This window comes from Lactuca saligna, chromosome 2 (assembly GCF_052625555.1).
Source record: "Lactuca saligna cultivar CGN05327 chromosome 2, ASM5262555v1, whole genome shotgun sequence".
Taxonomy (NCBI): Eukaryota; Viridiplantae; Streptophyta; class Magnoliopsida; order Asterales; family Asteraceae; genus Lactuca; species Lactuca saligna.
This window is the reverse complement of record NC_136418.1, coordinates 90,247,705-90,319,793: the sequence shown is the minus strand read 5'-3', so window position 1 is coordinate 90,319,793 and position 72,089 is coordinate 90,247,705. Positions and strand designations below refer to the sequence as shown.

The window sequence follows — 72,089 nt, the reverse complement described above, 5'->3', positions numbered from 1 at the left end:
ACTAAAGCTATTTCCCAAAACTATAGCAGAACCACCAATATATCCACTGACACATACACCACCATCATCGAAACCAAAGCTATCGCTTGTTTCAACTTCTGATGTTGTTGATTTATGATCAACAACAGTGGTAAGTTTTGTTGCTGATGATGATTTCTTCACCCAACTACAATGACTTGTGTAATAGGACTAGGGCTAGGGTTTTTGAAGCTGTTAAAGGAGATGAAACTACCGATCGATCTACAAGAGATAGAAAGATGGACATGCAGAAGGGTAATAAGGTTATGTTCGATTTGCAGGTTCTGATATGTAGGTTCCGAAGAAGCATTTGTAATCTCTTTCTTCACCTGCAATTCTTAGGGTGTCATTAGATCTTTGGGGAGGAAACGAGTGGGACGGATTCAGTGGGATCATGTTCTTCATAACGGTTAAATTAGCTCTCTTCTTCCTTCCGACACAAACACACCAATACATGAAATCCATCTTATCTCAAACACCATCTCCATATTACACTGGAAACAATGTATATCTCTTCCAGCCAAACACATCAAACCCTTCCCCTTCAGCCACCACTCCCGTTTCGACAAGAACATATAGAAAAAAACAGAAATCACAGGTAAGATCGATCATATTCCCGATTGATATAGATTCAAAATTGAAATGAAGCCTCTTAGGTTTATTGGCCTAGTTTGTAACTTTAGGCTTTGGGTTTTGTAACGTCCCAACTGTCAGGTATCATTATTATTCAATTTAGGCTTCATCTTTTAAGGCCTATTCGACGAGTTGATGTTATAACTCGTTGAGTAGCAGCGGGATCGGACACGTCATTTAATGATTTAGCTCGGCAAGTCGGGAAAGGGACTCGACGAGTAGGAGTTGGCGGGGGAAACCCTAAATTTCAGGGGGTTTTTCACCCTATATATTGGACCATTAGTGCCTCCTACTGTCGTTTATCACTCCCTTGAAAGCATAAAACCCTAACTTTCATGTATGTGTTTTGGAGCTTTAGAAAGTGATTTAGTGAAGGAAATTTGTAGACCAAGAGGCTAGCAACAAGGAAATTCGTGTGGATCCAGAGTCTACTTCAGTTTGGGCACATTTTGGAGGTAACCAGATAACTACCTTGATCTATTTCCTCATAGAATCTCTCTTGTGTAAAGCTTAGGGTTTCTTTAGCTTATTTATGAAGGGATTATTGTGTAAGAGCTAGATCTGAAGTTGAAACTTCAGATCTGAACCTCCCATGGGTCCTAAGTTCATAAAGCTCTCAGTATTGTCATGAAAGAACCCTTCCTTATGAGTAAAGCTTCATTCCAAGCTTGGATTCAGATTTTAATGCACGCAAATACATAAAGGTAGCAACTCTGCATTGCTAATGCACTTTAGGGATCTAGATCTACTGTTTAGATCAGAGGAATAATTCAGAATCGCTAGATCTTGAGAGTATTTTTATGGACTTTACGAGTCTGGGAGATGACCCGGCGAGTCGAGAAGGGTTTTTGTCCGAAATGGTCCCTCGTGGACTCGACGAGTCTGGGAGATGACTCAACGAGTTAGTTTGGGTTTCAAGCACTGGGTCGCGTATTGACTCGACGTGTCTGTTAGAAACTCGGCGAGTTGAGTCGAGTAACTCTTGAATCAATAGGGACTCGATGGAGGGAAAGTTGCTCTAAGTAAATAGGGCAACATGGACTGTTGACCATCGACCAGTGACTTTGACTTTGACTAGGGAGTGTGTTGTGCCTTCCAAGGGATTTTTGGTAATTTTAGTAATTATTGAGTAGACCACTTATGGGTACAAGCGAGGTGGTTGAAGTTATATCTAGAGGTGTGGATAGTATTATTCCGAGCAGCTAGCGAGGTGAGTTATCCTTACTATATCACTAGGGTCTAAGGCACCAATGTTGTTCCTTTAGGTTGTTATTCTGATTATAGTATGTTGTATGTGGTTATGATCTATTAGATTGGGATCTAGATACACAAAATGTTGTTATGCTTTATGATCCGTTAGGATCGGTATGTTAGTGACCTGGTTAGGTCGGTATTTGATCTTGCCATATTTATACCTATTTTTAGGCAATATTTAGGTACATTTTTATTAATAAGTTGATAATATGTTTAGAATATTGATACTTATGACTTTAAATTGTTATTTGCAATCAATTAGAAGTAGTTTCAAATAGAGGGACCAAAAGCGACAATATATAGAACATTGGAGACTTGAAACACAAGAGATGAAGAAATACACGGAAGTTGCTAAACTTACGACGTGGCATGGATAATCACGTCGTGGCATGAGTATTCTAGAAGATAAAGATCATGTGAGGAAGGATTCCTTGCCCGATACGGATAGCTTAGAAATCACGTCGTGGCAGAGATAGCAACGACGTGGCGCGAGATTTTTAAGTTTATATATATACACTCTTGGTCATTATGAAGGGAGACTTTTTGGCCAGAGAAAGAGGTTCCAGAAGGCGATTTTTAGCAGAAGAAAGGTCCTGGAAAAAGGGTTTCAACACCAAAAGAGTGAAGGTCCATAATTTAGTTTACTTATTTGTTACCTAGGAACATGTTTCATTATACTTTGATTTGTGTTAGTGTGTTAGTTGTTATTATGAGCAGCTGAATCTAGCTACTCTTGTTTAGCAAGATGAAGCTTCCAACTTATGAATAGCTTAATTTTATATGGATTTATTTAGTTGGTAAATTGCTCGTGTTTGATTTATAGTTACCTAGCATGCTTGTGTTTGTTTCTTTAGTTACTTAATTTCATGTTCTGTGTAGCTTAGTGACCATTAACTGCATGAACTTGTCTACCTAATTATTTAGTGAACATTAAATTGTTAGAGCTAGGATTGACCAATCTTAGTTAGTAATTAAAGTAAATAAACTTACCTGTGCTAGAGAACGTATATTATGACTGTAATTGCATTTACATAATAAATCTTACATAGCATATTTATATTCATAATTGGTTATGTGTTTAATTGTGTGTGACCATACATAGTCTTACATGAATTAATTAATTATTGGTAAAGTTAGACTTAAATTACTAATATAATTAAAACCAAACTGATAATCCATAATTATTAGCTAGCCATAAGGACGAAGTGGATTCGAACTAGACAAGAGTGTTTTTACTTATTGATTGAATTTGATTTCGTCTGATCTTGTAAAATCAGATAAAACCTTTTCAAAATTTGTTAATAATTAGGTTAATTTGATAGCAAGTAGATTAAGTAGTAACACCATTCCATGTGATCGACACCCGACTTACCTAAGCTATATTGTAATCTAACTAGGTACACTGTCTATAAGTGCATACTTAGTTTAAGTTTGTTAGGTTATAAATATTAAAATTAGTGGGTACTTTCGTGCACATCATTATTCTGGTGATAAGTGGTTGCTATGATAAATGATCTTTGAGATAGTTATATCTGATATATATATATATATATATATATATATATATATATATATATATATATATATATATATATATATATGCTAGTATATGTTATTTATGTACACATGGTTATTTGTTTGATGCTTGGGTTGAGGCGGTCCTGTTTTGTGCTGAAGGCCAACACACCCGACGGGCGGTCCGGATAGACTGTGGGTCCTGCATGACAGTCCAGTCATACTGAAGGCTCGGGATAGATCCAGATAGACTGTAGGCCTTGCAAGGCGGTCTAGTCAGGCTGAAGGTCAGGTATACATGTTGTTGTTATCTGTTATTGATATGGTATTATCAATGTAGAATTGGTATTTTGGGGGTAAGTCACTAAGCACTCGGGCTTACAGTTTCAATTTATTGTTTCAGGTACATCAGGAGATCGTGGCAAGGCAAAGGCGTGACCTACTGCTCCTCATCCTTATGATTTTGTTTCCGGGACACTCTGATGAATAATATTTTGAAAACAATTTGTATAATACTATTTGGTTTTTAATGGATGAAAAAGTTAAAAATTTGGGTTAAATTTTTGGATGTTTCAATTTGGTATCAGAGTCTTGGTTTGAGTGAATTGGAGGAACATGTGTGTGAATCCACTCTCAAATCAAGGAAATTTTCAAGAATAAATTCTAAATGGTTTTCAAAATAAGGGATGGAAGATGCAAAGTGTACGATTAGCTAGAGCCAGTTAGTAGACCCCAAAATACCATACATTTATTTGATATTATGATATGTTCGAACAAAATGCTAGTACTTGGCTAGGGATCTTCAGGGATCGCATGATAGAAATTGACTGATTACTTAATGCATGCTAGCCTAGGGTTTTCTTTGTATGAGATTGACATCATTATTGGGGTTCCTTGTGTATGAATCATGGATGTATATAATTAAGATCTTATAGCCTGAGAATGTTAGATTTGGTCTTATCATTAGGGTCAGGTTGGATATTCGAAAGTCTATGAGGTTTAGCGTTATGTATAGCTAGCAAACACTGGTGCTACAGGGTTGATGTAAGTCTCATGGATGGTTGAGTTATGAAGAGTTAGTAGATAAGTATTGAGATGTGTAGTATTCGTCTAGAAGTGAGGATGGAGAGTTTGTTATGATTATGTATATTATTCGGGTTTGTGATGATACTTGGGACAAATATGGGTAGGTTTGGAAGGTAGTATAGGTTCGTACTATTGAAAGCATAGGACCCATCCGCATAGAAAGGAAGTCACAACCCCTAGACTTTGTAGGAATTGGTCTCCCGATATTATGTTCTTTATCTGACCCCTTTGGTATATTTTCAGTATGGTGGTGACGAGACATTTTGCGACTGGATCCGGGTCAGGATCAGGATCAGGATTAGGAGACGAAGGTTAGTGTGTGCTTGTAGCACCTAAGCTTGTGGTGCAGATAGGGACAGAGAAGTTGGATGCCAGGATTCAGGAGATCCTGCATGATGAGATTACCGCTACATTTCAAGCGCAGCTACCAGAGAAGTTTGGGTTGATTAAGACCGCTATGGTCGAGTACTTTGATGAGCGTTATGCAGCCTTAGCAGAGACGGTCGCTGCTGCAGCCACATCGGTTGTAACCACAGCAGGGGTGGAGGAGGAGCCAATTAGAATTTTCAGTACTAGGACTTTGATAAAATGAAGCCCCTGATATTTTATGGTACCCAGGATGCGATCAAGTCTATGAGGTGGTTATCTAACGTGGAGGGTTGTTTCTTCACGTACTCATGTCCTACTGACCAGAAGGTCAGGTGCGCCCTGAACCTGTTGAGTCTTGGGGCCAAGGACTAGTGGAGACTGACGACTGGGTTGTATACTGATGATTAGAGAGTTGCTATTACGTGGGAGTGGTTCAGGGATATGTTCTGTGCTCACTACGTTCCACATGTGGAGCGGGAGCGGCTTGCTCAGGAGTTTTGGACTTTGAGATAGGATTGAGAGTCAGTGATGGTGATCACCTACATGTTCACGGACAAGACTATGTTTTGCCTGGAGTTTGCTTCCGAGCAGCCTCATATGACTCGTTATCTGAGCATGCTCAAGACCGATATCCGTCAGTTTGTTGCCACACAATGTTGTGATACTCTTCTGGATCTTCAGGAAGCCGCTAGGCTGTGTGAGTTGTAGTTAGAGCTGAAGGAAATGTTGTTAGGAATGTTGTTAGGTTCGCTTGAAGGTGTTTTGAAACCGCTACCAATAGGAATCATCCCCCCAAGAACAACGTTTTCTTTCAGGCCTTTCAACCCATCGATACGCCCCAGGAGAGCTGCTTTTGCTAAAACTGTAGCAGTTTCTTGAAAACTAGCTTCGGATATGAAACTTTGAGTATTCATAGATGCTCTTGTTATTCCTAATAAGACGGTTTGTTAACAAATCGCTTCTTCCAAAGCGCACCCCATTCGTTCCGCTCGCAACTATCCAATTAGTTCTCCGGGCGAAAAAACATTAGACATTTCATCTTCTGAAACCAAAACTTTTGATGTTATTTGACGTACGATAATTTCTATATGCCTATTATGTATCTGCACCCCCTGGGAGCGAAGGAGTAGCATCAGGTTCAGGCACAGTCTAAGCTGGCACCGAAGCGGTCTAAGACCACTGATTCTAGGATCGGGGGATAGCAAAGCCACACTTGTGGAAAGTGCGGTAGGGATCATTCTAGGGTTTGTTGAATAGGTAGTGGGTGCCACAAATATGGAAAATAGGGGCCCTATTCCAGGGACTATCGCCAGTCCGCCTCTCCAGCAGATATGAGGATGTGTTATCACTATCATCAGGTTGGTCATGTGAAGACCAAATGTTCACAGCTTGCCGCAAAACCGGCGCTGGTTTCCACACCAGCTACTTTGAGGAATACGGAGGGGATGCTGGTCAAGGCGGAGCCTCCGAAGGCTCGGGGGCGTGCCTTCCAGCTCACGGTGGAGGAGGCCAGGGCAGCACCGGATGTGGTTGCTGGTATGTTTCTATCTCTTATTTTAGTTATTATATGGTGTTATTCTTATCTGTTATACCTATGTTTAGGTTCGTTTTTAGTAAACTCCTTGCTTGCATTGGTTTTATTCGACTCGGGGTTGAGTCGTTCGTTCATATCTCAGACTTTCAGTAGGGAGTTCAGTGTGTCAGTAGGTGAGCATGAGTGTCCGTTGCGAGTTTCTATCGCCAACGAACACGGGGTTTCTGATTCTTCGGTCTACCGGGGATGTGAGCTGGAGATACTTGGGGTATCCTTCTCGATATATTTGATTACTATTCCCATGGAGGAAGTATGTGAGATTTTAAGGACGGATTGGCTCATGCGTTTTCGCGCCATGATCGATTGTGAAGGGCAGTGGGTTGTAATTCGAACCCCAAGTGAAGGAGAATTGGTGGTATATGGTGGGGGAACCAGAGTAGGATCAGGCTTTTGTTCAGCAGCCAGGGCTCGGCAATATATTCAGCACGTGTGTATCGATTACCTAGCGTATGTGGTGGATACGTGGGTCAGGGACCAGACTTCAGTTTCAAAGGTCCCTGGTGGTTAGAGAATTTGTTGATGTGATTCCAGAGGAGTTACCCGGAGTGCCTCCGGAGAGCTGGTTAAGTTCAAGATTGATCTTGTGTCGGGTGCGGCCCCTATCGCTAAGGCGTCGTATCGATTGGCACCGCCAGAGATGCAAGAGTTGTCATATCAATTACAGGAGTTGTTGTGTAAGCAGTTTATTTGTCTGAGCAGTTGTCCATGGGGAGCACCGATCCTTTTCGTTAGGAAGAAGGACGGTTCGCACCGGATGTGCATCGATTATAGGGAGTTGAACAAGTTAACGATGAAAAACCATTATCCACTCCCGAGGATAGATGATCTCTTCGATCAGCTGCAGGGTACATCTTGGTTTTCTTAGATCGACTTGAGATCCGGATATCACCATGTCAGGGTGAGAGAGGAAGACATGTAGAAGACCGTGTTTCGGACTCGTTATGGTCATTACGAGTTTGTGGTGATGCCGTTTGGGCTCACCAATGCACTAGCAATGTTTATGGATCTGGTGAACTGATTCCGCAGGCCGATGCTCGATCGCTTAGTTATCGGATTCATAGATGATATCTTGCTGGACATCTCATTAACCAGGAGGGGATTTTGGTCGATCCGTCCAAAATCAAGGTGGCTATGCAGTGGGAGATTCCGAAATCTCCTTTAGATATCAGAAGCTTCTTGGGATTGACAGGGGACTACCGGAGGCTTATACAGGTTTTCTCCAAGATTACGGTACCTCTCACTTGTCTGACAAGGAAGGGTGTGGATTTCTGGTGGGGCCCCGAGCAGCAGAGCGCATTTGAGACCCTCAGGCAGTGTTTGTGTGAAGCTCCAGTGTTGACCCTCCCTGAAGGAGTTGAAGACTTCGTGGTATTATGTGATGTGTCCTACTCTTGATTTGGATTTGGGGACAGGTGATTGAATATGCATCGCGACAATTGAAGCCACATGAGACTAGGTGTAACACCTGGTTCCTGGTATGTATTTATAATTAAAGTATTTTGCATTTTGGACTGGGACTCAACGAGTCGGTGGCCCAACTCGAGTAGAAGCGCATTGGACACGTGAGTTAAGTGGTTGACTCGACGAGTTAGGGACCGGACTCGACGAGTCCGTGCTGTCTGGACAAAAAACCTAATATGAGGGTGTGCACCCTATATAAACACATTAACTCAGCCTCGCTTGTCCCTAACACTCTCCTAGAACTGCATATCGAAACCCTAGCCGTTTTTGTGTGTGTGTGTGTGTTAAGGCCATTTTGGTGCTTTTGTTGGCTTGTGAAGCTTGGAAGGAAGAAGAAGAGCTTGAGTATTCGACTTTGGACTTGAGTATTCGAATGTGGATCTTGGGTGCATTTAGGGATTTTCAATCCATTTTCGGGTTTAAGGAGTGTTATGTGGACTTTAGCTTTAGATCTGGGCCTTAAGAGAGGTCTCATGGCATAAAGGTACCAACTTTAGGGCCATGAGAGCCCCATTCACATTGTAAGAAACTTTATATTGATTTTTGAGCTAAAAACCCCATGCATGTGCATCAAGTTTGGAACTTTACGTATAAAATGGACATTAGGAGGCCAGATCGATAGTTTTGATGTGTTAGACCTCATTTAAATCAACTGCATGGAGTTGGTCAAGACTGGACTCGGCGAGTTGTTATTGGCACTCGACGAGTCGGTGACCATTGTGCACCAAACCCTTTCTTTGAATGGGTGATTGTTAGGAAGGAAGTCCCTTGTGTGTTTAGACATGAAAAGGGACCTGGAAGCCAGGGGACTTGGTGAGTGGTATGAGCAGACTCGGCGAGTCCATAGCAATCTCCCAATCTTTGAAGATGGACTCGACGAGTTGTGTATACAACTCGGCGAGTCATAGACTGGACAAGTTCTTATGTTGGAGATGAACTCGACGAGTTCAAGAAGGAACTCGGCGAGTCGGATGAAGATAGTCTCGATGTTATGATTGAAGGAGAACCCGTCAAGTTTTTTCTAGACTCGACGAGTGGAGACGAGGTTGTGTGTAGGATTAGTGAAGCATGGGCTCGACAAGTTGGTAAGCCAACTCGGCAAGTCAGGTCAACTGAATGTTGACTTTGACCAATGTTGACTTTGACTGAATTTGGACCGACCCTGTTTAGGGTTGTGTGCAATGTGTGTTGACTTGAAGGTTATCGTGTAGGGATCGAGGAGTCGTAGGGAGTCGACTTGTGCACCGAGGATAGTTTATACATTGCACGACATTGATGTGATTTACCAAAAAAAGGTATTTATAAGATAATGGTCTTTGTGATAATTATCTTGGTCTAGTTATGTGATTTATCTGGAATATATGTTATGCGTTTAGTAGGGATTAGTTTCCCTAACGGTGATCCGTAGGACGCAACAGTAGGTCAGTACCCAGATATGCCTAAATGTATGCTTGTATCTGTTGATTGCATGTTAGTAGTAGGGGGTAAAATAATCCCCAGTTACCGGTTAAAAAATACCGATGATGGTTACCGGTTGAAAGATACCGGTGATGGCTACCGGTTAAAAGATACTGATGATGGCTACCGGTTGAAAGATACCGATGATGGTTACCGGTTGAAAGATACTGATGAATGTTAGTTGTTGAAAGATACCGACGATACTGTATGGTATGTGGTATGATGGGGGGACTCACTAAGCTTTGTGCTTACGGTTTTGGTTTTGGTTTCAAGTACCTCTTCGTCGAAGGGGAAAGAGCCGGCGGCGTAGCAGTGCATCACACACACACATGTTTCCGCATAAGTTTTTGGGACCGTACTCTGATTTCCTATAGTTTTGATGTTATGGTTTGAAATACAACATTACGATTTTGTAATGAATGTTTATTGACAAAGTTTGATAAAAATGTTTGTTAAACGCATTAATTCAAAAAAATAAATAACGAAATTTTTGGCCTTGAAATTTGGGTCGGTACAAGTTGGTATCAGAGCCCTGGTTTGAGTGATTCGGACACACCCTTGGGGGTGTCTGGACTCAAATCGAGGAACTAAAGGATATTTCAAGGAAGAAAAAAAATGGTTTTCTAAAGTTTAAACTGAGAAGTTTTTAAGAAAGACAAAGTGTGTGATGGGTGCGACCGGCCGAGCTCAAGTAAGTTTTCCCCAAGATACCCGTACTGGTTATGTTATGTTATACAGTTTTGATTCAGAGAACTGCATGCTAGAATAGAGCTAAGGATCTAGGAGGATGTCTTTTGTGCTTGTTATATGATTCCGAGAATTGCATGCTAGTTAGGGCTAAGGATCTAGGAGGATGCCTTATGTGCCTGCTGTATGAGTTGTAGGCTAGGACTGTTTAGTCAGCAGTAGGATGGCCTGTGTAGGTTATGTCTGGTTTGGTTAATCAATGCAGGAATGCTGCTTGCTTTGTGCTATGGGGTTCTGACCAGCTTCAACTAAGTAAGGAGTGGATATGTAACAATATCCGCAAGCTAGTTAGGGGGAGGTGGTGGGGACTCCCAGTGCAGCTGATGGCGGAGAGTAGGTCGGAGAGTTCCCTAGGGAAGCCTAGGATGAGGTTAGTGGAAAGGGTATCGGTAAAAGGGACTTGGTGAAGTCGAAGCAATTCTTGAGGAAAGTACGGATATATTTGGATGGTAGTATAGGCTCGTACTACTGGAAGCAGAGGATCCGTACTTGAATCAAGGAGGGCCTAGATGGAACCGGGAAACTTGGAAAGTGTGTGAGATCTCCAGAAAGTATATGTGATCCTGACATTTGTATGTTATTGTTTCAGAATGGTGGTCACGCGACATGGAGCAGGAGGTCCATGATCCGGATCAGGATCGGGCTCGGGGGCAGGATCCGAGCATTTGGATGATGGGTTAAGCGAGTTCATCGCGTCTGAGATCACGAGGGGTATCCTTGATGCAATGCCAGTTATCTTCGGGTCAAACAAGGAGGGGATTATTGAGCTGATGGAGGATCGCCTCAGGGTGTTTCAGAGTGACATGGCGGCTAGCCAGTCAAGACCACGCACACTATCCTTTAAGGACTTCAGAGGGAGTGGTGCGCCAGATCTCCACGGGGCGAAGGACTCCAGTGCTGCCAGACGATGGATTGCGGACATTGAGTCTGCACAACTGACCAGCTTCTGCCTCGAGGGGTTAAAGGTACGATTTGCAGTAGAGTGTTTGAGGGACCGTGCTAGGGACTGGTGGGAGTCGTTGGTGACTCTTTGGGAGCCTCGGTTGTTGAGGCTAGGACATGGTCAGATTTTGTGACCCGGTTCAGAGCAGAGTTTGCGCCATCTATAGAGCTTCAGCAGCTGGCCAGGGAGTTCTTGGATATGAGACAGACTACAGAGACTGTGGCAGAGATCACCGCCAAGTTCCGGGAGAGGGATTTGTTGGTACCCCAGTATGCGGGTAATGAGCACATGAAGAGGACCCGCTATAATGACATGCTACGAGCTGACATCCGGGAGCATCTTAGTTTTTCAACTTGCCCTACCCTGGATTCCATGATTACCATGGCTAAGGAGAGGGAGATTGATCTGGAGCACATCCGGAAGAGGAAGGTAGAGGATGGGCAGACGATGGGGGCTTCGGGGAAGAAGCCCAAGGGATCTGATGGTTGGCCGAAAGGCCAGTCGGGGCGGGACCACTGCGGAAAATGCGGTTGGTCACACAAGGGAGCTTGTCGCACTGGGTTGGGTTTAGGCTGCTATAAGTTCGGAAAGATTGGGAATTTTGGGAAGGATTGTACTGCCCCTACTCCGGCGATGCAGATGTCAAACCTGATTTGCTTTCATTGTAATCAGAAGGGCCATAAAAAGGCCAATTGCCCTAGATTCATAGCAGCAGCTGCAGCCCCGTCGGCTATGGCGCCAACTCCAGCGATAGCACGGGTTGTGGATGGCCGGAAGGCCAAGTTGGAGGCTCCAGTGGTTTGGAGCCGAGCATTTAAGCTGACATCCGAGGAGGCACGCGCTGCACCCCATGTGGTGACGGGTATGATTTCTTACCCTTATGCTTTATTATTATGTCGCTGTGATTTTTGATATATCATGTGCCTTGTTTAGGATCGTTCCATGTGAACGGAATCCCAGTTCAGGTGTTGTTTGATTCGGGTGCCACCCGATCGTTTGTCTCTCTTGCGCTTATCAAGAAGTTTCAGGAGTGTTCGGGCATGTTGGATTGCCCTCTAGAGTTCGAGATTGCGGACGACCGGTCGGTGCGAGCATCGGAGGTCTATCTAGACTGTGTTTTGAAGCTGTTCGAGGAGCGTTACTTGGTAGACCTGGTTCCCATTCCGTTGAAGGGGAACAAGGTAATTATAGGAATGGATTGGTTGATCCCTAATGGGAAAGTGATAGATTGTGCGCAGCAGCTGGTTCAGATCAGGACCCCAAGTGGGGGAGAGTTGGTAGTTCAGGGCGAGAGGCCACAGCAAGGACCAGCGGTATGTTCAGCAGCAAGGGCTAGACGTTACCTTCAGCAGGGTTGCGTAGGATATGTCGCCTATGTCATGGACACCCGGGAGGCGGGTAAGGCGCCAGTGGGCGATGTACCCATGACGCGTGAGTTTAAGGACGTATTCCCCGAGGAGTTGCTTGGTATACCTCCGGAGAGGCAGGTGGAATTCAGGATCGACCTAGTCCCTGGTGCGGCTCCGATAGCCAAGGCACCGTATTGGTTGGCTCCTCTTGAGATGCATGAGTTGTCTATAAAGCTGCAGGAGCTGTTAGACAAAGGATTCATTAGACCGAGTAGTTCTCCCTGGGGAGCCCTGATTTTGTTTGTGAAGAAGAAGGACGGGTCGCATCGGATGTGTATAGATTATCGGGAGCTGAATAAGGTAACGGTGAAGAACCGTTACCTACTCGACCTCTTTAACCAGTTACAGGGAGCATCTTGGTTCTCCAAGATTGATCTGCGCTAAGGATATCAACAGATGAGGGTCAGAGAGGAGGATGTACAGAAGACGGTGTTTCGGACATGCTATGGCCACTATGAGTTCGTGGTGATGCCTTTCGGGCTCACCAATGCTCCTACCGTGTTCATGGACCTCATGAATTGCGTGTGTAGACCAATGTTAGACCGGTCTGTGATTGTGTTTATTGATGACATCTTGGTTTACTCCAAGATGCAGGAGGAGCACGAGGAGCATCTGCGAGAGGTTCTGGGGACCTTGAGGAAGGAGAACTTGTATGCTAAGTTCTCCAAGTGTGAGTTCTGGTTGCGCGAGGTGCAGTTCCTTTGGCATCTCGTCAAACAGGATGGGATTTTAGTGGACCCGGCCAAAGTGGAGGCCGTGAGGAGATGGGAGGTTCCGAAGTCTCCATCGGAGATTCAGAGTTTCGTATGATTAGTCGGCTACTATCGGAGATTCATCTAGGATTTCTCCAAGTTAGTCATACCCCTGACCAGGCTCACAAGGAAAGTCGTGGTCTTTCGTTCAGGGCCTGAGCAGCAGGCCGCATTCGAGACTCTGAGGCAGAGATTGTGCGAGGCGCCAATCTTAGCCCTGCCAGAGAGCATTGAGGATTTTGTTGTATATTGCGATGTGTCCATCTTGGGGTTAGGCGCAGTTATGATGCAGAGAGGGCATGTGATCGCCTACGCGTCGAGGCAGTTGAAGCCTCACGAGGCGAATTACCTGATGCATGATTTGGACCTGGGGGCTGTCGTGTTTTCCCTCAAGATTTGACGTCATTACCTTTATGGGGTTCGTTGTACGATTTACACGGACCTCAAGAGCCTGAGGTATCTCATGGACCAGCTAAATCTGAATATGAGGCAATGTCAGTGGCTTGACGTGGTGAAGGATTATGATTGCGAGATCCTTTACCACCCGGGGAAGGACAATACGGTGGCCGACGCGCTTAGCTGCAAGGCAGCACCGATCAGGGATTTATGTCTGAGGATGACAGTGGTGACTCTGCTGTTGGAGCAGATTCAGGAGGCAACACAGGAGGTCGTGAAGGACTAACATTGGAAGAGCGAGCGGATTATGGGTCAGGTTTCTTCCTTTGACTATGACAGTCGGGGGTTGTTGACTCTGCACCGTAGGGTGTGGGTCCTGTATCACGGGGGTGTGTGCTAGGTATTGATGGAGGAGGCGCACAAATATCGATTCTCCATTCACCCCGGTGCGATGAAGATGTATAGAGATCTTCGCCTGGACTATTGGTGGCCCTGCATGAAGCAGGGTGTGCCGTGGTACGTAGAGCGATGCTTGACCTGTAGGAAGGTCATGGCTGAGCATCAGAGACCTCAAGGAAAGATGCAGCCGTTGGATATCTCGCTGTGGAAATGGGAAGACATCACGATAAATTTTATCACAAAGCTTCCCAGGACAGCACAGGGAGCGGATTCGATCTAGGTCATCGTCGATCGATTGACCAAGAGCGCCCATTTTATCTCAATTCAGGAGAGCATTTTGGCTGAAAAATTGGCCAACATTTATATCCAGGAGGTGGTGGCGCGGCACGGGGTGCCAGTATCGGTGATTTCAGACAGAGACGTTCGGTTTACTTCTAGGTTCTGGAAGAAGTTCCATGACGAGCTGGGAAGTCGTCTGCATTTTAGCATCGCTTTTCACCCGCAAACAGATGGTCAGAGTGAGCAGACCATCCGGACCTTGGAGGATATGTTGCAAGCATTCATCTTAGACTTCGGAGTTAGTTGGGATACTTACCTTCCTTTGGCTGAGTTCTCGTACAACAACAGCTATCACGCGAGTATCGATCATCCTCCCTTCGAGATGTTGAATGGGAGGAAGTGTTGGACCCTGATATGTTGGGTTGAGGTTGGTCATAGGGTTATAGGGATTACCGAAGTGGTACTCAAAACTACGGAGAGGATCCAGCAGGTCTGGAGCAGGCTTCAGAGTTCAGACTGCTCAGAGTCGGCAGAAAATTTATGCCGACAAGCGTCGATCCGACTTGGAATTCCAGGTCGGGGATATGGTCCTCCTGAAGGTGTCACCTTGGATGGGTGTCATTCGATTCAGGAAGCAGGGAAAGTTGGGTCCTAGGTATATTGGACCTTTCAAGGTTGTAGCCCGGGTGGGCAAGGTGGCATAGAGGCTGGATCTACCAGCCGAACTCAGTCAGATTCATAGCACCTTTCACATTTCCCAGTTGCAGAAATGTTTGGTGTACGATTCCGCAGTAGTGCCTTTAGAGGACATTCAGGTTGACGATAGCCTTAACTACATCGAGCGGCCAGCAGGTATCCTTGACAGGAAGTCAAAGGATCTGAGGATCATGAGAGTGGAGCTGTTAAAGGTGTAGTGGCAGCACCGAAAGGGCTCAGAGTGGACTTGGGAGTCGGTGGACGAGATGATGGAGCATTACCCCGAGCTGTTTTAGGATCGATCCACAGACTTCGAGGAAGAAGTCTAAAATACATGGGGGATATTTGTACCACCTGATTCCTGGTACATATTTGTAATTAAAGTATTTTGCATTTTGGCCTGGGACTCGGCGAGTTGGTGGCCCAACTCGTCGAGTAGAAGCACATTGGACACAGGAGTTAAGTGGCTGACTCGGCGAGTTAGGGACCGGACTCGACAAGTTCGTGCTGTCTGGACAAAAACCCTAATATGAGGTTTTGCACCCTATATAAACACATTAACTCGGCCTCCCTTGTCCGTAACACTCTCCTAGAACTGCATATCGAAACCCTAGCCATTTGTGTGTGTTAAGGCCATTTTGGTGCTTTTGTTGGCTTCTGCAGCTTGGAAGGAAGAAGAAGAGCTTCAGTATTCGACTTGGGGCTTGTATATCCAGAAATATCATTCCATTTTCTGCTTAATCAAGGTAAAATGCTCATACTTTGGTCTTTCATTTGGTTGTTCATCTTTAGAATGTGGATCTTGCGTGCATTTAGGGCTTTTCAAGCCATTTTTGGGTTTAAGGAGTGTTATGTGGACTTTAGCTCAGATCTGGGCCTTAAGAGGGGTCTCATGGCATAAAGGTGCCAACTTTAGGGCCATGAGAGCCCTATGCACATTGTAAGACTCTTTATATGGATTTTTGAGCTAAAAACCCCATGCATGTGCATCAAGTTTGGAACTTTATGTATAAAAGGGACATTAGGAGGCTAGATCTATGGTTTTGATGTGTTAGACGTCATTTAAATCAACTATATGGAGTTGGTCAAGACTGAAATCGCGAGTTTTTCTTGGCACTCGACGAGTCGGTGACCATTGTGCACCAAAACCCTTTCTGTGAACGGGTAATTGTTAGGAAGCAAGTCCCTTGTGGGTTTAGACGCGAAAAGGGACCTGAAAGCCATGGGACTCGGCAAGTGGTATGAGCAGACTCGGTGAATTCATAACAGTCTCCCAATCTTTGAAGATGGACTTGACGAGTTGTTCATACAACTCGGCGAGTCGTAGACTGGACAAGTTCTTATGTTGGAGATGAACTCGACGAGTTCAAGAAGGAACTCGGCGAGTCGGATGAAGATAGTCTCGATGTTATGATTGAAGGAGAACCCGTCGAGTTTTTTCTACACTCGCCGAGTGGTGCCAAGGTTTTGTGTGGCATTAGTGAAGCATGGGCTCGACGAGTTGGTAGGCCAACTCGGTGAGTCAGGTAAACTGAATGTTGACTTTGACTGAATTGGACCGACCATGTTTAGGGTTGTATGCGATGTGTGTTGATTTGAAGGTTGTCGTGTAGGGATCAACGAGTCGTAGGGAGTCGACTTGTGCCACGAGGATAGTTCATACACTGCACGATATTGAGGTGAGTTACCTTCTAGTAGGGGTGGGTCTAAGGCCACAATGACGGCCCACCAAAAAGGGGTATTTATAAGATAATGGTCTTTGTGATAATTATCTTGGTCTGGTTATGTGATTTATCTGGAATATATGTTATGCGTTTAGTAGGGATTAGTTTCCCTAACGGTGGTCCGTAGGACCCAAGGGTAGGTCAGTACCCGGATATGCCTGACTGTATGCTTGTATTTGTTGATTGCATGTTAGTAGTAGGGGTGAAATAATTCCCAGTTACCGGTTGAAAGATACCAATGATGGTTACCGGTTGAAAGATACCGATGATGGCTACCGGTTGAAAGATACCGATGATGGTTACCGGTTGAAACATACCGATGAATGTTACCGGTTGAAAGATACCGACGATGATGTATGGTATGTGGTATGATGGGAGACTCACTAAGCTTTGTGCTTACAGTTTTGTTTTGGGTTTCAGGTACCTCTTCGTCGAAGGGGAAAGAGTCGGCGGTGTAGCAGCACATCACACACAAACATGTTTCCGCAGAAGTTTTTGGGACCGTACTCTGATTTCCTATACTTTTGATGTTATGGTTTGAAATACAGCATTACGGTTTTTTAATGAATGTTTATTGACAATGTTTGATAAAAATGTTGTGTTAAATGCGTTAATTAAAAAAACGAAATTTTTGGCCTTGAAATTTGGGTCGTTACACTAGGTTTCCTACTCTTGATTTGGAGTTGGGGGTTGTGGTTTTTTCCCTCAAGATATAGAGTCATTATCTATATGGGGTCCATTGTACCATATATATGGATCACAAGAGTTTGAGGCACATCATGGATCAGCTTAACCTAAACATGAGGCAGCGCAGGTGGCTGGATGTAGTCAAGGACTATGATTGTGAGATCCTTTACCACCCTGGTAAAGCGAATGTGGTGGCGGGCGCTTTGAGCCGCAAGCTATTAGGGTCTTCCACCCTAGCGAGATATATGAGGGTAGCCATGGATCCTCCAATTGTGAGTTTGATCAGGGACGCGCATGTTGAGGGTATAAGACCAGAGAATTGGAAGAAGGAAAGGATTAAGGGTGAAAGCACCCGGTTTGTGCAGGATGGACTGGGATTGATGACCCACTATGGTCGTGTATGGTTCTGATGTTTGGCGGAGTCAAACAGACCATTTTGGAGGAGGCTCATAAGACTCATTTCTCCATACACCCAGGGCCACCAAGATGTTTAAGGACCTGAGTTTGGGTTACTGGTGGCCGTGTATGAAGCGAGAAATCGCTAGGTATATCGAGAGCTACCTGACTTGTAGGATGGTCAAGGATGAGCATCAGAGACCACATGGTCTGTTACAACCCTTGGAGATTCCCATGTGGAAATGGGAGCAAATCTCAATAGATATCATTACTAAGTTGCCGAAGACGGCGAAGGGATTTGATGCTATATAGGTTATTGTTGATTGATTGACCAAGAGTGCTCACTTCGTGGCTATTTGGGAAAGTTCTTCGGCCGAGAAATTGGCCGATGTGTATGTTCGTGAGATCGTTGCTCGGCACGGGATACTAGTTTCCATTGTTTCCGACTGGGATGTTAATTTTACTTCCTGTTTCTAGCAAAAGTTCCACGAGGAACTGGGCACGCGACTGCACTTTAGTACAACGTTTCATCCTCAGACCGATGGGCAGAGTGAGCGGACCCTTTAGACCCTCGAGGATATGTTGAGGGCGTGTGTTATTGATTTTGGAAGGATTTTGGATTCCCACCTACCTCTTGCAGAATTTGCTAGCAAAAACAGCTATCATTCCAGTATGGCGCTCCGCCTTTTGAGTTGTTGTATGGTCGGAGATGTAGAACCCCGATATGTTGGGGTGAGGTTGGACACATGGTAATGGGTCGGACGGAGGTAGTTTTGCTGACTACCGAAAAGATTCAGCAGATTAGACAGAAACTGCAGACCGCTAAGAGTCGGCAAAAGAGTTACACTGACAGACGCCGATCGGATTTGGAGTTCCAGGTCGATGACATGGTGCTCTTGAAGGTATCACCATGGAAGGGCGTGATTTGTTTCAGAAAAAGGGGAAAGTTGGGTCCCCGCTATATTGGATCGTTCAGGGTCGCTGCCAGGATTGGTAAAGTGGCATACAGTTTGGAATTACCGGATGAGCTCAGTCAGATTCACAACACCTTTCATGTTTCGCAATTGCGAAAGTGCATTATGGACTCGAAGGCATTGGTATCATTGGATTACATTCAAATTGATGAGTGCCTAAATTACGTTGAGAGGCCAATGGTTATTTTCGAAAGGAAAGTGAAAGTTTTGCGAAACAAGGAGGTCCCGTTGGTGAAGGTACAATGGGAACATCAGAGGGGATCTGAGTGGACATAGGAGCTGGAGGCTGAGATGCGAGAGCATTACCTGGAATTATTCACCACATCAAACTTTGATGACGAAGTCTAAAATAAGTAGGGGAGAATTGTAACGTCCCAACTATTAGGTATCATTATTATTCAATTCAGGCTTCATGTTTTAAGGCCTACTTGACGAGTTAATGCTATGACTTGTCGAGTAGCAGCGGGATGGGACACGTTATTTAATGATTTAACTCGGTGAGTCGGGAAGGGGACTCAACGAGTATGAGCTGGCAGGGGTAACCCTAAATTTCAGGGGTTTTGCACCTTATATATTGGATCATTAGCGCCTCTTATTGTCTTTTATCACCCCTTTGAAAGCCAGAAACCCTAATTTTCATGTGTGTGAGCCTTGAGAGTGTTTTAGAGCTTTGGAAAGTGATTTAGTGAAGGAAATTTGTAGACCAAGAGGCAAGCATCAAGGAAATTTGTGTGGATCCAGAGTCTACTCCAGTTTGGGCACATTTTAGAGGTAACCAGCTAACTACCTTGATCTCTTTCCTCCTAGAATCTCTCTTGTGTAAAGTTTAGGGTTTCTTTAGCTTATTTATGAAGAGATTATCGTGTGGGAGCTAGATCTGAAGTTGAAACTTCAGATCTAAACCTCCCTTGGGTCCTAAGTTCATAAAGCTCTCAGTATTGTTATGAAAGAACCCTTCCTTATGAGTATAGCTTCATTCCAAGCTTGGATTCGAATTTTGAGGCATGCAAATACGTAAAGGTAGCAACTTTACATTGTAAGGTACTCTAAGGACCTAGATCTACTGTTTCAATCGGAGGAATAGTTCAGAATTGCTTGATTATGGGAGTATTCCTATAGACTCGGTGAGTCTGGGAGATAACTTGGCGAGTCAAGAAGGGGTTTTGTCCGAATTGGTCCTGCGTGGACTCAGCAAGTCTGGGAGATAACTCAACGAGTCAGTTTGGGTTTCCAATCAATGTGTCGCGTATTGACTCGGCGAGTCTGTTAGAAACTCGACGCGTTGAGCCGAGTTACTCTTCAATCAGTAGGGACTCGATGGAGGGAAAGTTGCACTCAACAAATAGGGCAACATGGATTGTTGACCATCGAGCAGTGACTTTGACTTTGAATAGGGAGTGTCTTATGCCTTCCAAGGGATTTTTGATAATTTGAGTAATTATTGAATGGACCACTTATGGGTACAGGTGAGGTGGTTGAATCTATATCTGGAGGTGTAGTCAGTATTATTTCGAGCTGCTAGTGACGTGAGTTATCCTCACTATATCACTAGGGTCTAAGGCACCAAGGTCGGTCCTTTAGGTTGTTATTCTGATTATAGTATGTTGTATGTGGTTATGATCTGTTATATCGGTATCCAGATAGATGGGATGTTGTTATGCTTTATGATTCATTAGGATCGGTATGTTAGTGACCTAGTTAGGTCGGCATTCTGGCGATAAGTGATTTCTATGATAGATGATATGTGAGATAGTTATATCTGATATTGATATATATATATATATATATATATATATATATATATATATATATATGCCATTATATGTTATTTATGTGCACATGGTTATTTGTTTAATGGTTGGGTTTAGGCGGTCCTGCTTTGTACTAAAGGGCAACACACCCGACGAGTGGTCCGGATAGACTGTGGGTCCCTGCATGACAGTCCAGTTATACCGAAGGCTCGGGATAGATCCAGATAGATTGTAGGCCTTGCAAGGCGGTCCAGTTAGGCTAAAAGTCAAGTATACATGTTGTTGTTATCTGTTATTGATATGGTATTATCGGTGTAGTATTGGTATTTTGGGGGTAACTCACTAAGCTCTCGGGCTTACAGTTTCAGTTTATTATTTCGGGTACATCAGGAGATCGTGGCAAGGCAAAGGTGTGACCATACCACTCCTCATCCTTATGATTTTGTTTTTGGGACACTTTGATGAATAATATTTTGAAAACAATTTGTACAATACTATTTGGTTTTTAATGGATGAAAAAGCTAAAAATTTTGCTTAAATTTTTGGATGTTACGGGTTTACAATCATACATCAATAAAATTGTGTGCAAATTGGGGAGATTCAAGCTTTGGTTTCATGGTCGCAGTGTTTACCTGGGCGAAACATTGTTATCGTAAGATCAATTTTTTGCAGCACGTAAGGATAATGACCAAGTCAAGAGTGTTAATGGTACATTTTTTTTATTATATACACTTGCGATTTAATTTTCATATTCCAATTTTATTGAAACGATTTTGTTCAAATGAAGATCAAATCAGTTCTATTGAAGTGGAGAACGATGAAGCTATTGATGAGGAAGAAGCGATTAGTTGAATCTGCTTTGATTCATGCGATAAAGGTAACCAGTTGAAGTTGGAATGCAGTTGAAAACGTGTGCTTAGACTTGTCATGAAGAATGTGTAATTAGAGGGTTTAGTGTTAAAGGGAACAAAATTTGTGATGCTTGTGGTCGTGAAGTCTCAAATTTACCAGTAACTTTGCTTCGTATGCCAAGCTATGTTCAAAGACAAACCATGAATAGGAATCCACAAAATCAAAAACATCTGAATTCAGGAACACTAAGGTAGCTTCATTAAATTTTCAAATTTTAATGGAGAATTAGAATTCCTGAATTCTTACATGTTTGTTTATTCAGTGCATGGCAAGATTTTGTCGTGCTAGTCTGATAAACGAAATGAAAAAAATACCCCTGCACTAACAGTACAAAAGTGACGGAGTAAGGGTCAAGGATCAATCGCGCAATGAACTGAAACCATAAAGACCAGTGGCGTGACTTTTGCTAGGAAGTTCTCAAAGTGTGATATTTTATAAACCACAGGGACCAATTGTGAAATTTTGTCTTTATTATTTTATACAAAATAGTTAAATTATTAATTTCAATATAATATTAAACAGTTAACTTAAACCAGTATTTCAACTAAACTTGAAAAACAAATTTGAGAGATAATTTTGTAAACAATCAAAGGTTCTAAATTATAGCGTTCAACCTAAATTGTCTCCTATATTTTTACAAATAACCATGAAACTCTTTTTTATAATCATTATAAATTTTCAAATAAATAGCTTAAATATTACTTACAATAAAAATAGTTAAAAGTAATACAATATAAAAAATTATAATGTTGTATTTAAAAACAAAAACAATGTTTATTGTTTTAAATAATTATAATTAAAGAAACTAATAATACTCATCAGATAATTTTTTAAAAGTTAAATTTCTGAAACTAAATTTAAATAAGTGAGAGTTATAAAATACGTTATTTTATGTAACGTACAACAACAATAGTTAAAAGTAATATTATATACAAAAATTATATTTTTGCATTTAAAAACAAAAACATTATTTGATATTTTAAATAATTACAATGATGTAATTTAAAATATTAATCAAATAAATTTTTTAAAATTATTTAAGCATAACAATATATATATATATATATATATATATATATATATATATATATATATATATATATATATATATATATATATATTTATGTATATATATAACATTAAACAATATATTATATTTAATTTTATTCATAGAGATAATTCAGAATATAGAACTTTTAAAAGATGTTTACATGCTTTATGTTTGCAGCGGGGGGTTAATTGGTACGTGAAAGCTGGCCCGGAACCCTCGTTAGAGAAGTTCCATTTCCAAAAAAAAAAAAAAAGTATTTATACAAACTTATTATAAGATTTATTATATAAGAGCAAATAATATCATTGATATATATATATATATATATATATATATATATATATATATATATATATATATATATATATATATATATACAAATATAAAGATTTCAAATATATTGTTGCATTATACGCAACATGTGGGTATTCGTTTAGTTTTGCATTATAATAGAAATATTTTTTCTTTTACCACATTCATTTGAAAACTCTCATGACTTTTTAATTTGTTAATAATACTATTTTAAATTAGTTAAACAATATTAAATAAATACAAAACCTCGTCAACGTTTGTATGTAATTTCTTAATAATACTAGAGGGGTGTTTTGACGTAGGCCAAGTGAGTCGAGTTCCCGACCCTCGTCAACGTTTTCAACTCGTTAGCCATCCAACACCTCGATAGATCAGTGCGATAGAAATACCCCATACACTTACAATCCTTTGTGCATTTACTTTCGCAATCTTTCTGCTTCACCGGCCCAGTCCCCGGAGAGTATTTAGAAGTGAAATGGTCGACTCCTTTCAGCTGGTAGTAACGAGAACCACCCGCTTTACAAGACGACGACTTCACGTTGCATTTTGTGCTCCACGCAAAAACACCCTCCGGCGTCGGACACCCAACACACTGGCTATCCTCACACAGCCCAAACATGCCGCATCGTTCAGGCAGTTGGCACTCGTCTTCATATATATCCCCCCTCGTGTTCTCCTTTTTATCGAATAAAGTGAACACCAGACTCCACATGCCAAAAGCCACATTCGGACGATAAGAGTAGATTCGTAAGTTCCCGTCGATACCTAATCGGATATACGATAACGTGTTATTGAATCGGAGTAAGTCCAAGTCCACATAAGGTTGAGCATCAGAGTTTGAAAGTTGAACCCTCAGTGCATTAAAGTCGTTATTGTATTTGGTTTCCACAATTCCGAATGTTGCATTAACAATAGTCACATTTTGTTGGCTCACTTCCGGGAACGTGGATGACCAGTAAAGCATGTTCTTATAATACAAACCCAATCTTTCTGGCTCTATCACAAGACTATACACTCCGTTAACGTTGTTCGTCGTTGAAGCTACGAGCTTCGTCGGACCTCGGATCCGGAGAGATTGACCAAACAAGAGCGTATCAGTAGGTGAATCAAAGCTTTGCCATACGAAACCACCCTTGGAGTCACGAAGCACCATGTTACCATCGGAGAGTATGGCAAAACAGACGACATCCTTGTTGGCGATGTTGGTTTGCCATGCGATCCGGCCATCTCTTTCGGCCAGTACAAGGTTGCCGTCGGAGCCCAATCAGAATGTGGCATTTTCGCCAACAGGGTTGCCTCTGTTTGCTTCCCATACCCATCGCATCATGTATTCGTCATTTCGGACCCCCATGCGGAGACTGAGAGTGTAGACACCGGGTGTCGTATTGTAGAAACATAGCTGGAAAGGAAATGTGAATGGAGGAAGAGGATGATAGTTTGGGGCGTATTTGGAGTTGGCTTCTCCTAAATCGCCTTGGTTGACATACCGACAAGTGTCGGTGGGTGGAACAACAGCGTCTGAGATGGCGAATGATATGAAAATGAATCAGAAAAGCATTAAGAAAAGAGAAGAAGCCATGGTTACTGGTGCTACCGTGGGATGGATGCTATTTTTAATTTTTTTTTATTAAAGAATTATATAATTTATTGAAAACGTAAGGTGTAAATCGTCATTACTCTTTAAATTTATTGAGGTGTTGTACATATTCAAACCCTGGAGTTTGCTTCAACTTTGACGTGTTCCAGATGTTCAATTTATTATTATGAGGGTTAAGAGGTAGTAAGTTTGACTAGGTTATGAAAGTTGAGGGTGGCCGAAGTGTTGGTGGTCGGAGATGAGGTGGCGGCGGATGAAATTGGACAATAATGAATATGATCTATGGGGTGGGGTAGGGTCGTTTTTTAGTTTAGTATTATCGGATATCCAACTATCTTGATATTTTTTAAATCACTATATATCCGAATCCGAATCTAAAAAATTACCTATGTGTTCGGATTTTGGTTCCCCAATCTGTTATTGTGTGTTAAACCTCTGAGAATTAGTTCCACAAGATATTTACGAGTCTTATTCAATTTCAGTCAAGAATGAATAGAAAACTGTAGCCCTTAATGACAATTTGATGGCGTAAACAAATGATCGATCCCTTTCTACTGGTTTGACAGTTTCCATTTGGCTTTGCTTTTGTTTAAAATATGCATATATAGTTTTTAGATTTAACTTTGAGTTTTCTTTTATTGTATTTTGGTTTGGCTGAGGGAAAAAATTGGTCACTGGAAAAAAAAATAAAAAATTCTGTAGCCTGGTAGCCAGCATTATTGATAGCGAAGGGAAAGATGTTGCAAACTAGGAATCACTACAACTGGTAATTAAGTTTTAAACCACTATCATTTGGTAAATACTTTTTAAATGTACTATACCTTGTTACAAAACTCCACATTATAGTGGAACAGTCTCTTCGCCTCCTTTGGATACGAAGAATCATATTTTAATATGCACATTTTCAATGTTGATAAGGCATCCCAATGAACATTTAATTGTGAGTTTAACAGGAAAAAAATGAGTTAAATACATAAACCCATCCACAATAGTTCAATGAAGTGGAGTTTAATCCCCATTGAACTTTGGTATGCATTTTTTTTTTTAAATCATTTCACCAATAAAACTTTGTATTTAAATAATTACACTCTATATACATGCACAAGATATATGTCATTATTTTCTCAGCTATAATATTTGTAAATTATTCTTATATTCAATAATTTAAATCATCAAGTTAAATTATATTATAATATTCTAAACAAAAAAATATTTAAATCTTAAAAATATTTTAAAACAATAACATATACAACAATCTTTAATTAATAATTAATAATTTGTTACTTTTAATTTCTAATTAGTATAATATTATAGTTTTACAATACTATTTATAAAAAGATACAATTAAATATTGATGTGGAAATTCATTAAACTCTTAAAAATTTAATAGAATGTAAAGTTTAACAGATAAAATAGTGATAGTTTAAAATCATATAGCAATCCATTAAACTCTTAAAGTTTAATATATTTTAATATATTGAGAATGCTCTAAGAAAGTGACATTTTATTGATAACATATATAACATACACATGCCTTTTGACACAAATAACTGTTGTACGTGTTGATAGATCCACATTAAAAATATTTTAACAAAAGACTCCCTTGCTCACTGTAATGTGCGCTCCAATTCTTCACTAAAGATGGAAAGCAACACATCCATTTGTTTTGGAGGAAGGGACACCCCAATTTCAATATCAGCATCCGACTCTTTTGAAGCATTAACAGAAATCGAACTATGGTAATCGAGAGATATTGTCTCATGTCTTTTTGGCTTACCCCATCCAAAATCCAAATCGTAGAACTTAATCTTCGGTGATCCCGACACAGTAAGCCCCGGCACTGGCAAAAAGGCTGTCTTAATCACCGTCTCCCCATCTACAATCACTCCATTCTTCTTCTTAAGTGTTTCGCTTAAAGCCTTTCCAAATAATTCAAAAGCAGTAACAAAACCATTGTCGCCTGCTAAGATGGTGCTTTTTATTTTTGATGTGAAAGAAGCCCCTACACAGTTACCAAAATAAGTTTCAGGAACAGGTGGATCGAACCGGGTTCTCCAATCCACCATACAAGTAAACCTTTCTAGGTCATCCTCTCCCTTCCTTTCTCCAATATTAACATGTGATTTGGCTATGCAATACCACATATAAGCACATGCCACCGAAAAAGATGATATGTATTCCAGATTTGGCAGTTGAGTGGATAGCCATTTCTTTAGCCCATTGATGCGTGCTTGGGTCAAGACAATGGTGGCACGAACTTTATCTGAAGGGCCAACAAGGTGAGGAGGCTGGTATTCCATATTAATAGCTGGAATACCGGGAATATTTAACGAGATTTCATCTAAGGAGCTCGGGTATTTAATCGCTCTTTCATAAAAAGGTAAAGATCCACTAGCTAAGAAAAACTCATCTGTACCATGTTTAGCAATCGAGCTCCATGCCTTGAGGAAATGATACCTTGTGCTCGCGTCACAAAGAGAGTGGTGGTTGGTGATTCCAATAGAGAAGCCGGAGTTAGGAAAAAGTGTAACTTGCGCAGAAAAAAGTGGGATAATAAGGTAATCGGATACTTGTTGTGCACGTCCCAATAGAGGTACAAGCGGATAAAACATGTCACACTTACGAGGATGATTTCCTGTAAGATGATTGAAATCAAGAGTACACTCGACAAAGGTAACTGCAACAGAGTCGCCTTCTACATGACGGATTTCTGGTTTTTTCTCAACACTTGGATTAGGAAACAGAATTATGTTGCCTGCAAATGGGAAGAAGTGTTGAAGAGTGATTGATAATGAGTTTTTGAGGTTCGGTATAATTGTTTCCATGAAATGTTGTTTAGAGTGGGTGGATTCATAAAAGAAAACCTGGTGGATTGGGATGTAGGATAGCCAAATCATGTCCAAGAAAGTGAGCGGGAGAGACTTCTCCCCAACGGTGCCAGGTGGCGGAGATACTCGGGTATTCTCGAGAACGGTTAGCATACTAGTTCTGGCGTTTGTTTGAATTAGTGGGTTTGGATTATGCAAATGTTTGTGTTTGATGGAAATTTATAACCATGAATGACAACCATGAGTTTATTTTTTTAATAGAAAATAACATAACTCGTGAGCTTGTTTTTTTAATAGAAAATAATCATTACAAAATTGGTATAACTGGATTTTGATCTCAAATAGTTGGTGGACCGATTTACGTGATTTTTTTCACAAATAAGGATCAAAATTTTAAGGTTTCTTTAAAAGAATTATTTTTATATTTATATTTTATTATTTTACTGTAATTAATTTTGTTGTATTTTTTGGTTGAATGTTGTTTTATTATTAGTAGCAGTCTACCTGAGCAAAAGGCAACGACGACTAATTTATTCTTTGAAAACATGTTACAAAAAACACATAATATATTGGTTGATCGAAGGTTAATATTTTGAAATAGTATTTATGTTTATTAGACATGCATTTTAGTGTATTTATTGTTTTTGTTTGTGTTATCTGTGTTTTCTCTTCCGTTAATTGGATCCATTGTACTAAAATATGACATCAATATGAGATACTTTTCCATCTTGTATGGTAATGGTATCCATGCAAAATATTGATGGTGAACAGTTTTTTTTTTCTCGGAGACATGTCATATTTTAGAAAACATGCACTGAACGTAAATTTTTATTGGATGGTTTTATGTTAGTAGGATGTGTATTTTCAGTATATTGATCGAGAGTGAAGAAATTAAAAAAAAAAAAAAAAAGATGTTTGTCGGACATGTGTTTTAATATATTAATCGTTTCTATGTTTGTTGTATGTGTATCGTTATCCAAGACCATTTATGGAATGTTTGGTTCACTTTGTAAAGATTTGACGATTTATAATATGTCAAAGAAATATGAATTTTAAAAGATGTTAAAGACAAAGGAATTGAAATGTGTCAAACGAATGTCGGGAAATGTAGTGAAATTAAAATTATTTTGTATATTTTTTGTTTTGTAATCATATCAAAATAAAGTTTTTAACTATCTATTGTTCACCAAAATATTTTATGACTATGGTTAGTTATAAATAAATCAATACACACCGGTATATACAAAATCAATGAACACATAACAAATTACAAAAATAATTATACAAATATACATTATAAAATTGAAAGAAAAAAAAAAAAAGTTACAATGATAAAAAAACAAATGAATTATTTGACTCACAAGTCACAACACATATACCAATATGGTTATAAGCTAAATTCGTTCGAGATCGGATAACGAAAACAATAATTATCAATTTTCATAGTTATTTATTTAGAATCTAAATCTACAAATCTATGTTATGTCAACTACATGAGCAATAAAACCATCAATTGCATTGCAATTTAGATTAAATGACCATTTTATTCATGTATTATAAAAAATCACAATATTCATCAATATACATTAGAGAAGTTAGAAGAAAAAGAAGATAAACCATAGGTAACCTGGCAGTGTCTTAGAATTAATGTGTTTAAGATCCTAACTAAATTGCTATAATGTTGATGAATAAATGTAAAGTCTTTTTTAGGTTGCCTTCATAACCAGGAAATTGTTTGGATTATCAAAGGAGAGAGATAAATAATTTATTAATATACTATAGGATTAATATATTAATTAGAAATACTAATAATTAATTAAGAATTAATCAGAATTAATTTAAAATTAATTTTAAGTTGATTAGAATTAATTAATAATGCAAGGGTTGAACTGCAATTATTCAATAATTTAACAAAATTCTAAAAATTCTCATCCTCTCCCATCTCTATTTCAATCCTCGGTTTCTTGAGTTTTGGGTGTGACACATTAGAGGCGGCCATTATTTTGGAGTTAGTTTGTCAAGGAGATTATCAAGAGTTTTTTATTAGCTTAATTCGACATAAGCTATAAGGTATGTGGTTCTGTTCATAAATTTGATTCATAGGGTTTATAGTTTTGTTTCATAAGTATGTTGTTATTAATTGAGAAAAGACATGGATCCAATCTAGGTTGAATCTACCCTTAAGACTTAAGTGAAATTCTGCATATACAAATTGATTGTAACCTAAAAACCCCAATAACGCAATCAAAACCATGCTTTTGTATTAATTATACATATAAGATGAAAAAAAAAAAATCTTAGGGCAACTTGTAACATAACGCAATCAAAACCTTTTTTTTTTTTTGAAAAACGTTCCTTGATTTGAGACTGGATTCACACGAATGTTTCTCCAATTCACTCAAACTGAGGCTCTGATACCAACTTGTAACATCCAAAATTTCAAACAAATTTAACCTTTTAGAAACATATCAAGTTCATCAAAATATTACAACTTTGTTTTCAAAACATTGTTTATCAGAGTCTTGTCACCAAAATAACATAATAGGAGGAGCTGTACGATCACGTCTTGGCCTTGCCGCGATCCCCAGATGTACCTGAAACAATAAATTGAAACTGTAATCCCGAAAGCTTAGTGAGTTACCCCAAAATACCGATACATATACAGTTCACATAACATTATCAACATTAGCATATCATATCAATCAAAACAGAACAGCATGCACTGGGTCCACAGCTTTACAAGCTGGACTACCCCTGGGCCCTCAGTACGAATCTGGAATGCCTACTGGGCCCTCAGCTCGTATCTGGAATGCCATTGAGCCCTCAGTACAAGTCTAGAATGCCTACCGGGCCCTTAGCTCGTATCTGGAATGCTGTCGAGTCCTCAGTATGAGTCTGGAATGCATACCGGGCCCTCAACTCATATCTGGAATACTCTCGGGTTTGTTGGCTACCGCACAGAGCAGTACAACCTTAACCCACCCCACATAACCTGTCGACATGTAACTGATAAATGCATATGCAGGTGATCAATCAGAATCACAGGCAGTCCTACAGATCTACCCGACTAGCATATCATCTGGCATACATTACTAACTCAACTCAACATATCAATGACTACTAGGATATCAAATCCAATGGGGTGGCCTTGGTGCCTTAGACCCCTTAGTATAGTGAGGATAACTCACCTTGTAGATGTCGGTTCGGTAAGGAACCATAACTCTCAGATCACTTGTCGAAGACTCCACCACCTATTACCATAATACGATTATGCTCATAAGTCTCTATCCTCATAGAGTACTCCATAACCCAACTAGTTAACCCTGATCAAGGTTAAAGTCCTTAGTCAAGGTCAACAGTCCATGTTGACCTAACTCGTCGAGTACCCCCGGCTGCTCGCCGAGTTCCTCAAAACTTTTACCTACTCGTCGAGTCACCAGCGTGACTCGCTGAGTTCCCACGGCTCTCGATTGAGGCCCTAGAGCCACTCACCATGTTTCTCTTCTAGTAGTATGTTGATACACACGCATTCCTAACTTGGAGGAAACTCATCCGATTCGCCGAGTTGCTCATGCAACTCGTCGAGTCTAAGGCAACCTTCATCGGACTCGCCGAGTTGTTCTACCAACTCGTCGAGTTCTCGACTATATTAATCCGACTCGCCGAGTCGTTCTTGCGACTCGCCGAGTTCCTTTAGTTCTTAATCCATACAGATCTGTTTTAAGCCATGCAACAACTCCAAACCTTAGATCCAAGCTTCCAACGCATGCCTTTCACGTAAAGTTGCAAACTTTACGTGTATTCATGGCTAAAAAGGTCCTTAATGTCCAAAGCTAAGCTCTTAATGGGTTTCATGCACAAGGAAGGCCTTATTCACGTCCAAGATAGGAACTTTATGGATCTAGAACTCGGGAATGGTCCAGATCTGAAGTTACAACTTCAGATCTAGCTTATGTTTTGCAATATCACCTTACTTACACCTCAAAAACCCTATACTTCCACTATATGAGATCTAGAAGGGAAAACGGATAAAGGTGTCGACTTGGTACCTTCTATGAGTGTTAGCTGAGGTAGATTTCAGGTTCCACTCCTCCCTTGTTTCTAATCCTTTGCTTCTCCAAGTTCTTCCTTCCACAAGTTCTCCTTTCAAGCTTTCAAGGCACTAATGACACAAATACCCGGTTAGGGTTTTCCTTTGAGTTCTATCTGAATGTAAGGAGGCCAAATGGGGCTTAAGCCTCCTTAAATAGAGTGTAGAACCCGGGACTTAGGGTTTCTTTTGCCAGCTCCTACTCACCGAGTCCCACTCGTGGACTCGCTGAGTCAGTCACTTAAGTTGCAAATTCAATCTCGCTGCTACTCGACAAGTAAGGTAACCAACTCGTCAAGTAGGGCCAAACCAAGAAACTACAATCAGACAATACCTGAGAATTGGGGCGTTACAACTCTCCCCCCTTGGACTAGACTTCATCCTCGAAGTCCGCTGGGATGAACAATGTCAGGTAGTGCTCGCGCATCTCCGCCTCCGGCTCCCATGTCCACTCCGACCCCTTATGATGTTCCCACTGTACCTTTACCAAATGTATCCCCTTGTTCCACAGAATCTTCATCTTTCTTTCCAAAATGGCTACAGGTCTTTCCACATAGTTCAAGCGCTCGTCGTACCGGGATGGGTGACCCCCTGGGAAGTCCTCGTGCCGAGTGGCTCAAAGCGGACAATATTGTGATACGTGCCAGAGGGGGTGTTACAAATGGTATCAGAGCTAGGGCACGGGTCGATGTGTTCGACAGGGACGTCGAACCCTATAATGGGGGGTGAAGGTGGGTTGCACCTGAACCCACATCGGCTGGGAAGGAGAACTAAGCATTCCTTATAAGGTGTGTGGATACCTTCCCTATCACAACGCGTTTTAAATCCGTGAGGGCAGCAGATCCCATAAGAACTCTATAGTTAAGCGTGTTCGGGCGGGAGTAGTACCGGGATGGGTGACCCCCTGGGAAGTCCTCGTGCCGAGTGGCCCAAAGCGGACAATATTGTGATACGTGCCAGAGGGGGTGTTACATCCTACCCGTTCGGCTAACGACCCTCCACTAGTCAAGAGTGTGGTGTGTAAGAGTGGATACCATTCAATCGCCATTTTATAGGCAATTTCCTTAAACACCTCTTATAGACCAGCTTCGTGAATGAGGCCTACTAACGGTAAGACTGACTTTTACTCGTACATATATATATATATATATATATATATATATATATATATATATATATATATATATATATATCGCCATTTTATAGGCAATTTCCTTAAACACCTCTTATAGACCAGCTTCGTGAATGAGGCCTACTAACGGTAAGACTGACTTCTACTCGTACATATATATATATATATATATATATATATATATATATATATATATATATATATATATATATATATATAATGTTAGACTTTTAATGTTATATATAGTATAGGGTGTATTTTACACTTTTAAAATACTATGTGGTCAAATTTAACAATTATACTTTTAAATCAATTAAATTGTAAACCAAAACTTTATAGATTTATTAAATCTCTTTTAATTATACACCTTAACTAATTAATAAAACCATAAGGGTGTGATTTGAACTTTTCAAAACAATACTAGGGTTTTAGAATTTAACATTTCTAAATTAAACTTTTAATCAACTTTTAAATTCCAAAACTTGAGGGCAAGTTTTGAAACATTTCAAAACGTTAGGGTTTTAACTATTTAAATTTCAAAACAAAACTATTAAGTTCAAATTTAAATTACAAAACCTTACATGGGCATAATTGAAACTTTTTCATAATACAAGGATCAAATAACCAATAATATAAACTAAACAATTTATTTTATCATTATCTATATTTGACCTAATTTCAATTTCTTGCAAACTAAGTTACCCAATTAATACAAATAATCAAACTTTATCATATAAGGAAATTATTATCCAATCAATTGGTAATTATCTTTTGTTTTATGAAGGATAATCACCCAAATATAATAAAAATCGGATTTTATCATAAAAATACGTTTTTGGTATTAATCCTTCAGCAAAACAGCAAGAAATCCCGATATTTCCTTTGTTTGACGCTTGGACTCGCCGAGTCAGGGACTGGACTCACCAAATCAGACAGACTCGCCGAGTTCATCAACTGACTCGCCGAGTTAAGTCGGGCAGAGGCCAAAAAAATCAATTTTCAGCTTGAACAAACATACAAGGCATCAATACAATAGAAACCAATCAAGGCTCTGATACCACTGATGGGTTTTGGTCATAAGAACATCCTATGTGCTCATACAAACCCTAATGCTTGGATCTAGGTTTCTCTATTGTACATGCAATTCATCCAAGACTATAAACCCTAATTCTAGCATATGATAATCGATATTAACATAATAATGGGTTTAAGATATTACCTTGATTGTTATGCAGTAATAAGAATCACAATTCCTTCTTGTAATGACTTTAGAAAGCTTAAAATGTCACTCCTCTAATGGTTCACAAACACCAAGAGCAAGAGGATGAAGAAGAGAAGAGAAGGAGGCTACCCAAAACGGGTGGAAACCCTAACCAATTAGTTCACCACATTTTCGAGGCTTAAGGGCACTATATATACATGTAGGCTATTAGGGTTTTCAACTAGGAAACCTTAATTTGGATGCTTAGGCCCTAAGCAACCCATGAACCCATTTTTAATAAGCCTTGGAGATTTCTAATGGGTTTACCCATAGAATTCATCCAACCTTATATAATAAGTTAATCCATAGCCCAATTGCAATTATCATATAATTACAATTCTAGTCCCTTAAGTTTAATTAATCTCTTTTAGCCACAAACTTAATTCTTATTAATTCTTGACTAATATTAATTAAACAATATGATTTCTCCTTTAATATATTATTCTCATAATATATTAATAAATCATATTTAATCCTTTCTCTCCATAATTAATCCTATCAAGTTGCTTAGATGAAGGCAACCCAAAAGGACCATGCACCATCGGGTCAAGTACATACCAAAATAGTTATGGACTTAGACACTAATCCAACAGAATCTAGCCATTTGACTATACGAGAATAGGGTTATAAGAATTGAACAAAATTTGAAAACATGTACACTAAACATGTCGATTAAACTATTGCATGCACCAAATACTCCTATAGTATTTAAATTTGTATGTTTGATACTAGGGTTTATTTTGGTAAGTTTTGACTTGTTGCTCACTACGACCATTCCTCGACATATGTTGGTCCAATCTCGGATAAATATAGTTGATCAGGCTATATTCGTCCCAAATTCAATTACATATATCAAGGACTAATCGTAGTGTCCAACTTGTCTTAATACTTCTTGTATAGTTCTAACCATGAAAGTATATTGTTGTATGCATGTATTTCTACTTTTACGACCCAAAATGATCTAAATTAAATGAAACGAGGTTTTAGGTGTAAAAACGTTTTGTCAGAGACCTTGAGTCCCTATGCACTTATAGTTTGTATATCTTATGTGGTTCGATATACTTAGTTCACTATAAACAATGTTCTGATACCAATCTGTCACACCCCATACCGGAACGGCGGAATCGTTCGAAGGCAGATGACTTCATGTAGTATCGCAACAATTGAGTACATAGTAAAGAAAGAAATACAACCATCACATATATAATTTAAAAGTTTACATTGTTGAAAGATACTTGTTTCAAAAGAAATTACAATATGATGTTTAAAATGAAATTAAACTAACGCCGTAATGTCCCTTCTTCAAAACCTGCAGTTTACCTGTATTACTAAATCCCTAATAAATACAAGTGGTTTTGAAAGAGTAGGTCAGCATTTAAGCTGGTGAGTTCATAAGTATTTAGTGACAATGTTTAAATGAAAAAGAATGAAAACGGTTTGTACATGTTAAATGTTCCTAGAAAATCCCATATTTTCTACTATAGTAGATGGTAGTTTGATTTTTCCAAAACTGCAATGCAATAGTGCTTTTCATGCCTAAAATAGTAGTTTTATATATAAATCGTTAAGGCATTTGAAAAAAAATCCTGTAAATCAATGTGTTTTTAATACTCCATGTTAGTCTTATAACCATGCTATTTGACCAGTATGCCTATATCAACGTTCTTTAGGCGTTGGAAAGTTATGACGCTTGTCACCCCAGGCCTGCCAGCCTAGCTGTAGCTAACAACTGAGGATTGGGATTGTCAATCTGATATACATCTATACACAAGTATCACACTCCCCCTACAAGGGATTATGGTATATAATACAGGACTTAAAATGCATACTCAAAAGTACATGAAATGTCTCACAAAATCTAGTATAAAACAAATTTACGTATGAAAATGTCCATTTGTTCTTGTATATTAAAATATCTCTTTGATGTAGTGTTCCTAGTATGTAAATGTTCATGATTTCCTTGTAAACTATACCTATTATAGTTTTTCAAAATGTGTTTCGTTCATATAGTAAACCCTAGTGTAATGCTCACTCGTTATGTAAAGTATAACACGTAAAGTGACCTAACTGATCACACATACTTAATGTATAAATGAAGTGTTTGATTCGTATATATATATATATATATATATATATATATATATATATAAACACGATTTATTTCCACAAGACAAGGTGTTATTGAGAATATATATTTCATACAAAAATACTCATGTAGTAGTTTATGAATCACATATGATTACTTAGATAAAAAGTTTATATAGTGAAACTTTAGGTTACACACGATAATAACCACATGTTTACTTGTATTTCCCCCCTTAAAAGTGTATAAAAAGCATTTATCAAACATTTAAAAGCGCAATTTGTAGGGGTGTGAACTCACTTGATAGATCGAAGAAGGCGAGATGAAAACTGAGCAGAACTTTGACTTGAAAAAGCGGATTTTCTCTGGATTCTCGGGAATCTCGGAAGCACAAACGACCTTCGGGGCTTGAATTTGGAAACCGGGGCTTCGGAATATCACGTGCACGAAAAAAGAGGCAAAAGATGCAAGAAAGATGAGAGGAAATGAGCATTTTCCCCGGAACCCTCGCATCCCTTTTATAGGGGCTGGGAACCACCTCGGTACTCTGGGCGTACGCGTGCGTCATGCGTGACCGCATCCTCGACTGCCTCGGATGGGACTGGGCATAACTTCGTATAGGGGCGATGTGGACGTTCCGAGGCTTAGTCCTCGAGTACGCTGGGCGTAACTCGGATTTGCCCGGTGACTTCCCATTCGGATAATACCGAAATTTGACTTAAATTTATATTTTAATTATTTAGTAAACTTCAAAAATTCATATCTTCTTCATACGAACTCCATTTTCAACGTTCTTTATATCCACACATAGGTGAGAGTACGTTCTACAACTTTCGCTTATACTCCATCGACAAATTTTGAAATTATTTTTATTATTTATTTTTAAAATGTCGGGGTAAGAAAAGTTCGTTAGAAATCCATAACTTCTTTATTCGATGTCTGTTTCTGCCAGACTTTTTACCGTTGAAATACCATTTTCGAGACCTTCGATTCTCATTTAGGTCATTCCGGCCAAAATTTGCTCGCTCACTGTTTCGAGTTTTTAGCTGTCTACCGCCATACCGAATTTGGAAAAATCATAACTTCCTCATACAAAGTCAGATTTGGATGTTTTTCTTATGTACGCTCATGGTTTAATGATATCTAACATAGTAGGTAAACAAATAGAGACTTTTGTACGTTTTATGTTCAAAGTTAATTTCATTATTTTCAAAAGTGGTTACAATACTTAGCTTTTTAAGTCATTACATACAATCGAAATATCGGGTTGTCACAATATGTACTTATGTTATATGCTATGATCATGTTATGCTATGTTCAGTTAGTCCGAACTTTTGTCCGATGCAGGGGCAAGGCTCGAGTTAGTTTGGACTTCGGTCCGATGCAGGGGTAAGGCCCCAGTTAGTCCGGACTTCGATCCGATGCAGTGGGCAAGGCCCAGTATGTGATTTATATGTTATTGTATGGTATGTGGTAACTTAGGGGAGCTCACTAGGCTTCATGCTTACAATTTTAGTTTTGGTTTCAGGTACTCAGATTTCAAAAGAGGAGCTTGGGAAGATTGCAGTGCACACACCAAAGAAGTTTTAGCCTGGGATGGTTACTCTGATATTTTGATATGATCTTGACACGAGTTTTGACTTGATACATTTATTATGACATTTTGAGATACCCTAGTTATGAATCTTTATATGATGTTTGAATGGTTTATTTATTAAATTAAAACAAAATTTTTAGGCTGTATTTTTGGGATGTTACAACTTTCAAATGATGAATCTCGATGTGACCTTAATTGATATGACCAAGATGTTGATAATTTTAGAAGTAGAAATGATTAAGAGTACAACTAAAAAAAATGTTTGAAGGATCTGATCCTAAGAATTCATTAGACGTTGACAATGATAATCAAGAAAAGATTTCTCTTCCTAATGGAAAGGGATCAGCCAACATCAAACAGTTTGATTATACGATAAAGAGAAAGGCTCGTTCTAAAATCATTCCATGTGTTGACTTCAATGAATCCATTTGTTTTTATTTCCAGTTGAAGGGACATTAGAAACAAAGTTTCCCAAAATACCTAAAAGATCTTAGAGATACCGAAGTCAAGTCGTGTGACTCTATTTCAACTACATCCATTATCTAACTCCATTGTTCTATAAGTTCCTATTCATAGAAACCTAATACATGATGTGATGATCAAAATTTAATGGTATTATAGGATCTACAAGAAACAAGGAAGCCTGAGAAAAGCAAGCTAAATCAGATCATGATAAATGGATTTTTTTCGTATGGTTCGAAAGTCAGAATTTTGAGCTACTATTAAGGAGTTAGGATAGATTTAATAGTTTTATATTAATCTTCAGAGATGTTTAGAAACATATTTTTTCTTTTATGCATTGTAAGGGCAAGTTAAAATTTTATTATGTCAATAAAATAAATTTTTGTTATCTTATTTTATAGTTCCTGCAATTACATTAATGAGTGTGTTTCTAATAATAGCAATATTAATTGTGGATATGATTCTTATAGTCTTGTGCTTGTGGTATTGTCAAATTGACCAAGTGAAAGGAAATCTCATCACCAAGTTTCAATTGGACAGAAACTTGGAGTTATACAATTCGAATTAGATGATGCATGAGATTTTGTTCATTAGAGAAATTATAACTGAGACATTGTTTACATGTTTATGTGAGGCAAGTGATGGGTAATTGGATCCTACAAAAGTTGTTATGAACTCTTCAGATGCACCGTAAGGGAAAATAACTGTATTCATCATGATTTAATGATGTTTCTGTAATATGATTGTATTTATAAGATTAAGAATAATTCTAATTCTTTGAAAAGATTCAAAGAGTAGCAGAAAAATTGAAGAATCTATTAGGCAGAAAGATAAAAGATTCTCCAATCTTAAACGAAAGGAGAATACTTTAGTATCATGTTTTATGATCATCTTAGAGATTATTAAATTATATCACAATAGATCCTTGAAGAACATCTTAGTGCAATTGTATGACTAAGAAGAGGAATCAAATATTGTTGGAAATGGTTCGATCAAGAGATGATTCACACTTCATTCTTAATCTAGTTATAGAGCTATGCTATAGTAACTCTAATTCATATCTTGCAATTAGTTTAAAACTAAGAAGGTTGATCACACCTCATAATATGTGGAATAAGAATGCTTTTCGCTCAAGCACATAAGAATTGGAGTTATGATGTCTTTTGACAGTCGAGAAACAAAAGATGAACTGAATCCAATTATGAACAATGTTATCATGCGGAAATATGCACAGACTTTTGTATATTTGTTTTAGCTCATCAAGTAACGCTTCTTAAGAGAAAACTTATATGTCAAGAAGTCAGTGCGATTCGTATAGATCTTAAGAGTTTCAAGAGTCAACCGACAATGATCCTTTAAGTTATCAACGCAACCTGAGGTTGAAAACATGTTAAGATTATTGACACATTCTTATTTATGTGCACTTCTAGTTAAGTCAACAATGCTTATGAGTTCTATGTTTTTCATTTATCTAAAAAATCAAAGTGTACTGGAAAGTGAAGGTACACTGATCAATACATGTGAGCTGCTAACAGAAATGGAAGCATTAGTGCCAGAAGCAAGAAATAAGGAATAGCGAATTTCAATCCATAGTGGAGAGCTAAATGTGATTTTATTTTATGCTAAACCTTGTCTTATGAAAGTAGGTTGAAAATGAAATCTCTACATATATGGGAACATGTACACCTTCGAATATAGATGGCAAAAGTTTTCGCTCTAATTCATGAAAATGGTTATGAGGAAACACTTTTGCTAGTAAGATTTTGAGGATCTGATAAAAATGAATACGAATATTGGTTGTATTAATTACATTCTCAAATTCACAATATGATAACCGCATCCCTCTTCATCTTTCACATTGTGATGAATGGCAAGGAATTGTTTAAACTTTCAGGAGTTATGTTTATCACATCTTGAAAGGGTTTGAACACATCCACTATCCGGATAAAGTGGATAAGATTTAGAAACCTAATTAGAGGCTTGACGAAGCATCACAAAATAGGAATCTGCACTTCCATGAGAAAGTCAAAGGGTATTGGTTTCTAGGAGTCTAATTGATTTCTAAGTACATATGAAAGCTAGTGGGAGCTTAATTATTATGCTGGTATTGCATGCTGACAATACTATTCATATGGATCAATGTCTCTAGTTTGCAAGTTGCAAAAGTTAGGAACTGTTTTGCTAAAGTGGACTTAAGGGAGAGGGCACTCATACTTCATTACGAATATAAAGGTGTAGATCGTATAGTTTAATAGAACTTAGTAAAAATCATATATTAATAGTGTGTTGAAATGTTTTAACATAGGAGATTCTATATGGAAATATTATAGAAATAGATTGAACAGATATCAAATTCTTATATAAGATATAATAATTCGAGTCCCATATGATTTGGATATAGGACCAGTTACATATGCTTTAATATTCATTTATCCTAATTTTTCAAATGATTAGAGAACTATGAGAAAAAGGGATAGAATTTTAAGTTACTAGAGTTATTAAACAAACTGTCAAGAACATTCCGAGGTTTACTGAAGATTGGTTGCTTATGGATCGTTAGAAGTATGGTATTCTTTTGGATGGATCATAGTGACACGTTTTGGATTAAGATGATTCTTGGTCAAAATTGATGGTCATGTGGGAGTATGGGAATGTTTCCCTACTAAGAGTTTGTTATAAAATCTACATGTGAGTTAGAATATTTACTGCAAGAGAAGTGTTTAAGGAGTGTACCTTAAATTTGAGACTTCATAACCATGGAATTCTTCTAAGTAACAAGTTCTGGTGGAATATTCTACAATATTGAAGGCTCATTTTCTATGACTACAGAACCTCGACATCTTAGAAGAACAATGCATGTAGGGAAGAAATTCCACTACAACTTAGATAGCAATGAGAATTAGAAATTATGAAATAAGAAACATTGGAGTAATGTCCAATCGATCTGTTTGCAAAGGAAGGACCATGAAGAGGCATAATATGCGTGCTTAGAACATGGCATGACTGATGTTACTTAATTTAAGTATCTAGTTTATTATACAAAAATATATATATAATGAATAAATTTGTAATTGTTATGGTTGTTGAATCTATATGCCCAAGAACCATTATTAAGTGATTTTGCTAATAATATACGATCCTATAGGGTCACACCTTTATAAAGTTGGCATATTTTGTATATTAATCATTAATATGATTATTAATAAGTAATATCAATTCTTGTTTTTAATTAGGGAATAATTATTCTTTTATGAAGATAATAATTAAAGAGAGTATAATTAGTTGTTTTTTCATATGGTATGAATTAATAAGTCATGCACAACCTTTTGGACTAGTTAAATACTTTTTTTTTATCTTTTACATAAACAAAAAACTTAATATGTTATAAACTTTGAGTTTATAAAAATTAAACAATTCTTCTTCATTAGAGGTATGGCCGAATTCATCATATAAACAAGAGAGGTTGCTTGTCAACCTTCTTCTTATGTCTCCCATGCTCCTAAAGGTTACCAATACTTTAGAGGATTATAACGTAAATCCCTTACCTTGCATGAGACTATAGAAGAGTGTGTCTTGCATGAATTTTGGCTAGTGGTTTTAGTCTTAAAAGCTCCCCCCCCCCCCTCTTTCTTCACTCGTAACCCTAGCTTGTCTTGTGCTTGATCTTGGATTCCTTTTGAAGATTTCTTCCAAGTATTGGTGATGTAAAGTGCTCCTCCTTTAGTGCATATTTAAGATAATCACTTAAAGGCTGAACGAGTACTTTATACAAGAAGGAATTAGCATTCCAAGTGTCATCATCTTGATGGTGGATACTTGTAGAGAAAATCACATTCTTTGATTTTTCAAACTTCATCAACATCCAAAAACCAAGTGGGTTCAAAGTCTTCAAATGTTGTCATTCTAAAACACTTTATGGTTGCTTTTAATATAATTCTAACCTCTATAAATGGATCTTAGATTGTTTGATTTTGTTATAATTCGAAAAAAACTTATTATTTTTAACGCTTCTGTTTACCAGTTTTGTATGAAAAACACACTTATATTTTGTATCAAAACTCATCACTGGTATCAGAGTGATGTTTTATATCTTAGGATGATTTTCTTTTATATTTGAGAATATTTGGTTTTTGAAAAACAAGCATGAATTTCTTTTGGTTAAGAAAAGTCAATATTTGTCTTCTTTGGCAATTTCTTTGTTAAAATTATTTATTTTTATATATAACCATTTTCCATGCATTTTGGTTATATGAAAGTTGTCTTAGAAAAACAAAGTGTTGTACGTTATAATATTTGATATGTTGTGTATAAACAAGCCATTTGGATATTTTTGTTGTGTTTGGATGATATTTATTTATTCATAACATGTAATAGATAAATTGATATATTTTTTTTCATTTGTTTCTTTGTTGTAATAAATTAGTTAGACTAGTTATATTTATTTTTAAATGTAACAAGATGAAGAAATGACCTCATTGAAGATGAGTTAACCACTTGAGACCATAATCTGAACCATAAGCTTCTAGTTTTGGTTTTTGGCTTAATTATAGTTTTAATGGTTTAAGTGCTACAACCTTTACAACATAAATGTTGGAAGTTCTTTTCACAAGCAAGAGCTTAATTGGAAAGTATGAGCTTGAAGACATTTTGAAGTGTCCCTTATGGCTAACAATAAATAAAATGAAGTTTTATTTGCTACCTTAAGAACCTTATAACAAGTGATATGAATTTTTCGAAAGGTTACATGAATTGTTGGATGCATGCAATATTCATGAGACCATGTTTTTCATAACTATAATTGTAAAACATATATAAAATCCATTCTTAAAAATGCAAGTCATTGTCGTTCTTTTGAAAAATATTTGATATCATTTGTATGATCTAGGTGGCATATGGCCACCTGGTCATTAGGATTGTCTTATGAAGTTCAGGGTAGTTTTGTAGTTTCTAGTGACTAAAGGGTCGCTTTGTCACTGGTTAGTTGCAATATTACTAGTTGTTTCAAGTACGATGACTTGATCAGAATCTTGTGTGACAAAAGGTAACCTAAGTATGAGAGGTCCGAGACATAAATGAGATAAGAAATAGTTGTTTAGGATCCCATTATCTAGGAGTTACAACTCGTATGCAATTGGTAATTGCTACGAGTTTTATTAAGTTAATAGGATAAAGGTCACCTAACCATTTACTTGTTTCGTTACTTGGATCTTGCACTTTAGTAAATTAATGTTTTAGAAACAAAAAAAGGTATTAATATTTAAAGACTTAATATTGAAAATACTACACGAAACTTTGTTAAATTCTATAAATAATTGTTAATAATCTTATGCCCTATAAAAACTCTCTCTTATTGATAAATATAAATTATACATACTGAAGGATCCCATACCTGAACAAACTCTGTAAACTAGTTAGTCTGATCATGATGCTTTAATAAAACTATTATTGTGATGATATTGTTGTGTCTCACATCATATTGGAGTAATTAATCTTGACTTGCAAAATGTCTTGGGTAATTATGAAACATGTCAAATGTCTCATCAAGTGAAGCATATATTATTTTAGAATAGTAGAACGACCTTCAAACCTGTTTAACCATTGAATAAGAGAAGTCTAATAGATTGTGCACTTAATAAACCTATAAGACGGTTATGGGAAATACATTATAAACCAACAAATCAAGAAAGGACCAGAATGACTAATCTTGTTTTTATCGTGAAAGAAGTTGAACATTAAAGGAGGAACTGCTCTTCTTGTCTCACCAAGTTGAGAAAATCTGGCATGACCAGGACTTCAGATATCTGTTTGATAGAACTATTTTTCCATCATTCACTTAATTATTTTGTACTACATTTAACACTACTAATTGATATTATGTGCTGCTGATTGGAAGAAATAATCAACTGATTACACACAATTGGTATTTGTGATGAAGATATAACAAGTATTGTCAAAGTCTTTATTTAAATAATAATTTTTTGTACCTATTCTTATAGGAGCATGTGACACTTGTAACTTATGAATAAAGTTATACTTACGTATCGTTTAATGGATGTTTGCGTTCACTTTGAAAAAAATGATTGATTCTCTTGTTGGGGTACATATCTTCTGATCAATTTGTAGGAACAATATTTCCACCCATATGGATCCTCCCCAACATAATATTTTAGTGCCACATTTTAAGGTATCTTTTTTAGCTCTACAATGTGTGTCGAGTTCACATTAAGTGACCATCCATTTTATAATATCGGCAAACTAAGGAATAGATTGAATAAAGGAAACGATATCAGAGAACTCATCTCTAAAAGGTCATGGTGGAACATTTGACACGAGTTAAATTAAACAATCGACAAGATGGATGTGTTTTTAAAATTTCAGATCATCACGTCTTTCGGTTAATGCTATTAAGGTATCCTATGTAAATCAGACAGACAATCTTACTATTAATACAATTAGTAAAGAGAAAGGAACAAAATTCTATCTATAAATTGTAAAAAAAAAGTTTTTAGAATTATATATATATATATATATATATATATATATATATATATATATATATATATATATATATATATTTGAATTTTTGAGGTATTAATTGAAACTGTAATTGGAAAATCAAAAAGAAGTAAAAAGAAATAAAAGAGAAAGAATACTTTTCCCTGAAATCTTCTATAAAAAAATGGAATTAAACCAATTGAATTGTAATAAAAACGAAAGAGACGTTTAGTATGGATACTACCACAATGTGGAGAAAATCAAATATAAGAAGGAAAGAAAGAAAAATGAGCAACACATTTTTTTCTTTAAAGTGACACAATAGAAAATTAACAAGTAAAGAAAAGGGAATTTATTTTCAAAAGAAATGGTTAAGAAATTATTGAGGCGTAGAGAAGTAGGTTTTGGGAAAGTAAAAACTAAATTCCATATGCATGTGTGGAACACCATACTACACAAAGTAAGAAATATCTAAAATAAATGATTCTTTAATCATAATAGATCAAAGTTGGGTTGGGAATACTAGAACCGATTAAGGATCAGGCCTAGTTCGAGAAGGACAAAACAATTAAAACCTAATTTTTTTTTTTTAGTATTGGCACCAATCTAATGAAACATAAAAATATATGTAGACCGAGCAACAATTCAAGGAACCAGACTTTAAATTTTTGGCTTTTTTTTTTTTTTTTTTTTTTTTTTTTTTTTTTTTTTTTTTTTTTTTTTTTTTGTAGAAGATAGATCCTTTTGAACCCAATTCTTACTTGTTTTTTTTTACACAAAAGAAAAACAATTTATTTCGAAAAAAGTATACATTTTTTTATTTAAATAGCAGTAAATTTAAACAAAATATTGCAAAATAGTTTATTTAACATTAGAATATCAGAAAAATTGGCTAGTCTCCCAAAACACGCACTCTTTAATGTGTTTGGCTAGGCATCATACCCATTCAAAAATTGTTGTACACCATACTACATAAATCAACAAAACAAAATCTGAAAAACGAAGAATCTTGGCCAAAACAGGCGAAAGATGGTTCGGGTCGAGTCCTGCTAAGACCTATTAAGGTATGGGTCTACGCCACAAGTAATAGCAACCGGAATCTAAACAAAAATAAAATCTTATTAATGCTCAAACAAAGAAAATTAAACCCAAAAATATGTAGGGACTAAGCGGCAATTCAAAGAATTGGACTTTAAATTTTTTACTATCTTTTTTTTAAGAAGAATTCTCGTTTCAACCCTGATTATGACCTATTATTAACACAAAACAAATACAATTTAATTTCAAATAAGAATACACACCCTTTTGATTTAAAGATAATTCAATTTAAACAAAATGTTGCAAAACATTTTATTTAATATCGGAAATCAATAAAATTGGGTAGTCTCCTAAAAAGCGCACTTATTTTGTGTCTTTGTCTAGACGGCTTACCCTTAGGCTTCATCAATCATGCTTGAAAACCCCCCGTGAAGAGCGTTCAAACAGTGATCGCTTCCTTTAAAGTGTTACCCGTTTAATGGTAATAAATTTCAATCACTTCATTATCAAAACACTTGACAGCACAAAATGACAGATTAATTAGTAACAATTAGTAACGAACTTTACCTGGAAATAACGTTAAATGCAAATGATAATGTAAAACATGTTTTCCTGAAATGAAGTTCTTTGTGTAATCGATTAGTCATTAAAAGTGTTGACCTTCTCTTTGTAAGGTAGTGTTTGTTTTTTGTCTGCAGATCTGTGTGGCCTCTTCTGTCTGCGCCGTAAATACCACGCGCAGACATTAGCCTTCGCAGACTGTTTTTTTTTTTTTTGAAGACCGCAGACCTAAAAATGTATGCGCGCCCTCTTCTTGGCGCAGATGTGGACTAGAGTCTTCTAACATCTTCAGACATCTTCTAGCCTAAAAAATGTATATATCTTTATTTTTTTAAAGTTTTTTTTTTTAATTTATAAATTTTCTAACTTTATTAATGATAAACAATTTGAAAAAAAAAATTACAAAACTTAAAAAAAATGTTCAACATTACAAACATGATATTTTTAACAAATTTATAAATAGAATTTTATTACAATAATAGTCATTGAAGTTGTTTATATGAATATGAAAAAAAAATCATAATATATTCTTATATTTTTTGCCAAATTTTATAAAATATTATTTAATACACTATCGTCAATTTCTTGAGAAAATTTTTATGATATGTTTTTAATGGATTTAATAGAAAAAATCGAAGTTTATTTTCATTTATTTATGTATCAAATTTTTTGATCACTAATTATAATGTTTAGTTATAACTTTGCAACCAAAGTTGTTGGTTTTTATAAAATATATATGTTAATTCATACCTTTTGTTTTATTTTTTATACAATAATACATAAAAATTGTTCTAGATTCGTTAATTATTTATAACAAAGTCATAAAAATATTAAAAAATCACTTTGAAGTTTAAAAAATAAGTTTATTTAGATTTCAAATTATTTTAGTAGCACGCAGATGTTAAAAAAACAAACAGTCTTCATTTTTCAAACTGCAGATGTTTGGTCCACCTCTTCTGTAATGCCCCGTTCCTAATACGATTTTATTTAGATTTTTTTTAACTTTGCCATGAACTCGGCGAGTCTGCGTCTCGACTCGCCGAGTAGCAGCGAGGTGGACACGGGACTTAGGTGGGGAACTCAGCGAGTCGATATATGGACTCGGCGAGTTCACCTGTCTGGATGAAACTTTACCCTAAGATGTTGTACCCCAATTTTGCCCATGCAAAACACCCATTTCGTCCCATTTACTCCCAGAGAGTAGTAGAGAGCAACCCTAGCCCCCCCCCCCCTTTAGTGTTCTTGAGTGATTTTGATCTTCCAAAGAAGGTTGTGGAGCTTAAGGAAGAAGGAAGAAGTTGGAGTGTTCCAGAAGTGAAGGTAGATCCGAAATCTACTATGTAGAAGGCATCAAATCAGGTAATAAAACTCCCCACTTTGTTCATTAGCTTCTTAGGTTCCTTTTTTTCCCCAATGGGTGGTCTTCAAGCCTTAAAACCCCCAGATTTCATGTGTATATGTGATAACCAGACCCTAGGAAATGAGACCCACGAGTTGGATCCGTTGCATGTCTCAAATTTGGCCCGTACAGGAAGAAGGTTTGAAGGAACTCGGCGAGTTGGTCAAACAACTCGGCGAATTCCATGAAGATGGCCTTAGACTCGGCGAGTTGGATGAACAACTCGACGAGTCCTATGAAGATTGCCTGGAACTCGGGGAGTTGTTCTTCAAACTCGGTGAGTCGGGTCACGAGTCAGACCAATCGTCCCAAGTAACGAGTCAGGTTGACTCAGTGAGTGGGAACAGGGAGTTGATGAGTCAGAGTCAGGCTAGACGAATAAGGACTTGATGAGTCGCTATATGGACTCGGCGAGTCCAGTCAATCAGAGAGTTGACTTGGACCAAGAAGTTGACTTTGACCAGTCATTTGGCCTAAGGGGTATTTATGAGTACCGAATCCATTTTTACGGATTTATAGCCGGAGGGATTACCGGTATGGCAGCCAGGCGTAGGTTGAGCAGGTTTGCAGCAGCTACTCTCGAGGTGAGTTACCTCCAGTAGTGGTGGGTCTAAGGCCACAATGTTGGCCCACCAGTAGGAGACGTATGATAAATGATTGTCTTTGTGATATCATCTAGGTTTGCTATTACCTAATATGTTATATGTTAGCATGATATGTGATATGTGATAGTAGTAGAGTTCGGTTGTTAGGACCGAAGGGTAGTCAGACACCCCAGATACGTCTGACAATATGTGATGATATGTTTGCACGCTGGCTTGCTATGTTATATGCGATAGAGGTAGTAGGAGGGGACCAGTCCCCGTGTTCGGTTGATAGGACCGAAGGGTAGTTCAGGCACCCCGGATATGTCTGATAATATGTTATGTTATGATATATGTGATAGTAGCTGTAAGGGTTGAAATAGTCCCCCGGGGATCGGTTGTTTGGGCCGATGGGTAGTCAGCACTCCAGAATGGCTTGACATGGGTAGTCAGCACCCCAGAACGGATTGACACGGGTAGGTCGGCATCCCATAGTGGCCGTATCGGGTAAGTCGGGCACCCCAGAATTGCTCGGTAGTATGTATGATATGTGATTGTATGGTATGTGGTATGATGGGGGAACTCACTAAGCTTCGTGCATACAGTTTTCAGTTTTGGTTTCAGGTACCTCTTCTTCAAAGGGGAAGGAGCTGGCGCAGTAGCGACACATCACACACACGCTTTGTATTCTGCATTAAGAGATCTTCCTGGGGATTTGTACTCAAACATTGTTATGTTTTATTAAACTGGTTTCCAGACATGCACATCTTTAATGAAATGTTATGACCGGAGAATGTTTTATTTCTAATGTTTTGCTAAGTATGTGTTATAAAAATGAAATTTTTGGCTCCTATTTTTGGGATGTTACAAGTTGGTATCAGAGCCCTGGTTTGAGGGATTCGGACACACCTTCAGGGGTGTCTGAACTCAAATCAAGGGATTAAAAGATTTTGAAAAAGAAAAAAAATGTTTTCTCAAAGGTTAAGTAAAGAGTTTTAAGAAGGAACAAAGTGTCTGGTGTGCGCGACCGGCCGAGCTCAAGTAAGTATTCCCCAATGTACCCATACAAGTTTATTTATGATTTTCAGTTTCAGTAGAACAACATGCTAGAATAGGACTAAGGATCTAAGAGTGATGCCTTATGTTCCTACTTTATGTGCTTCAATATGTGAAAATTGCATGCTAGGATTGAGTAGACAGCAGTAGGATAGCCAGTTAGGTTATGCCTGATAACATGAGCCTAGCATTGTATGTTAGTACAATTTCCCATTATGAGGATAGAATTGCTTGAGTAGTCTCCTATGTCTGAATGTTGCTTGCTTTGTGCTTTGTGGGACTCTAAGTGATGGGAGTTAGCCATTAGGTGAATGCATCACATCACATGCGAATAGGGTTGAATAATCTCAGAGTGCTAGACTTGGCCCTATTGCGCAGCTCTTGTCTGAGTCTAACCGTTGTAGGGATGAGCCTTTTACTTGAAGGATTATTTGAGCCTCGCCGCATGTGATGGTATTCAGGTAATGGCTAATTAGCATTATAAGGAGGCTTTCAGCAGCTGAGGACTGGATCGGGTATAGTCAGAGAACCATTATTCACTTAAAATTAGATATAAGTTGGTAAGTCCCTTCATATTATTCAGTGTTTATGGAATACTTGTGTTATTAAAACATCTTAGTCACACACTATTATGTGTTTAAAACCATTAGAATTACGGCATCCTTCCCATATACTAGCTTGAAGTCCCCGTTTTCTAAACCGCGACCACACATAAGGTGAGTTCATACCCCTATGTTTTTTAATAACATTTTCCATGTTTTGAGGGGGGGGGGGGGATAGAATTAAAATACAAGAAACTTGTGTTAATATACAAATCATCATTTTATGTTTTAATTACTTTTAAATACCTTTTACGTAGAAATACCAAATTTGTAAACGATTACACGCAAAACACGTTAAAACATAACGGGTATCGTTTTCAACAAACTAATACATGTTAAACTATAATATGTATAATTTGGAAAACATTCACATTATTTTACCTTTTCGGGAACAATTATATAAAAATATTCATTTATTTTTATATTTTATAACTATTATGAAAAAGGTAACAATTTTATATACGAATGGTTTCATTTCAAAAATACGTAAACTCATTGGAAATTTGTGAGACATCGTCTTCGTTATACCTACCAAGGTATACACGAAAGCCCTATTTTATAACTTGAGTATCCTCCCAGAGAGCGTGATACTTATGTATAGATCTATACGGGATTGATGACCCCACACCCTGGCTATTAGCTACAGCACAACCGACATGTTATGGGTGACAAATGTCAAACATAACGATGCTTGAAGAACATCGCGGCAGGAAAATCATTAGTTAGCACGGCTATGAGAACTCCTATGATAAACCACAATACGTTATTTTTCATGAAACTGACTATACACTTATTTTTACGTATAAACACATCTCTTCAAATTGTTTTATAAACGAACAAAACTACATGACGTTAACCTAAGTATGGTAATATACTTACACTTTTCGGTCTTGGGGCAATTAAGTCTACAAATCAGCTTTAAGGAAAAATATAGGATTTTTCCGTGATAAACGACAAAACGTTATTTTAAGTAAAATTTACAACACATTTATCTCTATGTGAAAACACGGCTCTTCAACAATTTTATAAATAAACAAGACTCACATAATAAACAACTATACGTGGACTTTTACGTATAAACGCATCTCTTCAAATAGTTTTATATTCATATAAAGCTAGGTAGAACGATTTTAAGTAGTGAAAATACTTGTATCTTTCGGTCTTGGATAATATTAGACTACAACTCAACTTATGGAAAATATAGGATTTTCTAGGATAAAGATCATTATTTTATAAACAGACGATTTACAATCCAATTTTCTGGAAACAAATACGATTACTTATATAATTTCAAAGAGTCATTCGTTAAGTATAAGAAACTTATATATATTTTGTCTTAAGGTACTAAGACTACATTCCATTCAACTAATAAGAAAATATAGGATTTTTTTGGAGAAATACACAAACTTTTCCAAAGAATAAAGAATATACTTTCTATAACAAAAACGCTTATGAACTCACCAACTTTATTGTTGACACTTTTTCAAACTACTTGTATTCTCAGGAAAATTAGTAGATAGATATCCTCTCAGGCGTTGCGAAGACGGAGCATAGTAGTATTACATCTTATATTTTGTGTTGGTATTAGTGCAGTTGTAACGCCCTGTTCTAAATCATTCAATTATGGAATTTCAGAGGCTAAGGCTAGGGCGTTTTAGTCTTTTATGAATCTTTGAGGTATTACGTGAGAAGGTTTCGGATCGGGGTGTGTTGTTAGAAGCGTAGGGCTTCTCGCCACCTTTCTGTGGGTATAAAGTTCATCAGAAACGGACTTAGAATGAAGGAGTTAAGACACTTTGAAGATATTGACATAAATGGACCCTAAAGGAAATATTTGGCAAGGAGGTTCTGGGCATGCATGAAATGCATGCTTGTAAGTAGCTGGGTACGTCCAGCGTAGGCTGGCTTACGCCCAGCGTAGATAGGATAAGTGATCGCGGGTGTTGGGGGCATACACCCAACGTACGTCCAGTGTCCAAAAAACCTATTTTAAGGGTGTGCCACTATAAAAGGAACATTATCCCGTAAGGACCAGCCTCTATATCACTCTTAGACAACCACCATGAAACCCTAAACCTCCTTGGAGTGTCCTTAGCGCCTTGAAGGCCATTTTAGAGCATTTTGGAGTTGTAAAGCTATTATTCAAGCAAGTGAAGAACAAAGCAAGGTGAGGCAATTGAAAAAGGAGATATAGATCTGAGATTATTGCTTCATTCTAGACCTCCTTAAGGTATAAAGTCTTGAACTTGTCCTTTGGATAGCTTGATCATCTAGAATGGAGTTTTTGGACCTTTAAGTCCCAAGATCGGACCTTTATGACTGAACTCGTTTATTTAGACCTTGAGTTGTCATTTTCAGTTCCAAATGAGTCCCTAAGGCTTAAAGTTGTCACCTTTATGGTCCTATTAAGTCCATGCATGAGATCTAGAGTCTTATTGGAAGTAGAAGATTATTTTGGGAGTTTGAGTTGATTTGGGCCATATAAAGTCACCAAGCCAGTGACTTTATGGAATAGGACATGGAAAAGGACCTGGATCTGAGTTTGTAGCCTTTGGATTGGGGTATTAAGCATTTAATGGAAAAGTGTCTTAACAGGAGGATTACACTGAGCATACGTGTATGTACGCCCAGCGTACTCACTAGCACGCCAGTACGCTTAGCGTACATTAGAGTATGCCCAACGTACTCAGCAGAGTTGGATTTTGAGTAATTGGGCCTCAGTGCGGGTTGTATCTTGGACTTTGGGCGTTAGTGGGCCAGAAGGAGTCGATGAAAATGAGCCAAGTATAGTATTGGGCTTTGGGTAAGGCCCAATAAAAAGGAATTGGGCCCAATGTTGCAACTTGGGCCATTAGTGGGCCTTGAGTAGGCTATTGATGGATTTAGAAAGAATTAAAGGGTTTGGGCCATGATTATGACCCACACCATAGTAGGGGTAAAATAGTCATTTTAACCATAGAAGGATCCTTATTCTGATTTAGTGTCTTAATTGATTATGATAGTCGGGGAGCAGCCGGAACAACAGTTAGGGATTCTTTACTCAAGCTTTCAGCAGTCAGTTCTTCAAGGTGAGTCTTCCTTCCAGTAGGAACGGATCTACGGCCACAATGCCGCCCCGTTTAGTTAGCAGTAGTTATGGACTTCGATTCGATGCAGTAGTTCAATGTTCTTGATGTCTATATGATTCAAGCATGTCTTTGTGTTATGTGTTACGAACTTCGGTCCGATGCATTATGCAGTATATGTGTTCATGCTAGTAGTTATGATTATGTTATGCTGTGTCAGTCAGTTTCTGGACTTTGGTCCGATGCAGAGGGCAAGGCCCTGGTTAGTTTCGTACTTTGGTCCGATGCAGTTTTTGGACTACGGTATGATGTTGAGGGTAAGGCCCTGGTTAGTTCCAGACTTCGGTCCGATGCAGTTTCCGGACTACGGTCCGATGCAAAGGGCAAGGCCCTGGTTAGTTCCGGACTTCGGTCCGATGAAGTGGGTAGGACCCAGTATGTGCTTATATAATTTTGTATGGTATGTGGTAGTTTGGGGGAGCTCACTACGCTTCGTGCTTATAGTTTCAGTTTTGGTTTCAGGTACTCAGTTTTCAAAAGGGGGGCTCGGGTAGATTGCAGTGCACACACCATCTGTTTAGCCTGGGATGTTTATACTCTGATATTTTGACAATTGTTATGATATTTTGAGATACACTATTTATGATTTATATATGATGTTCGATGACTATGGTTTTATTATCAAATTAAAACGAAATTCTTAGACTGTATTTTTGGGATGTTTCAAGTTGGTATCGGAGCCTTGGTTTGAGGGATTCGGGCACACTTTCGGGTGTATCTAAACTCAAACTAAGGAATTGGTATGGAAATTTTCAAAAGGAAAATAAATTTTTGTTAAAATGAGTTTGAGAAAAGAAAAGAGTTTTAAAAAAAGCGAAAAGAATTTGTAGAAAGAAAAGAACTTTGAAAAGAGAAAAAGGTGTGGTGCATGCAATCAGCTGAGCTCAAGTAAGTACTCCCAAATTACCCATACAAGTTTATGTTATGATTATCTGTTTCAGTTTCAGTAGAACAACATGCTAGAATAAGACTAAGGATCTAGGAGGATGCCTTATGTACTTTGTGTTCCAGCTTTATGAGAATTGCATGCTAGTATTGAGTAGACAGTAGTAGGATAGGATGTTTAGGTTATGCCTGATAGTATGAGTTTAGCATTGTATGCTAGTATAATTTCTTGTTATGAGGATAGATTTGCTTGAGTAGTTTCCTGTGTCCGAATGTTGCTTTCTTTGTGCTTTGTGGGACTCTGGTTGATGGGAGTTAGCCATTAAGTGAATACATGACGTTACATGTGATGAGGGTTGAACAATATCAGAGTGCTGGATTTGGCCCTATTGTATAGCTCTCGTCTAAGTCTAACCGTTGTAGGGACGAGTCTTTTACTCGAAGGGTTAATTGAGCCTCATCACATGTCATGGTATTCAGGTGGTGGGTAATTGGCATTACAAGGAGGCCTTCAATAGCTGAGGACTGGTTTGGGTGGAGTCAGAGATTTCCCTAGGGCAAGTCTAGGATGAGAGTGGTAGAGATCAGTAGCAGTAGAAGAGACTTGGTGGAGTCAAGGCAGTTCTTGAGGAAAGTACGGATAGATGTGGAAGGTAGTATGGGCCCATACTACTAAAAGCAGAGGATCCATACTCGATTCAAGAGGGTACAAGACAAAATCAGGAAACTGGTAGCGTGTGTGCAATCTCTCAGCAGTGATATATGTTTTGATGGTTGTTATGGCACGATTTCAGTATGGTGACACTGCGAGAGATACCAGTTGGTAGTTCAGGTATTGGAGAGGGATCAGGCTCGGGTTCAGGGACCGAGTAGCTTGAGGAGCGGATGAAATAGTTTGTATCAACTGAGATCATGCGCACTATCTTAGACCAAACTCCTGTGATATTTGGCACAGTCAAGGAGGGTATACTAGAGATTTCGGATGAGAGGCTTCAAGCCTTTCGCGCAGAGATGATGACTTTGGTAGGGGCGCGTACCTTGACATTCCGAGAGTTTAGAGCTTGCAGAGTACCAAGTTATCATGGGGCTAGTGACCCCATTGCTAGTAGCAGGTGGTTGGCAGGTGTTGCCAACGCTTTCTACATGAGTCGGTGTCCTGAAGGGGACAAGGTCAGACTCGCCTCCTGTCTTCTGAAGGGAGGAGCATAGGATCGGTGGGAGAAGGTTGGTCATGCCTTGGGAGATGATCTCACATTGGACGTGATGACATGGAGTGATTTCTCAGTCAGGTTCAGAGCCGTGTTTGCACCAGTCATTGAGGTGCAGCAGTTAGCATGGAAATTTCAGGATCATCAGTAGACTACTGAGACTGTGGCGGAGATCACTGCCATGTTCAGCGAAAGGGCTCTTCTTATTCCGCAGTGTGCGGTAGACGAGAGATGAAGGAAGCCCGATATCACGAGACGTTAAGGAGTGATATCAAGCCGTTTGTGAGCAAGATCAGCTACAAAACGCTGGAAGATATGATTACACGGGCTAGAGAGAGGGAGATTGACCTGGAGCAGATCAAGAAAAGGATGCCAGATGAGATTCAAGTAGCCTCATGTTCAGGAAAAAGGTCCAAGGGTTCAGATTCGAGATCGAGGGAATATCAGAGCCGCAACCAATGCGGGAAGTGTGGCAGGATGCATAAGGGTGCGTGTAGGAGTGGTAGTTGTAGTGGTTATGGCTGCTTCAAGTGCGGACGGACTGGTCATTTTAGCAGAGATTGTACTGCTACCACCACTCAAGGGTCTGATCAAATCTGTTTCCATTGCAGTCGGTGGGGCCACAAGAAGGCCCAATGCCTGAGTTTGTTTTCAGCAGGACAGGTGATAGCACCTACCCCTGTGACGTTGAGGATCACTGATGACGGTCAGGGCGAGCGGAGGCACCTACCGTGAGGAATATGGCTTTTCCTTTATCTTCAGTGGAGTCTCGATCAACACCGAATGTTGGTGGTGTTGGATAAGGTGTCTAAGTCCATAACTATTTCTGGTATGTACTTGACCCGACCCGGCATGGTCTATTTAGGTTGCATGGCACCATGCAATTGGATAGACTAAATGAGAGAAATAACACTTGGAGATTATTAATATATTATAAGTTCTAATATATTAATAATATTATTTGATTAGTTTGATCAAGAATTAATTTAGAATTAATTAAGTGATCAAAAGATAACTAATTAAATATATGGGTTGATTATGTAAATCATCCATATCTTGTATAGTGGGCTAAGAGGCTCCATGGATTATCAAGTTGGGTTCCACCCATAGGATGCTCCATGGATGCTCCATGGGAGTTACAAACCCATGGGTCATGGAAATGAAGAGTCATGACACATTAGGGTTTACATGGTGTAATCCTAGATGTGTCAACACTATATAAGAATCCCATTCTCCACCAAAATCGGATACACATATGAAACAAGAGGGCTAGGCCGATTTCAAGAAGTGTGTATTCTCTCAAAAGTCTTTCCAAGAGCATTTGGTGTTGTGTGAAGCATTTGAGGCATCACACTTGGGGTGCTAAGATCACAAGGTTTCAAGGAACATAAGCAACAACAAGGTAAGTTATTCTATCTTTCATTCAAGTTAAAAATTGTTCCCCATGTATGCTAGATAGGAATATAACCTTGGAATTCAACTTTGCATGATAATTAGACAAACATAGATCCAAGGTTATTAGGGTTGCATGTACACTTAGGAAGTGTTAGAATGCTCAAAACCCATCAGTGGTATCAGAGCCTAGGCTTGTGTGTTTGTTATTTGTGCTGAAAAGTTGAAGAAAGTCGAAAAACTTGCTTTCTGGCTGATGAACTCGCCGAGTTCACTTGAATCTTCAACCCACTCGCCGAGTAGGTTCATGCACTCGGCGAGTAGGAGCCACAGAGTGCAGATTTTCGACTTTAGTTGCCGGAAATGGACTAGAAACATTACCCTAAACTGTTTGGTACTTGAAAACTTGTTTTAGATGGAGTAATGTCTTTGCTAATTCATTTACAACAACTAGTTATCAAAATTACAAATTTTATGTGTAATTTTGATTCATGAAAGTGTTCATATTCATGTTCTTGATCTTATGATGTTTAGATGATCATAGGAATTATTTGTAACCTATGTGGTAGTTTAATTCTTGATCATAATGTGTTTTAATGGAGTCCATAACTTATCCTCAAGTTATGGAAAAACCAAGAGTCACTTGAATTAAAACCATTAAAAGAACACAAGAATTAGAAAAATGAAGAGTCTTCATTTTTATTACTCTATTAAACTCATAAGTTACAAGAAATGAAAAGTTTTGCAAGTTTACAAAACTTGCCCTCAAGTTTTGGAACAAGTAAAGTCATGTTAAAACTTTAGTTCCAACCCTTAGAATTTTAAAAGTTAAAATTCAACCCTTATACTTATATTATTATAATTTAATTATATATATATATATATATATATATATATATATATATATATATATATATATATATATATATATATATATATATATATATGTATAAGAACAAAGTCGTCTTACCGCTAGTACGCCTCATTCACGAAGCCAGTCTATAAGGTAGGTATAAGGTTGTTGCCTATAAAAAGGCAACTTAATGGGTGTCCACTCTCACCCACCGCTTGCTTGACTGGTGGAGGGTCGTTAGCCGAACGGGTAGGACAAGGACTTATAAATTCTCATTAAAAGTATGATGAATATTATAAAGTAACTAAATGTTTTATTAAATACCCAATCTTAGTTACTTTAGGAAAAATGTGAATAAGGTGCTAATCCATGAAATTACACTTTACACATTGTTTAAGTCGTTGGTGGAGCGTGTGTGGTTAACTGGCACACTAACGTGGACTTAACAAGGTCGGTAAAGGGTGACTTAAGGTTTGTTATAGTATCGGTGGAGCGTGTGTGGTTTACCGGCACATCGATTGAGTGATAAACTTTAAGGGTACCAAGTGATTTGCATGGTTACTTCACACCTCGTTTTGTGATCCTCGGTATCCCAGTCACAAAACTTGGAGGGCACACTCGAGATTGAAACATGCCTTTGAAAAGTTCATTGAATCTCAAAGAATCTAGGAATTTCTAAGAAACAATCAAAAACCTAATATCTAATATTTCAGTTTTCGTGGTGGAAATTGGTGAATCGCCATTCACCTACCTTTCAAATATGTTATAGCTTGATTATGGCATACCTCTTCTAAGTTATAATATATTGTGATTGGATCCTAGCCTTAATATTACGTTTGGGTGTATTATTAAGGACTCTCTTAATATCTAAACTAATCTTGTCCTCTTCCTTCAGATGTCTTCAAACAATGCTGCTTCTGGCTCTAATCCAAATGGCTCCTTTACCCTTATGAACTTGTGTGGGAAAGTCACTTTTGATGGATCCAACTTCAATGAGTGGATCAGAAACATCAGGATGATTACCCGCTACGAGGACAAAGAATATGTCCTTGACAAGGAGCTTAAGGAGATTGATGAGACCACTGCAACTCCCCAGGAGATCGCTGACTTTCAGGCACATGAAAGGGATGCTACGAAAGTGGCATGCATCATGATGGCCACGATGACAGCGGAACTCCAAAAGTCCTATGAGGATTTCTACCCTTATGAAATGCACCAAGATCTGATGGAAAGATACCATCAAAGTGCACGACAAGAGAGGTATGAAATCATCTGCTCCATGATAACAACCATGATGAAGGACAGGGAATCCGTCACGAGCCACATGCAGAAAATGCAAAGGTATGTGGATCGATTGCTGAAGCTTAATGTGAACTTCCCTGAGGAACTTGCAATAGATATCATTTTGCACTCCTTACCATCTTGCTATGATCAATTCCGCATGACATATCACATGAATAAGGAAGAAGTCACACTCAGCAAACTTCAGGGACTTCTCAAGACCGCTGAAACAGGTCTTAAGGGGAAGCCGGTTGTTAACACTCCTACTCCAAACTTCACTCCGGTTTTGGAAATCGGGAAAAGTCGAGGGAAGAAGAGAAAGAGCTCTTCAAATGGTACCAAGGCTCGGACCCTTGATGGCTCTTCTTCAAGTGGAACCAAGAAAGGTTTCGTCACTCCTTCTTCTGACCCAAAAGAGGCTGAATGCTTCTATTGCCATGAAAAGTCACATTGGAAGCGGAACTGCCCAAAATACCAGCAAGATGTGAAGGATGGGAAAGTTAAACCCAACCATGCAGGTATTTACACTATCATTTCTAATAACTGACCCCATTCTAAATCTTGGGTCCTTGATACCGGTTGTGGTATTCATATTTGCTGTGACTTGCAGGGACTAAGAAGAAGTGAGAATGTGGAGCAAGGAAGAATAAACTTAATCATGGGGAATAGGAAAGTTACACCTGTCACCAAGATTGGAGTTTATACTTTGTCACTAAGTAGTGGGTTAAATTTAGATTTGAATAAATGTTGTTATTTTCCAGAAATGGAAAGAAATATTATTTCCTTTCACGCATTGTACAAACAAGGGTTTACCTTTTCATTTAATAATGAAGTTGGTTCTAGTGATGCTTTCTTTAATAATGTTCTTTATTTTAAAGCATTACCTTGTGATGGTGTGTATGAAGCTGTATCTGTTGTAGATAACTTAGGAAATAATGTTTTGTGTATTGATTCTCTTAATAATAATAACTTGGATGAAGCATCATTATGGCATTGTCGACTTGGACATATAAGCAAGAAACGCATAGGCCAACTCCAAAAGGATGGAGTCTTGGAGTCGTTTGACCTAAAGTCAGATGATAGTTGCGAATCATGCTTACTTGGAAAAATGAAAAAGTCACTCTTCACAGGCTCGTGTGAGAGGGGTGAAGGTTTGTTGGACCTTGTACACACGGATGTGTGTGGACCATTCAAACATGCCACAAGGGATGCTAATCGTTATTATTTGACTTTTACTGATGATTACAGTAGATATGGATATGTCTACTTAATCAAGCATAAGTCAGAGACTTTCAAAAGGTTTAAGGAATTTAAACAGGAAGTCGAGAATCAATTGGGCAGGAACATTAAGATGCTTCGATCCGATCGAGGTGGTGAGTATCTTAGTTCAGAGTTCCTCGACTATCTTAGGGAATGTGGGATTGTCTCACAATTGACACCTCCCAGGACACCACAGTTGAATGGTGTGGCTGAGAGGCGTAATCGAACCTTGTTGGATATGGTTCGTTCCATGATGAGTCGAGCTTCGTTACCAATCTCATTCTGGGGGTATGCCTTAGAGACTGCCACCTATATCCTTAATCTAGTCCCTACAAAGAAAGTTGCCAAAACTTCTCACGAGATGTGGACTGGTAAAGTACCCAAACTAGACCACATCAATATTTGGGTTGCGAGGCTTTCGTGAGACGCGAGACTCATGATAAGCTCGAACCTCAAAGCGAAAGGTGTATTTTCATCGGCTACCCACAGCAATCCTTTGGTTACCTCTTCTACAGACCTAGTGAAAATGTGGTCTTTGTAGCTAGGAGGGCCTTCTTGAGAGAGAGAGAGAGAGAGAGAGAGAGAGAGAGTTCATAAGCCAAGGAAACAGTGGGAGGCAAATTGATCTTGAAGAAATTCAAGAGTCAAGCGGTGAAGGAACTTCAAACCCTAGCACTCAACTTGAGGAGGAAACTCCTGTTGAGCCAATTGACAAGTTTATACATCTGAGGCGTTCCAAAAGGGTTAGGCATGCTCCTGAGCATTACTATGGATTCCATATTACTGCAGAAGGAGATACACTTATCAGTGATGAGACACTGATAGGTCTGGATGAACCTAACAGTTACGTGGAAGCCATGGCAGGCCGTGAGTCAGCCAAGTGGAAAGAGGCAATGGATAGCGAAATACAGTCCATGTATGACAATCAAGTTTGGAACTTGGTTGAGAATGTACCAGGTCGTAAGACAGTAGGGTGCAAATGGATCTTCAAGAAGAAGACCAACATGGATGGTAAAGTACACACTTATAAGGCTCGACTGGTCGCAAAGGGCTTATCTCAAATTCCTGGAGTGGACTATGATGAGACCTTTTCTCCAGTAGCCAAGATTAAGTCTATTAGGGTTTTGTTAGCCATAGCTGCATTTCATGACTATGAAATATGGCAAATGGATGTCAAAACCACTTTCCTTAATGAAAGTTGGCTGAAGATGTTTACATGAGTCGGCCAGAAGGTTTTGTCAGCAACGAGTACCCTAATAGAGTGTGTAAGCTTGAGAAATCCATTTATGGATTAAAGCAAGAACCTCGTAGATGGAATCTTTGCTTTGATGAAAAGGTCAAGGAATTTGGCTTTTCTAGGAGTGAAGATGAATCTTGTGTGTATGTCAAGGCTAGTGGGAGTATAGTTAGCTTTTTGGTATTGTATGTGGATGACATGCTACTCATAGGAAATGACATCCCAACTCTGCAGGAAGTTAAGTCCTGGCTTGGGAAGTGTTTCTCTATGAAGGACCTAGGAGAAGCTGCCTATATTCTAGGGATAAGGCTCTTGAGAGATCGGAGTAAAAGACTAATTGGACTTAGTCAGAGTACCTACTTGGATAAGGTGCTGAAGAGATTCAGCATGCAGGACTTCAAGAAATGAGAGTTACCCATCCAGAGTAACGCCAGATTGAGTAAGACCCAAAGCCCTAGCACTGAGGCTGAGATAGCAGAAATGAGTCGAATACCTTATGCTTCGGTTGTAGGATCGATCATGTATGCTATGACATGTACTCGACCTAATGTAGCCTTTGCCCTAAGCATAGTTAGCAGGTATCAGGGGAACCCTAGCAAGGCATATTGGAAAGCAGTAAAGAATATCCTCAAGTACCTACGGAGGACTAAGGACTGGGTCCTTACCCTCGGTGGGAGTGATGACTTGAGAGTTGTAGGGTATAGTGATGCTAGTTTCCAGACTAATAGGGATAATTTCCGCTCTCATTCGGGCTGGGTCTTTACCCTAAACGGAGGAGCAATTTCTTGGAAGAGTTCCAAGCAAGAGATAGTGGTTGATTCAACTTGTGAATCAAAGTATATTGAAGCTAGCGAGGCAGCAAAGGAGGCGATATGGCTGAAGAACTTCATTGGAGACTTTGGAGTAGTACCAGCTATTAAAGAGCCAATGGAAATTTTCTGTGATAGTGAAAGCGCTGTTGCCTTAGCCAAGGAACCAAGGGATCACGGGAGATCCAGGCACATCAACAGAAAATACCATTTTATCAGACATTGAATAGAAGAAGGACTCCTCATGGCAAAGAGGGTATCATCGGATGAGAACCCAGCAGATCCCCCCATGAAAGGATTGACTCGGGTTAAGCATCTCCAGCATGCTCGGAGCATAGGACTGAAGGATGATATTAGATTTAGTAGTTAGATAACCTCGAAATTTGTAAAGTGTAATTGACATTAGATGATGAATAAAAGGTGTTTTATTTATGAGTAAAGTGTTGCTATATCTTGTCGATCGTTTACTATATTTCTTTTGCATGTTTTGACTTCCAGAATAATTTTGTTTGGTATAACATATTATTCAAACCTCCACAGTCGGTCATATGTCGGAAGTAGGTATGAATCAAGACTGTCATGATTGGTTGCAGAGGTCTACGGTGCTGGACAAGGCTACAACAATCATGAGTGCTCAAAAGTTCTGAGCATTGGACTCAACCCACGCTCACTGGAATCACTTCATGGAATTCTATCTCGAGTGATCATGAGACGGTAATATCATATAAGTATTCAAACCTAGAGATATGATTTGTTACTTACAAGTTGGTTATGCATTGATTATACGAAAACGCATTGGTAACTCGATGTTATAAAACATGCTTTTGTGTATAATTCAATGAGTGGTAGAACAAACATATGAGTCGAAGTTTATTTGTTCCTTCTTGGATTAGAAGCTGATATCTGGGCCCCTCGATGATTTTGTTTTGACCTATGTACCAGGCCCAGTCATAACTAAGTTGATGTGTTCAATTAAGTTCTTTGTCAATCAAATCGGAAATCGGGAAACAAACTGTTGGATAATAAGTAAGACATTGTTCCATGTATTTGTTCGGCTGATATCTAGATCAGAGGATTATATGATCCCTTATCTTAAATGGCGTACCATCATCTTCTCAGTTCCGAGAAACCTTGAAAAGAGCTACGATTGTCGATCGGTTCCTGAAGTCATACTTGCAGTAATAGTTATTAGACTTATCCAAGTGGGAGACTGTTGGATAAGGTGTCTAAGTCCATAACTATTTCTGGTATGTACTTGACCCGACTCGGCATGGTCCATTTGGGTTGCATGGCACCATGAAATTGGATAGACTAAATGAGAGAAATACCACTTAGAGATTATTACTATATTATAAGTTCTAATATATTAATAATATTATTTGATTAGTTTGATCAAGAATTAATTTAGAATTAATTAAGTGATCAAAAGATAACTAATTAAATATATGGGTTGATTATGTAAATCATCCATATCTTGTATAGTGGGCTAAGAGGCTCCATGGATTATCAAGTTGGGTTCCACCCATAGGATGCTCCATGGATGCTCCATGGGAGTTACAAACCCATGGGTCATGGAAATGAAGAGTCATGACACATTAGGGTTTACATGGTGTAATCCTAGATGTGTCAACACTATATAAGAATCCCATTCTCCACCAAAATCGGATATACATATGAAACAAGAGGGCTAGGCCGATTTCAAGAAGTGTGTATTCTCTCAAAAGTCTTTCCAAGAGCATTTGGTGTTGTGTGAAGCATTTGAGGCATCACACTTGGGGTGCTATGCTCACAAGGTTTCAAGGAACATAAGGAACAACAAGGTAAGTTATTCTATCTTTCATTCAAGTTAAAAATTGTTCCCCATGTATGCTAGATAGGAATATAACCTTGGAATTCAACTTTGCATGATAATTAGACAAACATAGATCCAAGGTTATTAGGGTTGCATGTACACTTAGGAAGTGTTAGAATGCTCAAAACCCATCATGTGGTGCGTATCTTTTACTTCTTGTCATGTTTTAATCATGAATTTATGGTTATGGTACTGCATCGATGTTAGTAATTATATTTTAGAATATTATATTACCTTCTTGTAATTGAATCATATGCCATCTGCATGCCATGGACGATAGGGTAGTAGTTCGAAGATGTTTACCTTAAGCGCAGGTTCTCAGGATGCAATCACTGTAGCAAATGCAATTGGGGATTGAAAGGTGCTCAATTAGTTGGCGAGATTGGTTCAGGTCTGGTAAAGAGCTGTCAGAGCGATGGCGGAAGTAAACGCTGGTTGTCAACAGATCAACCCTTTAGAAGATAGGAAGGATGGGGAATCCTATTCAAGCTATGAGCTGTGAGAGTTTAGCCGAATCAAAATGGGGGAGAACCCTTCACGTATTCAGGGTCGGTAGCATGCTAAACTTAGAAAGGGTTAGTAATCTTCAAGTAGGAAGGGAAAGCAGCTCAAATGGTTGATTGGGTTCGGGAGTACAAGAGTTGGGAGTTTAGAAAACTTCCCAACATCGGGTTCATGTATTTAGGATTAGTAGATGATTGGTTTGGGAAACCAAGCTGAAGAATTTTGTCGACAGAACGCAAGTATAGCAAGGACGTAAGACTACAAGGTAGTTGTAGCATTTGATGACACAGGGTTGGTTTTGGAAATCGGATTGGAGGATCGCTAGTAGGACTCGGGTGAGTCAGAGTGCCCTTGGGATAGTAGACAGTGATAGAGTGTTGTAAGTCTATGGGTGTATCCGTAGCATTCGCTAAAAGCCAAACAGTGATAGAGTGATGTAAGTCTACGGGTGTAGCCATAACATTCTATAAAAGTAAGATAACGATAGAGTGTTATAAGTCTGCGGGTGTAGCTGTGGCATCCACTAGCAACTAGATAGTGATAGAGTGTTGTAAGTCTACGGGTGTAGCCGTAGCATTCGCTAGCAGCCAGATAGTGATAGAGTGGTGTGAGACTGCGGGTGTAGCCATAACATTCACAAGATTGGTAGATGGCATGAGTGTGTTGTCAAAGTGCGAGAGGAAAGAGCAGTAGTACCCACCAGTTCGGGTATAGCGGTGAGGATATGGAATTCACATATTGAATTTCGGAATTATCCAAATGGATTAGACCTGGTTAAGCCAGTGATAAGACTGCATGAAGCGCCACTACCTCTATGAGAGCAAGGAAGTAGTGGACTGTTAAGGTCAATTATGACAGAAGGCTACCAATGGTCATGTAGCATTCATTATCAGTTTAGTTAGAGGAGTGTGGGCGGAGGCCCGTATCTCCTATTGAGAAAAGTAAGGATCAGAAAAGGGAATTTCGTCGAGGTTTAGTATGGAGTTGGCCTACATAGCGCTAGATAGGTGAGGCTTTGGGGAGAGGCCGCTCCAGGATTCAGTCGGGTGAGGCCCATGAGATTATAACAGCGCATGTGAGACCTGGTAGGGACCTTAGGGTCAAGTTAGGGGATCGAGAATCCCAGGAATTGTAGCACCAGAGTGGCAGAGTAGATATAACAGTTATAGATAGCCGAAGTATCTTCGGAAGTCGTCGGGAGAGACTAAGAGATTGTGTTGGGTGTGGTAACCAATGGGAGTACGATAACCTAGTTAATGGCAGATTAGTCGGGACCAGGGTGGTCTCGGTTTATCTGGAAGGTGGATAAAGAGACAGTAGGGTCCTCAGTCAGAGGGAGTAATGTTAAGAGGATTTTGGATTCAAGTAGCTAGTTGACCGAGTAGTGTTACGCCTCTCACACAGGGTTAAATAATCTCAGAGGGAAGGGTTTGACCCTGTTATGCAACTCTCATATGATTCTAACCGTTACAGGGATGAATCTTTTACTCGAAGGATTATCTGATCCATTCGCTGGCTTGGGTGTTGAGCACTAAGATATAATAGTATGATGTACTCAATGTGTATTGGCAGTAGTGACCATCACTGGGAGTAGCTGGAGTAATGGATATGTGAGGGGTATGTCCTTCACGACAATAGAGGAGATGGTTGGTTATAGAAACTTGCCTTGGGAAGGCCAGTGATCGCGCAAGGAAAAGGGGGTCAACCCCTAGGATGTTCAACATAAGTACTTGGGGAGTATCAGAAGGATTGTCAGTTGGGTAAGTTGTGCTCTCAGGATTGACAGGATTAAAGTGCACTCGAGGTTATTATCTTCAAGGACTAAAGTTAGTCGGATGGACTAGACAGAAGGCCATTGGAGGCAGTCCTCTAAGGTTTGGTTGAACAAGTGAAGTGAGTATCGGACAGGAAGGCGGTGGGCAGATTGTAGGATAGTTAGATGTAGCGGACTTCGAGGATGAAGTCTTTTTTAAGTGGGGGAGAGTTGTAATGCCTTGTTCGAAATCATTCAATTACGGAATTTTAGAGGCCAAGGCTAGGGGCGTTTTAGTCTTTTATGAATCTTTGAGGTATTACGTGAGAAGGTTTCGGACCGGGGCATGTTGTTAGAAGCGTAGGGCTTCTCGCCACCTTTCCGTGGGTATAAAGTTCATCGGAAACGAAATCAGAATGAAGGAGTTATGACACTTTGAAGAATTTTGACATAAATGGACCCTAAAGGAAATATTTGGCAAGGAGGTCCTAGGCATGCATGAAATCCATGCGTGTAAGTAGCCGGGTACGCCCAGCATAGGTTGGGTTACGCCCAATGTAGATAGGATAAGTGATCGTGGGTGTCGGGGGCGTATGCCCAGCATACAGGATGTACGCCCAACGTACGTCTAGTGTCAGAAACCCTATTTTAAGGGTGTGCCACTATAAAAGGAAAATTATTCCATAAGGGTTAGCCTCCATATCACTCTTAGACTGCCACCACGAAACCCTAAACCTCCTTGGAGTGTCCTTAGAGGTTTGAAGGCCATTTTAGAGCATTTTGGAGTTGTAAAGCTATTATTCAAGCAAGTGAAGAACAAAGCAAGGTGGGGAAATTGAAAGAGGAGATATAGATCTGAGATTATTGCTTCATTCCAAACCTCCTTATGGTATAAAGTCTTGAACTTGTCCTTTGGATAGCTAGATCATCTAGAATGGAGTTTTAGGACCTTTAGGTCCCAAGATCGGACCTTTATGACTCAACCCGTTTATTTAGACCTTGATTTTTCATTTTCAATTCCAAACAAGTCCCTAAGGCTTAAAGTTGTCACCTTTATGGTCATATTAAATCCATGCATGAGATCTAGTCCGCTTATTGGAAGTAGAAGATTATTTTGGGAGTTTGAATTGGTTTGGGCCATATAAAGTCACTAAGCCAGTGACTTTATGGAATAAGACATGGAAAAGCACCTGGATCTGAGTTTGTAGCCTTTGGATTGGGGTATTAAGCACTTAAGGAAAAGTGTCTTAACAGGAGGATTACGCTGAGCGTATGTGTAGGTACGGCCAGCATACTCACTAGCAGGCCAGTATGCTTAGTGTACATTGGAGTACGCCCAGCGTACTTAGTAGAGTTGGATTTTAAGTAATTGGGCCTCGGTGCTGGATGTATCTTGGACTTTGGGCCTTAGTGGGCTAGAAGGAGTCGATGAATATGGGGCAAGTATAGTATTGGGCTTAGGGTAAGGCCCAATAAAAAGGAATTGCGCCCAATGTAGCAAATTAGGACATTAGTGGGCCTTTAGTAGGCCATTGATAGACTTAGAAAGAATTAAAGGGTTGGGCCATGATTATGACCCACCATAGCAGGGGTAAAATAGTCATTTTACCCATAGAAGGATCCTTATTCTGATTTAGTGTCTTAATTGATCATGATAGCCGGAACAGCAGTCAGGGATTCTTTACTCAGGCTTTTAGCAGTTAGTTCTTCGAGGCGAGTCTTCCTTTTAGTAGGAACGGGTCTACGGCCACAATGTCGGCCCGTTTAGTTAGCAGTAATTCCGGACTTCGTTCCAACGCAGTAGTTTAGTGTGCTTGATGTCTTTGTGATTCAAGCATGTCTTTGTGTTATGTGTTCCGAACTTCGGTCCAATGCAGTATGCAATATATGTGTTTATGCTAGAAGTTATGATTATGTTATACTATGTTCGGTTAGTTTCCGGACTTCGGTCCGATGCAAAGGGAAAGACCCTAGTTAGTTCCGGACATCAGTCCGATGCAGTTTCCGTACTACGGTCCGACGTAGAGGGCAAGACCCAGGTTAGTTCCGGACTTTGGTCCGATGCAGTTTCCGGTCCGATGGAGAGGGCAAGTCCCTGGTTAGTTCTGGACTTCAGTCCGATATAGTGGGCAGGGCCCAATATGTGCTTATATGATATTGTATTGTATGTGGTAGTTTGGGGGAGCTCACTAAGCTTTGTGCTTACAGTTTCAGTTTTGGTTTCAGGTACTCAATTTTCAAAAAGGGAGATCGGGTAGATTGTAGTACACACACCATCTGTTCAGCCTGGGATGTTTATACTCTGATGTTTTGACAATTTTTATGATGTTTTGAGATACACTGTTTATGATTTATATATGATGTTCGATGACTATGGTTTTATTATTAAATTAAAACGAAATTTTTAGACTGTATTTTTAGGATGTTTCGATAATTCAGGCAATGTTTTGAACACAATGTAATTTATATATTATCAATACAATGGTTGTTGTTGCTTAGATTAATATTATACAATTGTTGTGATACTATACATGACGTCCTCCACTTCTAAACGTTTCCGCTGTTCCGGTTTGGGGCTATGACATTATGTGTTATGCAAAACCAACATACAAAGAAGCTAGTTGGAGTTGGTAAATGCGTGAAGGGAATTTATTGAATGGAGATTATAGGAAGTGAGAGGATGGCTATGACGACCACTGTTGACATGCGGAATAAAAGGTTAGGCCATTCCTCACATGACAAACTTTCTCATTTAGATTTTGTTAAGAATGCTCCTTTAGGTACAAAAAGTATGGTTTGTGATTCTTGTGTTAATGTAAAATTCTCTAGATTACCCTTTCTAATTAGTTCCATTAAAACAAAAGATTGCTTTGAGCTTTTACATTGACATTTGGGGAAAGTATCGAACTCCATCGCTCACATGAACGAACTATTTCTTAACCATTGTTGATGAGTGCAGTTGGTCAATGTGGGTGTTTCTTTTAAAACATAAATCAGAAGCCAATGATTGCTTTATTTCTTTCCACAAGAGATCAAAAAACAATTTAGCAAAACTTTCAAAAGGGTTCGGTGCAATAACAGTGGAGATTTTACACGAAATCGGATAGTGAATTTCTATACCGAGCATGGAGTTTTAAATGAGACCACTGGCCCATACACACTACAGAAAAATGGTGTTGTTGAACGAAAGCACGACCACCTTCTTGAAACCACTAGGGCGCTTAAGCTTGAAGCAAAATTACCCTCAAAATTTTGGGGAAAGTGTTTCATTATAGTGAAACACATTATAAATCGACTTCCATCCAAAACCATTGGAAATAAAATAACGCATGAGATTATTTATAATCAAAGGCTTGATTATGATTTTTTGAAGGGTTTTGGTTGCATTGCCTATTATCATAGCAGTGAAATAGGATGTGATAAGTTCAATGAAAGGTGGAGACCAGGAGTATTTTCCGGTTACCCCCAGGGACGAAGGGTTATAAAGTGTATGATATAGAGCATGACAAAATAGTTATGTCAAGGAATGCTAGATTCTTTGAATTTTTTTATGAAACACCAATACATCACGTGACATAGATAACAAATCCGAAAATTTTGATTTCCTAGCATGGTATTATGATGATCATGCTGGCAAAACCATAAAAGGGAAGGATATAGAGGGTAGCAACCCTAGTAATGATATAGCAGAACATATACATGGGATAGAATACCCATGGAGGTTGAAACTAATGACGATGAAGGTCAAGAACATGACATAGAACAACCCACTGTAGTTGAACCTATCATTCAAACAGAAGACAATGATGTGGTAAACGATGATCTGTTTAGAGAAAAGAGAATCAGAAGACAACCTGCTCGTTTAAATGATTATGCTGTCAAGATCCCAACATCAATTTCTCAAACTTCACCCACCATAGAACAAGAGTCCTCGAGAATACATTCTATAGCTAATTTTGTTTCATATGAGAAATTCTCTTATGCTCACATAGCCTTCTTAGCTACTATAAGTTTAAATGATGATCCGAAGACTTTCAAACAAGCAGTAAAAGATGAGAACTGGAGAGAAGCAATAAAGAAAGAGATATATGCTCTTGAATCAAATGACACGTGAAGTCTTGAGGACTTACCTAAGGGAAAATGTGTCATAGATTCCAAGTGTGTATACAAGATAAAGTACAAGCCGAATGAAGAGATAGAGAGATACAAATCCAGATTGGTGGAAAGGGTTTTTACTCAAATGGTAAGAGTGGACTACTATGACACATTTTCCTTGGTAGCAAAGCTTGTTTTGGTTCGAACTAATTTGGTGGTTATAGTAAAGATGAACCGGATGATGTCAATAACGCTTTTCTACATGGTAATTTGATAGAGGAGGTTTATATGAAAATTCCACAAGGCTTTGAGAAGGGTAAAAGAACAAAGATTATCTAAGCAATGAAGTCGCTATACGGCTTAAAACAGGAATCTAGGAATTGGTACTAGAAATTCACATTAGTTTTAAATGAAGTGGGTTTTAAACAATCATATGCTTATCATTTTATTTTCATATACAAAGAAAGAAATTTTTTTTTGTGGCGATCCTCATATATGTGGATGATGTTATTATTATAGGCAATGACTCTAAGAATATAGAAGAGAAAAAGACATTTCTTGATAAGAAATTTAGCATCAAGGATCTTGGTGCACTTAAATATTTTCTAGGAATCAAGGTTACTCATACAAGGAAAGGACTGTTCCCAGTCAAAGAAAATATGTGATGGATATTCTGGAGGAATATGGAATGATAGGGTGCAGACCAAGTGCCTTTCCGATGGAACAGAATTCGAAAGTTAAAAGGGATGATGAAGAAGTGCTTGTTGATGATAGAAAATATGGAGGAAATCTTTATAGTTCTGAGGTACTTAAAATCTACTCTAGGGAAAGGAATTTTACTCCTAAAGGAGTGTAGTACAAACCTTGTTGCTTACATAGATTCATATTCAAATTGGCTTGGATGTCCAGACACAAGAAGATCAAGATCAAGGACTAGTTTTTTACACCTTCTAGGAGGGGCACCAGTGTCTTAAAAATCGAAAAAGAAATTGGTCGTATCGAAGCTGGGTATCGGGAGATGACAACTATGGTCACTGAGGTTCTTTGGTTACAATGGCTCTTGAAGGAGTTGGATGTTGATCAGAATCATCTAACTCAATTATTTTGTGACAACCTGGCTATGAAACACATAGCTAATAACCTGTTTTTTCATGAATATACAAAGCAGATTGAGATAGATTGCTACTTCATAAGAGAACGAATTGAGTCAAAGGCGCTTAAGCCATTACATGTTAGTTCTAAAGACCATATTGTAGATTTATTCACAAAGGTCCTTGGTGCTCGACAGTTGAAGCTTCTAATTGACAAGTTGGACATTTTTAATCTTCACACTCCATCTTAAGGGAGAGTATAGAATTACATATATTCTCTAATGTGCTTTCCATTTTTTATTCCTAGATTTGTGACTTTCCTTTCTTATATTTTGCTGATTTAGGCCTCTTGTTCTCTGTTCTCCAAGAATTATGTTTTATTATCAGAACAAAAGTTTATATCGTTTGTATTCAAATTCAAAATGGTTGGTAAAGTTGTTGCTCTTCTGTTTTCTACCCTGTTCCTCATAGATTTGCTAACAGGAATTGTTTGTTACAAAGTCAAACAATCAGGTATGTGTGTAGCGACTACGAAAGAAAGTATGAGTTCATTTACGAGATAATGGTCTGTTTCTATTGTTTAACTAGATCAGTTGCTTTTTTTCTATGGTTTTAATAGTTCTTTTTTCTATGTTCATCTGTTCGGAGCCAAAATCAAGACATTGGTTTATTCGTATTCTGTACTTATGTGGTGCTCAAGAGGTGAGAACTTATTGTACCTTTATTTTTCCAGAAACTAATATCAAATTATTCTAGTTCTTTATGGTTTGTACTTTTATTCCCTAACTAATGCGAGTTATGGCATCTTTTGATCTTTAATAGCTATATCATAAATATAAATGCATATATTTTATATATCATACTTGTTCATTATGTTTGTAAATATGTAAATTAGGATGGCCATCCTGACTCTTGTGTTGGGGATAAGAGACCATTTGTTTCAAACTCAAGCCTTGAATGAAGACTATAGATGTTGTTGGCTGACCCGATGAAGCATTTACTGATGAATATTAGGCTAATTAAATTGTTCAAAATGATCTAATAGTAGTGGATTTTTTGGCAAGTAACCATCAATTTTCATTGAGCATACCCTAATGTGGTCCTTGAATTCCATTTATGTAATAAGTTTTATGTAATTGTTGG

General features: G+C 38.6%; 2 pseudogenes; both read right to left on the bottom strand.

Annotated features, from left to right (window-relative positions):
• Nucleotides 1–23,096: 23,096 nt before the first annotated feature.
• LOC145028943 (epidermis-specific secreted glycoprotein EP1 pseudogene) lies at nt 23,097–24,395 on the bottom strand (annotated as a pseudogene).
• A 1,502-nt stretch (nt 24,396–25,897) lies between these two features.
• Nucleotides 25,898–27,449, bottom strand: LOC145031162 (malonyl-coenzyme A:anthocyanin 3-O-glucoside-6''-O-malonyltransferase pseudogene; annotated as a pseudogene).
• Between the last annotated feature and the right edge of the window lie 44,640 nt (nt 27,450–72,089).